Below are 72,089 nucleotides of genomic sequence, written 5' to 3' on the forward strand. Positions count from 1 at the left end.
ACTGGTTCCTCCGGTTTCCATCTGAATGAGGCTGTCATCAGAATGAGTTGTGCCAAACTGAGATTACTGTGTGCGATAGTCATAGTCTGCTCGCCTGTCTGGGGAGGGAGTGCTTCGTGGTGGTTAGGAGCATACCGGCTTTAGTCAATTAAACTAGGATTTGAATTCTGGCACTGCCATTCACTGGATGACCTTGGGCAAGAGTCTTACTCTCTCTGAACCTCAATTTCCTCATCCGTGTTTATGTGTGAGACTTAAAGCAACTGATGTAGGTAAAGTACCAACACGGGGCCTGTCACAAGGTAGGCATTTGTTCATATATCCCCAAAATATTTGAGTGCCAGTCACTATTCTAGGCTCTGGGACAAAGCAGAGAAAAGTTAGACAGTCAGGGCCTCATGGATCTCACATCTGGGCACTACCTAACCTCCCTTTCTTATCACTTTCTTTCTTTCCAGGATAGCTTTGGGCAAAATAGTAATATAGGAAAAAAAAGACATTTTGTCATATGTTTCCCTTTGCGTGTGTTGCGGCCAGAATCTGTGTGGCCTGCTTCAAGCCCCTTCAAGCACCACCAAGGCTGTCCTCCCAGGCAGAACCTCCCTCGGGCCTTCCCTGCACCGCCGCTTCCCCGTCGCCTGCTTATCGGCCACTCACCTGCTCACTCTGGGTCTTATTCCCTCCCTTGACAGTCACACAGAGCAATTTATAAAGACTATCTCATAAATGACATGGAACTAATATAATACCCTCTTGAGGGCTTTGCTGACTTCCTCAACAATGAATCTGCAGAAGTAGGTTGTAATTCGTGCAATATAAGAGACCGTAGAAAGCTTTGGAGAAGCTGCTGTGTCTGACTTCTTACAAAGCGCCATGTTTTGTCTATTGAACCTAGGCTATAAAAAGACTTTTTCCTTCTCTTCCCCCACCTTCTCTATGCTTTTCCACTTTTGTCCCTTTCTCTTATGTTCATATCACTCACTTTACACAAAATATATTCTGAAGCCAACTTGAATGCCATGTCCCCCTCTGACCTTGCCAGTTGAAGGGACTCTCCCTTCTTTGTACCTCTCTGACCAGTGTTGCTAGTACTGTGTGATTATTTCTTCTTCCTCATTTCTCTGCATCTACAGACTTCATTAGGATATGTGTGGATGTGTGGAGGATAAAGTCCAAGCTGGCAGCGGAGCGGTGGAGCCGGATCAGGGCTTTTCAGAGGTCCAGCAAGGCCCCTCCCTCCCTCCTTCCTTCCCTGCCTTCTTTCCGTCTTTTCCTTAAAATGTATTTTTAAAAAGCTAGAACAAGTTTTAAATATTATCATGTAAGAAATAATAGTTTTGATGCATGAATTATAATTAATAATTTTGTTATTTATAAAAGTTCTTTTGGGATTGTATTAAAAATAGGTATCAAAGGTATCTAGTAATGGGCTATTGAAGTTTTTTGATGAACAAGATCCTGTGTACCAGAGGATACAAGTATAAAATAATACAGAGAGATTATTAAAAGTTTATTCTGAGGCCTTCCTGAGTGAGCCCCAGGGTGAGTGACACCCACTCCAGTACATCCTACAAGTGAGCAGTGGTATCAGGTATAGATAAAATCAGTAACCAAAATACTAGTTAGATGGAAAATGAGGGAGATCACAGGAGAATGAGAAGATACAGGAGTAGAATTCTAGGGAAGGGTTCAGACAGTTTTGGGTAATGGTTCTTGTATTAGCTCAGTGCCTGGGAACAGAGATTGACTGCTTTGAGGTTTCACAGAATCAAGGAGGTAAAGAACCAAGAGACTTAAAAAGGTCTCCCTGTGGGAGATGGATTTTCATAGTGGTGGAGGAAGGGTATAAAGAAAGAGTCTTGCTAAGGAGAAAAATAATAGATTTAATAATTTAACATCTTTGGTCGACATGCTTTGGAGCCTTCCTGCCCTCTGTCCTTTTCTTTGAGACCCTGTTCCCTGCATAGTCTTGGTAATGGACAGACCCAAGGATACAGTGACCCCATACCAGAACACCTGTCTGCAAAGAGAAGAAAGAGGACAGAGAAACTACACAAAGAGAAGCAGTAACTAGTAGCCATGTGAATCTGGAGACATGAAATGAAATGCATTTTCTCAATTCCTTGATGACTCTTATTCCCATGAATCCTGTTGGACTTTGCCATGGATTAAAGTTTGTGTATCTATTGCATTTTCTGAAGCTCCCATACTTTATATCCTACAAGTTAATCAATGTTTTTTGTGATTATGAGTCCCAGTTAGAATAATGTCTGATATGTTGCTGAAAATTGATAGTCTCTTACTGTCCCAGGAACATAAATTCTTTGACCTAGACAAAGGGAGAACAATTTCTGTTTCTTTACCCCAGTTAATATAGTTGGAGCTTGTTTTCCATTTTCAGTAGGAGAGCATGTTTGGGCACTCTTGATATATTTGTGTTAGAGCTAAAGTAGGGCAGAAGAAGAAAGTTTTTAATGAGGCCTGAGTATAGATTGATGGGTGTAATGTTGAGGGCACAGGCTAAGCTTCAGAAACAAAGGGACCCTTCAAGTAAAATAGCTTAGGTAAGGTTCAAGCTTATCTCTTTGTTTTTTACAGTCTTAGTACTAAGAGAATTCTCCTATGTCAGGTTGGTTGTGTCAGTTGTCCTTATTTACATGGTGGACAGTTCCACGATCATGTTCCAACCTTGTAGAATGGAGGAAGAGCACCAAAGGTGTAAGCCCAGGAGCTGGATTTCTCACACACTGCTTAGAGCCAGATCCCACTGGCCAAAACTTGGTTATTTGGCCATATCTAGCTGCAAGGGAGGCTGGCTAATGTACTCTCTAGCTCTGTGGTCACACACCCAGCTAAATAACTTTTGGTATTCTATCATTAAAAGGAAGGAGGAGGAGCAATTACCCTGTGGTTTCTGGGGCCCATTCTGGGAATTGTAGTGAACAGGAACCAAGCTGGAGCACCACCTCCTGAAAGACTAGCATGTTTTGTGTTCTCTATTCCCTCTGGTATTGCCTGAGTTTGGGGTTTTATTCATGTAGTTTGTTTACAGTTTTAATTCACTCACTAATTTTGTTATGTGGGTCATTTGTTGTTGTTGAACATTTTGTACTTCTAATTCACTAAAAGGCAATCAAAAATTCAAATTAAATGCCATGTTAGTTTTATATGACCATTAATAGTTTTATTGGGTATTAGAAGGATTCAAAAACTTGTTAAAAGAAAAAGGTCCAGGTATTGCTGGTTTAGCCCTCTGGATACACTCCCAAGAAAAGTGTGTTTCACTCTGATAAGCCTCTGCAGATCAGAAATTGCTATTTCAAAGCAGAAAGAAATGCCTGCTAGTAGCAGCAGATGGGGGATAAGGGTAGAATATGTGAAACATACTTTTATAATTTATTTAATTCTTCAAAAATGGTTGTGTCATAACTTTGCAGGGGATCATAGTAGGGCAGGCATCTTACATACAATAAAGGCAATCATACACAGCAAAGTACAGGAAGGACACAAGAACCCAGAGTTAAAAAAAATAAACTAGAGATAGTCATTCTTTTATAAACTGTGTGTCAAATAACACCTTAATGGTACATTAAAAGTAACCTGACTTTAAATATGTACAAAAATCCACACTTTTTTTCCACATTTATTTTTTCTAGATTGGGTGTGGGAATAAGGTAGAAAAACCAGAGTACCCGGCTATGATCTGCTCCCACTTTGAGGAGATTCCTGCCTCATCATGGGTATGTCAAGATCATAGGATCTTGGATGTCCTCAAATCAGATATGGCTTGCTTTAAGTTGGATTCCGATAAGAGATTCCACATGAGGTTATATGGCCAAAATTCTTGGGAGATATTGGTAAGAGTGGGGCTGCTGGGGGAAAAGAATAGGGAACTACTTTAGATACACAGTATCATTTGTCCTTCACACTACCCTGAAAACTGGCTTCTTGGAATCTCTCTGAAAGATCTGTTATTTACTCAAATATTCAGTACCTTGTTGCCCTTCTGGCCTTGTCTACTATGTAGCTCTAAACCACCACTTTGATTGCCTTGATCTTAGCTCTTGGTGCAGGTATTTAGAAAATGTTTCCTCTGTGGAATCTTCATTAGTTCCAGACTCCACCTTGTGATTACCTGTATCTGAATCTCCACCAGGGCTGCCCCACTCACGTGCCTAACCTTCAGTGTCTGCCCCAGCCTTGCCTCATCTTTCCTGAGCCTGATTTTCTTCCTCTTTTTATAAACTGTTGTGCTTCAAATTTATCTAACAGAACAAGTGGTCAGACACTCATTTCAATAGTGCAGAATAGACCTGAAAATGGTATAGAAAACTGGAATAGGAAAATCATTAGGAATTCAATAAGAATCAGGGTGGAAATGAGCACTGAGCAAAGCCTTAAAGGAGGAGGTGTGTCCACAGCAGAATGACACCTTTGTGATGCTATAGAGTGAAAGCAGCTGAACGCTCTGCTGACCTGCAGAGAACAGTGCTGGGTGAAGTGGAAGTGTTTGGCAGAACGTGTTGAGCTGCCCCAGGTCTGAACCCTCATGCTTGTTTCCAGATACCTGTGTGTATTTCCTGCTTCCAATTGTGGACACCTCCCACGATGACAGCTTTTGAACTTCCTTGTTGACGGGCTTTCAAGGTATTGAGAATGATTAACAGCTTTTAATATAAACGTCTATTCTTCAGATCATAGCCTGCATCCATCTTATGTTCATAAAATATTTGGCACTGACCCTGTGCTCTTTGGGGCTTCATTTTTGTTCTGTCTTACATAGGAGTTAGATGGGTAAAAGGGGTAGGGAAGACCACCTTTTCAGTAGAGAATTGTTGGAATAAATAACACTTGTTGGATAAAGTAAAACACTGAGAAAATGAAACCTAAAATATGTAAGACAAAAAAATGCAAGGTGTGAAACAAGAATTGCAGCAGAGCATTCAGTTTTGTCATGTCCTACCTCTCCCTTTTTAATACTGTGATTTATTACCCAAACTCTGTCCTTTAGTAATGTACCACATTAAACATTTTAGAGTGCAATATCTATCCATGGTTAGCCACAGAAGAGCATTAATATGGCATTTTTTAGAAGATAAAATTTTCCAAATGCTCAACACATGGATCCTGAGAGCCAGTTGCATATTTATTTTTCATGCTACACTTTGCTGATAGAAGTTATATCTGGAGTTAAAAAATATTTGGCAGATTCAGAGGGATCCTTTTTAGACTAAAATTTGACAATGTCCTTTTAGCATATCATGTCATGCTTACTATGTGTGGAGATGTGGGAATGGAAAATGTCTTTCCAGGGAAAACACTGACACCTGAAAGGCTTCTGTCAACTTCCAGGAAAAGCACTGGGGCAAAACTGTAGATCAGATGCTATGCAAATGTATTTCTATTAGCATTTTCTATCAAGTACAGTGTATTCTGTTTTTTTGATACACATTGGAGAATTTTAATATTCATTTTAGGATATTTTCTATGTGAACCCTTCTTATTAATGAAATTTCTCTGATAACCTTTTATAGTTACAGTTTATTAAAATGGCAGAGGCTCAGCTCTGAGCACACCTGATCATACTGCTCTCCTCCTTTCAATCCTTGGTACAGTTTATCTATGCCTCACTGATGCTGCTTGTCATTTTCAGCTCTTTGCTTTTTTGCTTCCTCTGTCCTATTTGACTGTGAGCTCCTAGAAGTCAGGTTCCATGTTAATTTCACTCATTTCCTGTATAATGTCTTGCTTAAAATTGGTGCTCAAGGAAACAAAATGTGTTGTGACACTATAGTTTTTCACTTTGTACTGTAAGCTCCTTGACGTCTGAAGAGAGTATTTCATTCATAACCCCCAGCACCTATTACATTTCTTAGCTGCAGAAGAGCTCAATAAATAATTGTCCCATCACTCATTAGGAATTGTAGGCAAATGCTACACTTTATCTTATATACCTAGGTGTCTTCATGCTCTCAAGAGAGGAGCTGTGTTCAGACGAACCACAGAATCACATGGAATGGTCCCACTGGTTCTTTTAATTCCAACTAAAGTAGCTGTGTAATGTTGGTAATAGATCATAAACCTCCAAAGAAAGCTGAGACAGGTGTAAAACTTACATGGAGACACAGGGGTAGATTCTGAAGAATAATTATCCTCTTTATTGTTTTCACATTCATGTTTGGGAGACAAAAACATGTTATAAACAAGTTCATTAACACTCTTAACTACAATTATCAAAATTAATTTGAAGCCTCTTCACCACTGGTATCCAAGGCAGATGGAAGAGAGTTATTTAAAGGCAATCTTTTTGAGATATTAGGGAACTATTATCATGTGGGTTGACATTGCCAACTGCCACAGAGTTGAATCTACAGATGAATGTCAAAATTATGCCAATGTGTTATTACTAATGGCCTTCTATAAATTACAGTTCAAATAGGCATATATGGTGGGAAATAGCAGAAAAAGTTGCAAAAAGAAGTACAAAAGTAAAAACTAACAACAAATTTTGGTAACATAGAAGAGGCTGTTTGAAATAAATAAGGCAATGCAATATTTTGTTTGTGATTTAATCAAAACCCCTGTAAGGATTTTGTCAACTTACTACATACTTTGCATAAAGCTGTCTTGATTTGTAGGTGATTGACTTTTTTGGGTGCATGTTAGAAATAAAACTGGTAGCCATGTAACAGACTTTCTAGTCACCTATGTTGATGTTAGAAAGATAAAACACATGGTCCTATTTTGCATACATCCAGAGTCTAAAGTTTCAAAAACAAGGAGGCAGCTTCTAGAAAATAAATAACAGAAGCAAGACCTTAAAATAAAAGTAAACTAAGTTGGGTATAAAAAGAAAGAGAGTTTTTAGAAACACAGATGCATGACAAGAAGACAGCATAATCTGTCATCCCAAAGAGAGCACAATAAATTTAAAGCAAAAATTTCAAAAGGAAATTATTCTACTTCATGGTTTTGAAATTGGTCAAATTTATTTCAGACTTTTTTAGGGTGGGTGGGTGAAAGTTCAACTTCAGTTGTAGAATAGTTTTTATAACTAGCCTAGGTGATTGTGTAGATCATTACCCTATGAAGAAATTTTTTTTTAAGTTTCATCTGAATTTTGTGACATCTATATTCTTGAGCAGTTTTAACATTAAATGGCAAAGGGGGGTAAGTAATGTTTTAAAAATGGGTGTGGCACCATGCTACCAGTGCTGATGTGCTGGTACCCAAGCACAGAATCCACAAGTTTCATACCTGTGTGTGGTGAACGGATCAAGGTGCCAGGTGGCTTTGTGTAGGAGCCACAGTAAAGTAAGGGAAAAGAGAGTGGGGGAAAGAAATTTCAATTCCATTTCGCATATCTGAATTATCATTTCATAATATTGAAATTCAAATTTGGAGTTATTTTGTGATGAGTTTCTCTCCCTTTATTTTGTTATTTTCTTTTTCCAATTCTTATAAAGTATATGTCAAAAAGTGTGAGTAGTATTTTTGTCTATGTTTCTTAATAATGATGAATTGGCAATTCAGTTAATTCTGTGTGTTATTCCAACTTCCCAGTTTCCCAGAAAACCAGGCAACATTGAGGCTTGGGCCCTATTTTTGGAGTGTCTCATTGGGTCAGAAATGGGTAGGTCTATGAAATCTATTTTTTTTTACAATCTTCTCAGGTGGTCCTGACAGCCAACCAGGGTTTTAAATCCTACAGTTTGTCCTCTTTTACCCCTTCCTGACTCATTCTGGAAGTGCAGTAATCTTTCCTTTGAGATTAATCTCAATAATGACATAATTAACATATCACTTCTTCTACTTTTTATCTGCAGTTAAGGTAGCCCTCAACTTGTTAAAATAGAGTGTCAGTTCTCTTTTGAGATCCCACCCCTTCTGGGATTATCTAAGAATCCAAGTAGGGTGGTTTACTCACAGTTGGGTTACTCCCAGAGGCCAACTGGAGGGCATGCCAAGAGGCTCATCGGTGCCCTACAGCTGTGCTTCCAGCATGCACAGCCCTGGACCGGTCTTGCAGTCAAGCCCGTGTGACCAGGTCCTGGCCCGGGGCCTGAGCTCCACAGCCAGGCTCTCTGGGTAGCACCCCCTTTATTTCACATTGTGTGTTTGCCAAAACAGCAGCGGTCCTGAAGCCTTCTAGATTTATCTCTTTCTAGGTGTGTGTGCACCAGAATCAGCCTTCTTAAAAATCTTTAGATCCCCTTGATAAGATTGTCCCTTCAGCCCAGATTATCCTTCCTTATGGTGAGGTGGTGACCTCTGGCTAGCACAGTAGCTCTCAACACTTAACTTGCATTAAAATCACCTGGAAGATATATTAAAACACAGATGGCTGGGCCCTAACCTCTAGGTTTCTGACTTGAATCTCTCCAAAATTCATGTGTTGTAGCCCTAACTCTGTACCTTACTTAGATTGCGACTGCACTGGGAAATAGGGCCTTTCAAAGAGGTAATTAAGGTTAAACAAGGTCATAAGGGTAAGGCCCTAATCCAACATGACTGATTTTCCTTATAGAAGAGGAAGAGACTCCGGCACGCACAGAGGGAAGGCCCTAGGAGGGACCCACAGGAAGGTGGCCATCTGTAAGACAGAGAGCCCTCAGGAGAAACCAAATGTGGGAACACCTCTATCTCAGACTGCCAGCCTCCAGAGCTGTGACACAATACATTTCTGTTGTCCAAGCTCCATGGTCTGGGGCATTTTGCTATGGCAGTAGTGGCAGACTGTTACAGTGGGTTTGGGGGGGCTCAAGAATTTGCCTTTCTAACAAGTTCCCAGATAACGTTGGTCTGGCGACCACACTTTGTGAACCACTGGGCTGGCACATCTTTGGCTTATCTTTAAAAACTATGAACTAATATGAATATGGTACTTTCTGTCCTGAGTCAAATTAACTCTCTGTGCTCCCCTCATTTCTGAGCTGCTCAGTTTCTCCCCAAAACCCCAACTCTGAATTGAGAATAAAAGAGAAACTTAACAGTTTAAATAGAGTGCAGAAGAAAAACAGGATGAGTTGTTGATTTAGGGCAATGCAAGGGTACAGTAGGGGGTGTAAGAAGACTGTTAGATTGGGGGCTGGGAGAATTATGAGTCTGAAATTTTGAGTTGTGTCTTGATTCTGCCCCTGGCTATTTTAGGACTGAGATTAATTTAAGAACTAAGGTTCCTATTTATATAAAGGTGGTGTTAGACTAGATGGTCTTTAAGGTTCCGTGCAGTTCCAGTGTTTTTTAATTCATCTAACAGATGTTAAACTCCTGAGGCATGGTGATGGAGAGTATTTAATATTTGTGCCCTTTCTCCTTTCCCAAGTCAGTAAATGAGCAATGATAGCAGTAATAAAGATACTAAATATTGGGGCCTCCAAAGGAGCACATAGTAAATAGCCCTCACCTTCCCCATCAGGCTTCTAAACTTGTTGGGAAATAAGATAAATGAGAGAGACAGAAGGGTAAGCATCACCTTGACTATCAATGAGACCACGTTGGAAGATGCAGCTCTAAGCCTTACCCACCAAGCATGACAGTACCAAACAGGGCAGGCCTTCCAAGGGAAAGATTGAAGGCATGGAAAAGCAGAACAAACCTTTGTTCTCTATGATTATTGTGGCCATGCTTGCTACTTGGAGCTGAGTGTAAACAATTATTCTTTCCAAATTTACTAATCAGAGAAATTTTTCCCTAGAGGCAAAGCAGAGTAAGTAGAACACAGACACCAATGCTGGTCTCTGGACCTGGAAAATTCCCCTAGTAGTAGGGAGACAAGCTTTAACAATGGTCACCAGTTGATGAAGCTAATGGAGTTTGCAAAAGTGAATCGCTTACCAGAGCCACACAGCTGGGAAGGGGTAGGGCTGGGCCTGTAGACCATTCTGATCTCCTCTGGAATCAGCATTCCTAATTACTCTGTCAAAAGCTTAAGCTGTAGAGATGGAATGGATGGTGTGTGTGCAGTTACACAGGGAAGCTAAGCCCAGGTTAAAAGCCTGGACTTCAGTGGTCATCAACCATCATAGTGGCCATTTTCTTTGGATATATGTTCACTTAATTTTAAGGGAAGAGATATATCCTCTGTTTTTTTGCACATTCCAGTCTGCTAGGCCTGCAGGTGCTTCAGATTTACTTAGTATATTCCAGCTACCAAAGAGCTTGTAGTCTTTGGCTTTTCACAAATATAAGGCCATTATGTTACTTAATTAAAATCCAGAGTTACTGGGCTAAACAAGCACAGAGCACATTGTTTCTCATCATTCAGTTATTTTCCTTTCTAAGTAAAATACATCCCATATTCTGTAGAGTTTGGGGAGGTCTACTTCCCTTTAAATCTCTCCAGAACTTTTGAAGTTGGAAATTAGATGGAAAAAGAAGCTTATAAAAGTAGAATTCATATTTAATTCATATTCACACACACACAAAGATGCTAGTAACAACAGATGCCTCTGCTTGCAGGAACAGATTTATCCTAAATCTGGATACAATGAACTCCTTTAATTTCCTTAGAAAAGCAGATCTTGGGCCAGATTTGGCAGAATATTTCTCTTTTGTGAGTTAAAATTATTCCAGCCTATATTTCAAATATGAAGTGATAGAAGTTGATAGAAATGAATTCTGAAATGATAGAAATTGGATTCTTCATCATTTTTTTCTTTAGGTATTATTTCTATGCAATATTCTCTAGTATCTAGCGCAAGGCTGACATAATTCTATCCATTTGGCTATTCATTCATTGATCCTGGCTTGGTTATTTAAAAAATTCATAATGTTTAATGTTTACATCACCAAACATTTAGAGAATTTCAGGCTTCAAGACATTCAGAGATTATTATGGCAAGCATTACTGTGAAGGTTAATTAGCTTACTGATAATAGTAGAAAATTATAGGAGACTTTACCTTTGACCACATACCTGTCAATATATGATGCTAGACAATTTTACAGATATGAAAGAACATAAGAATGGGGCAAATGAGGAAAAATTGTATTATTATATATCAAACACTTGATCTTTGACATATTTACATGTCTATGTGTTCCTATTAAGTGAACTTGGGTATAATGTTTCAAAGAAATGTTGGGAATAATTACATTATCCTTTCTGTTCTATATGCTATGGTAATTTGCTTCTGCATTAAATCACACAACTTAAAAGGGCAATATTTTATATGAGCATTTTAGCAAGTACTAGATTAATGGATCTTACTATTTTCCTCCGGTCATTGCTAATCCTTCCTTCTTAGAAAAGTCACGTTTGGCTTTTATTCTTTTCTTTTCAAAAAATTTACTCAAAGGCTCAACTTTAAATGTTTCCATATCCTTTTCTCAGTAATACACCCTTTTTCACATATCATTTTGATTCTTAACTTTAACAATTATACTTTAAGTGACTGAAGTCAGTTTTCTGTTTAAACCTGCTCAGTTGGAATTCTAACATGTACTTTTCTGTCTACTGGAAGTTAACTGTTAAAGAAATTAGTTCATTTTGATAAAATTAATGCATGAAATGCAATCATTTGTCCATTTGTTTGACATTTAGTTATATAGCACCTACTATGTAGAAAGACATTGTTGTATATGCACAGGAAATACTATGAGTATTTCTAAATACTAATCATAAATCTCTAGGAGGTCAAGGACCACATCTACATCCATATCCCATTTGTATCCTCAGTTTCCACACTGCCTATTTCCAAATGGAAAAATTAATAGGTGTTTTAATTTGTTTTAGAGGAGGGTGAGAAACAGTATCTAAAAAATTTGGCTCTGTGAGATTCAGAGTTTTAAGCTGGATCAAGAGTTTTTAAAATCCAAATGGATTATTCCCACAATAATAATGTGGTGTCCCCATTCTTAACAAAATGGTCTTTTTTTAGGGTTTTGTATGTACTTTTGAATCATAATCCTAATAAGGGCCAGCTGTTGGACTGATTTAACAATGTGGTGACTCCTTATAGTTTGCCTGGCATCAAGAAAACACAGGGAATGTTTTACTCTACAGACAAAATGACATATAACTTTTTGTCCTACACAATGTCCTAATGAATAGCAGATAAATTTTATTCTCTGCTGCTTTGGGACACTTGCATAAGCTTTTGTGGAATATTCAGGACCTAAATATATTAAAACTAAAATTTACTGTTTGGTTGACAGCCATAGAAAAATAAGCCCTAACATGCCATGTTTATTTATTTGTTTATTTATGAATCTATCTACTCACTTATCTGTTCATTCATTAGTATACATCATTAGTAAACATTCTGCCCTGTTCTCCAATTCAAAAAACAGTTTTAAGGTTACTTACAGCAGCACATACCATATATAGGATAAAGAGAACGAATGAATATTTGTGACGATTAGAAGTAAATAATGAATAGTAAGGGAAATTGGATATAAATTTAGTATACAAAAGCATACCATAAGATTCTTAATAGTTCCTAGAAGTAGGCCAATAGTTGGTTCTGAGGTTTTTAGCAACCAAAACAAAGAATCTGATGATTTATAGGTTCATAGTGCCTAGGGCTAACGTGAAAAATTACTCAGGAGAAGCTAAGCCTTTTCAGGTACTGAAATCTGAAAGGGTTTTTCAGTGGATTCCCATAAAGGGGACACCATATGTCCTTATAGAGGAGATAGACAAACATTACCTGGCCAAGAAAGCACAGGGAAATGTGAGGTATGATTCCAAATATGGTGGGATGTCAGAGTGGATAGATGGAGCCTGTCATTGTGCCAGCACAGGTGGGCTTGAGGGCGTGCCCCAGACAGAAAGCCTGAAAGTTTTGTTATACACCACCTAGTGAAGTCCTCTGATTTACTAGTCAAGGCATCTGGATTCAGAATGGATACTTAGCTTTCCAAAAGGCTTGCAGTTCATATGAAATGCAAGAGTTTGGATTCTAATCAGTGTCACTGAGTCTATAGTCAGTGTTTTTCCAACAAACCAGGCAAAAAAATGTAACTTGATTTTATTTCCCTAGTTCCATAAATCAGTGATAGTTGGAGGAAGGCAGAATATAGGTATTGCCCAGGCTGTAAGACAGAAAATTGATAGGAAATAAAGAGCTTAGATGTGCAGGAATTAAAAAGCAGGAGTTTGAGTGTTAGTCTGGAACTGCAGGGAAGAAAATAGATATTGAATGAGGCAGACCTGTATAAATTCTATCTCTGTGATCTATCAGTAGTATGACCTAGACAAGTTATTTATCATTTTAGAGATTCCATTTCCTTATCTATAAAACAGGAATAATAAAGAAAATCCTTTAAAGGATTATTTCAAAAATGCAATAATGGGTGTACAGCAATTGGCAGATAGCAAGTACACTGTAATGTTAGCCTTTACTGTAATTATGATTATTATCAGGTCAAAGAAGTAATTAGGAAAGCAAACAGTTCAATGCATATATAGAATTTGAAGGTCAGGACACACAAGAAGTAAAATATCAAATTGGAAACAAAAAGTCACAAATTATGAAGGACAAATCCAAACTAAAGATTGAGAAGCTATGGGTATAGAAGGCAGCAGAGCCAGGCAGACAGGGTTAACACATTCTAATTACCCAGAATGGGAAAGGCTTCATTTCATGCAGTTATGTTTGATTTGGAAGTTGTTCATATGCTTCTTCCTGGCACAGGATCCTGTCCCAGCACTTGACCCACTGAGGGGAGTGGTCTGATTAAGTGAAAATGGGAGCAGATCCTGACCCACTGGGACAAAGAATGCTACTACAGATCTCATCAAAGGAAACATGAATTTCCCAAATGCTAATCTGAGTACACATACGCATGAAAGCTGGTGGCAAAATACTCAACCTTTGGTGTACAAAATGCTACACTGAAGTACAACTGTACATAAACTATCAGGTGAAGAAAGTAATGACCAGAAAAAAAAAAAAGCACAAATTGAGTGGTGTGTTCCATCACTCATCATTTTAAATTTAAATATGAGATTGATTTTGGAGTCAACATGAATGATATCAATAATTTTGATTGCATTTTAAATAGAAAAAATATTCGTATATATTGTTCCACAAATCAATTTGTTAAGATGGGTTTACTGAGCATTGCAATTTCTGTTTTTGAGATGAGGAAACAGAGCTACATATAGGATCAAAAACTTTATGATTAAGTATTATAAAATTAAGTGACAAAATTCTTAATATGTCAACCAGAACCTCTGCAAGTAGTCCGTCACCTCCTTCAGATTAATTTTTACTTCCTTCCTCATAAACGATGTATTCTAATCTAACCAACTACTCCAGAAATAAGTGTTGCACTTTCCTCCTTTCTGTGTTTTCTCATATTTTCCCCTCAGCCAGTGGAGATGCATCCTTTCTCTCTCCCTTTTGAATATTTGAAATCCTAGTTATCAAAATATTCCTTTCTCTATGGATTCTTCCCCAGTCTCCCCAGATCAATTAATTGCACTTTATTTGTATTTCACTTTTGGTTGTTGAACCCAGTGTTTGTGTGCATGCATCCCTGCCCTTCCTTCCCAGTGCTAAGCATTTGTGTTAACTTCTGAATAACGATGAGAAAAAGGAAGAAAACAAACAGAAAAAGCCATTCCTGCCTTCTTCTAACTTAAAATTACGTGGAAAAAACAAATAAGAAGCAAGTTAATGTGAAGTAAGTATATAATTGCATATTATGGCCAGTGTACCATGTACCACGAGAAAGGCTAACAGGGGGACCTATTTAGATTTAGGGGGAGAGGAGAGGGAGAGCCTTTTTGCAGTGACAGTTAATGCCAAGAGCTGACGGTAGAGTATCTGTTTCTTGCAGTTATTGCATACTTGGGTATTTCCCTGCTAGACCAAAGTTCCTATGTGCATATTCATTTTTATCTCCCCTATAGGATCTGACAAAGGACCTTGCCTGTTGGCTGGTTTGTTGCATGCATTGAAATGTTGCATGCATTGAAAGGGAGCTGCCCACTGAGCAACAACCTAATGTGGTAAATTCATCCTGGTTCTGAATAAATATTTTAAGTCCTTTTGTCATGATCTGGACATTTTGGACTGAGTCCTTGATGGGTCAGGAGGCACTAGAATGGGGGTAGGAGGAGAAGGAATGTGTGCAGCTGGCAGCTCTTCACCTCAAGATGAAGCTCATGAGATATGAATTCCAATTCTACTTGTATTAGTTTTCAATCCCTTAAAAGCACTGGGAGGGCATCCATGGGTGATCTTTGTCATTACAAAAGGACTAGGGAATTCTAGCATCAAGTTAGGGAAGATCATTTTCAAATGTCAAAACATGGAGACTAACAATCAGAACACATTTCATACCTGTATTTTTTATCTTTTAGTGGGAATGTCTTTATTTCATTTTATCTATGTGAACTTCACTAGTATTGTCACTGTGTTATTTAAACTATGTACTATGTAGCTATTTTTCACCAACATTGGTTTTCCATTTAGATACCTCTCCATGTCCAGCTTTCTTTGGCAAGGGATTAAGGTAGATTTCAAGGTAGACTTGGTAAATCCTAATTCACTGCATCTGGAGATGACTGTGCAGGAAGATGTGAAGTGGTTTGAGCGTAACACTAATTTTTCACTGATTTCCAGGGTGGATTCAACTAGTCTGGATGGGGAGGTAAGGGTCCCTATCCTCCTCATTTGTCTTTGCTTCAACTTAAATTTGACTTTCAGGATAAAACATCCAGTGCTCCTCTTCTGGGACTGACGGAAAACCTGAACAGGTAATCTGGGGCAAGAGTCTGAATCAAGATCTTCACAGAAGGAGGCTGTTTGTCATGTAAGACATGCGGGTTGGTGAGTTTAATGAAGAGAAGCCTGGCCCTTTCTTGCCCAGAGGAAATCAAACCCTCCTTCTCCTTCCAAGCAGTGCAGGCCTCAAGGCATTTTGGAAGAGTGGTAACTAGTATCTTTAAGTAATTCAATATAAGAATATGATAGAGTTAGAACTGAAGGAAGAGGACTCTGTAAAAGAATAATCTTACTAAAATGAAGAAAAGTTTCAGAGTAGCAGCATTTCTGCTACAGCTAGACCAGAAGAAAAAAAAAATTCCCTACATTAAAAATGTAGTTAATAGATTACATGGACTAAACAGAAGACTAGTATTTAAAAAAATTTTTTTGTCCATAAACCACAACTGGATACTCTATTGTTGCAACACATTGTGATCTTTCTGAAGACATTTTCCAATTAATGGTATTGCTTCCTTAAGTGTGAGCTCCACAAGTTAAATAGCAGCCTATGTTCAAAGATGCATTTCATGCAGTGTCACTTTATCAGAAGAGCAATCTGCCATTTTTTGACAGCCAGTGACTTGTGGCTGAATCGGTGATACCTTTAAAAAGAACTCATTATCAGTGTAGTGAACAAAGTATGCATTTTAAAATAGTGCAGGATTTTAATTTTCAATGTCGGTGATTTTTGACTGTAGGGTATGATGGACTGGGAATCAGCTGAAATAGCTTCAGATATTTGATGTTCCAGGAGATTAGCACATTTAGACAGTCAAGGATTCCCTCCATTCTTCTTGGCATAAACCAGCTACTTTTTTTTCTTGTGAGTAGTGCTACTCTGAGGGAAGATTAAGAAAAAACTTAAGAGAAGTTTCTATGACTGAGAAGTCATCTTTTGAGGAGCAAGAAATCATTAGTAGCCATGGGGGTATCTTTTGTAAATATCAACAGATTTCATTTGAGATTTAAGGATGAATGAAATGTGGACTCTGCAGTATGTATGGTCTTGATTAATTCTAAAAAGTTCTTCATGGTTCTATGACTTTGCAGTCAAATTCACATCCTGTGAGAAGTCAGCAAATGGAAACAAAACAAAACAAAACAAAACAAAACAAAACCAGAATGGGAAGAGGCTAGAAGAATAGCATCCTGCTAGCTTACCTAAGGACATTTTTAGACAAACATGCTAATCACTAACGGCCTGTGACAGATTATTTACACATCTGGAGGGTTGGTTATCACATGGATGCCTCAAATTACTTCAGCTATGGAAAGGTGAAATTATGACTGTGTCAGGTTGAAACCTCATTTGAGAGAATCCCACATTCTGCTGTGACTGATGTCTGTAAATTCAGACTTGATGGGGGAAGGGAGAGAAGTGGGCTGACAGTGAAATAGCACTGGCACCAGAATACTTGTTATTTTCAGAAGAGCCTTTTGAAACTGATCACTTACATTTAATTCCATACAAGCATATCTATTCCCCTGTTAAGGGATTTCATGCCTGGATGGCCACATACTATTGATACACCTCTGGTAGTACCTCCATCTGAAAGTGTTCTCACTCAGAGTGAGCTTAAAAGATTTTGGGAATACCATGAGAAATTTTGAGTTAAGACTGTCTTCTTATAGTATATACAAAATTGAAAAACGAATTGAGGTGAATCTGTTGAATCTATTCTGCCATTCCCTTACCAAAAAATGCTGTTTTCTAATATTGGTATATGGCCATGTTGGCTGCTTGGTGGTGGGAGACTGTGCTGGTTCATCCATCAGTCCTAGGAGCCATAGTGGCTTATGATTAAAACTCAACTTTTCCACCTATTTGGAATCTATTAAAGGTTTAGGAAGGATAGTTACTAGTATTATTATTATTATTACTCCTCAAATGAGGAAAGTAGGCAACATTCTCAACCTCTCTGCTTCTCTACTTCTCAGATCCACTTGGTTACCAAATCCTATCCATCTGATTTCAGAATTACATCTTAATAATCAGCTTCTTAATTAACATGCTGTCACTGCCTCAGCTACTGCCATAGGCCTTTATCACTGTTTACCTGGAGTTCTAAGATAACTTCTTTAAATTCCTTTTCTCCTGTCTTTTTCTTCCCCTGTAATTTTTTCTGTGTAGTACTGAAAAACATCATCTTTCTGAAGTGCTAATCTAATCATGCCATACCACATACTAGAACAATTCAGTGGCTTTCTTTAACTTCAGCATAAACTCATAAAGCTGTGCACAAGACTCCTCCTTTCCTCTCCTACAACACCCTTTTGAGTATCCTATGGGTCAGTCAGGCTGAAATATTCATTATTTTCCATACTTGGAGGCCTAGAATTTCCCCCCGCAGACCTCTTCCCCACATCCTGCACCCACTCACCTCTGCAGCACTCACACTCCTGCTGGTCCTGACCATGCAGCTGGACCTCTGGGAAGTCTTCCCTTTCTCACCAAAATGAATCAGTGTACCTTCCTCATGTCTCAGTAACACAAGCCCACCCCTCTTTCTGAGCACCTAGACTCTATTTTTAATGTTAGTTTTCAGAAATGACTTTATCATTGGAGTGTAGCTTCTTTGAGGAAGTGACTGTGTCTTACTTTTGGATCCCTAGCAAAGTGTCAGGAAACATAATAAACAAGCCATAAAAGTTTGTTGAAATGATGAATGTCTAAAGTCTAGGTGTTACTAATTCTAGGGGCATTCGTATTTTGAAAGAGATCAAAGACTTACATTAAGGAAATGAGTCTCCAATTGTGGAATTTCAGGCTTTGGCCAACTGATGAATGAGGTGAGGGTGTGTGTGTGTCTGTGTGCTCTGTCAGTGTGTGTTAGGGAAGCAGTAGGAATGTGGGGAGGCAGGTAGTAGGCAGTTAGGATGTCTCAAAATGCTTTGAATAATATCGGGTAGTTGGCTATTCTATCAGCTAGGAATATGACTAATACAGCTAATATGACTTATAGTCATAGTGACTTAAACACATTAGGACTTATTTTTCTCTTACAATGAGTAATCCGGAGGCAGGCAGTTGCTGGTTCAGAGGCTCACAAATGTCATCATAGAGGTCTCTGATTCTCTTGGTCTTTTCCTTAAGGCCCCCAAATGGCTGCCAGAGTTCTCCTCATTAGGATCACATTCCAGGTAGGAATCATGAGAAAATGTGGAAAGGCAGAAGGAGAGTATCAAGGGAAAATAAAAATGAAGACTTATCATGTTACTTCAGGGAACTGTGTGGAACCATTGCCACTCTGAGGCGATTATGGCACTTGATTAAATAACTGTGCTTCATTATACTTGTCCTTATTAAGTTTAAGGATGATGAACTTACTGACCCTCTGGGAGGATCAGTAAATATAAGCATATTAATTGTGTTCCAGATGCACGCTTATGGTTAACCTATTGATCTATTTAATCGTGCATTCCTTTATTCTTTCCTCTCAGTCCCATCAACAAAGCACTCCACTTGTCAGTATTATTTACCCAAACTTATTAAGTGCTTATTCTGTGCCAGGCACTGTGTTCATTTCTGGGGATATAGAATATAAAAGAATATATGAAAATAGGACAACCTTTTTTGCCTTTTAGAAGCTCCTTACTTGGTGGAGGAAACAGTTCTTAATAGTAGGCGATGCGTTCTATGAGGAAGGAAACCTGAGGAGTCTGGGACAGGTAGCATCTGGGCCACTGCAGGCCAGGCAGGGGAGGGCAAAAACCAAGACGGCCTCCACGAAGAACTGACAGCTCAGCCACTTTTTTAGAAGAAGAGAAGGAGTTGAGGGAGCACGACAGTAGTTCCAAGCAGATTAAAAAGCAGATATTGAAATAGAAGATGGTTCAGCAAGCCCTGGACATGTTTTCAAGGGTTGCATTTGTTCACTTTTGTGAATCACTAAATTCAGAAATATTATTCTTGCAATTAATTTCCTTTCAAAACTGTTAACCCCTAGAGCAGAAAACCACAAAGCTATACCAAGACACAGAGGCTGGTGATCACTCTGACCCCCTCGCCAGCCGAGTGGCTGCTATCAGAACACCATAAGGAGCATGTGGAAGCGTGATGAGGTTAGGGTGGAATATGTGCCTGAGACATCTGGGGAACATCTTAATGGAAAGGAAGAGTAAGCAGTCTGATAAACAATCTTGGGGCTTATAAGTAAGGTCTGGGATAAACATACAGATATGAATTCCTTCATTCATTCTGTAAATAGTTATGGTCATGTCATGCTAGATGTTGGAAATACAGTGATGAACAAGAAGAATTTCCCCACCCTCACATGTTTGCATTATAATCATGGAGACAGAAGAAAAGGTTTTTAAATGCCTCTAGGTGGCATTAAAACTAGGAAGTTAGATTACTTCCAAACTGAGAGAAAGTATGTCAAGTGAGAAGAGATGGCTCATCATGCAATCTGAAGATACTAACTTTTTAGGGAGAATGACAGTAGGATAAAAGGGACTCAAAACAGAAACTGAAATGGAGCATCTGGAGAGATAAAAGGGTGATCAGAAAAGAGTGGTAACACAGAAATCAAGAGAGGAAGAATATGATAAAGGGTCTCACAGGCTAAAGTAAGGGCCAGGAAGCTCAGGACTGAGGACATCCAGTAGACCGAGGAATCCGGGGGTTATTAGTGGCATAATGGTGAACTGATCGGAGGCAGAAGCATTTCCGTTTGAGTAGTGAATGGGAAGTAAAGAAGAGATAAATGTCACCTGCTCCTTTCATGAAGCTTGGCTATGGTAGGAAGAAGAGAAATAGGGGAATGTAGAATTAAGAAAGTCTTTAATAAACACTGGTTAAGAAAGAGAAGTAAATATAAACATCAGTAAAGATGTGTTTAAATCTAGAAAAGGATATAAATAATTTGTGGAACAACATCCTGAAGATATTCAGAGAATGTGGATCAAGAGAGAGGGTGGGAAGAATTAGCCTGCAGTTGGGTATTTCTCCCACTGAAACCTGAGAAAACATGGAGTTGCAGGATTTGGGTACAAGTTTGTCCAGAGGAGGTTGAGAGTACCTACATGATGGCCTATATTTCTCTGTGAAAGGAACCTAAGAGTCTTTGAGGACTTAGGATCAAGATCTTCCAGAGAGTAGTGCAGGTTTAAAATTCTGTCCTGGGGAGCTGGAGAGAGATTTGCTTAGAAGCCCGTCACAGGATGGCCAGGTTGGTAAGCACAGATGGCTGGTAAGTTTAGGTGGTTGATGAGACCATTGAAACAAGGGTAAAGGGCATAACAGAGCTGCCAGGCAAGGTTCAGAGAGGTGAAGAGAAATAAAGATTTGGAAGACTTGGGTGTGGCTGTCCACGTGGGATTAACTGGAGTGGAGTGGACGAAGGGAGAAGGACTGGGGATTGGGTTAGATTTTACCCAGAAACATGTAAGGTCAACTGGAGAATGACTGGACTGCTAGCACCTTGCTTTCTTTTTTCCCTTGTCCTTTTCTTTTCTCCCTCTGTTCTGGTGAGACTTCAATTAGGGATTTTATTTTAAGGATGCATGTGGATTGAAACTGGGATTATCAATATGAGGGCAGCTCTAGGGATCAGAGCTAATCTTTCTCTTTTTTCATTTAAATAAGTGGTTTCATGGTTAAACACAAGTTTGAAGGCCAGGTATCAAAATCAATGATTCAACCAAATATCCTTTTGGAAACTTTACATTAAATTCAGTTCTTTCAGTTGAGATTCAAGCTGATGTAAATTTTTGTTATAAAATTTTAGAAATAATTTAAATCTCTTTTTCCCCAACTCCTAAACTGCAAGGGCATAAATCTTATTTTAAGCTCTGACTTTTTAGAGCATCTTTGTTGGGGTGATACGGTTGACTTTTAATATCTACAGTTTTTCTGTATGATTTTCCTGTGCCAAATAACATCAGCTAACCAGAATGTGTTCATCATAAGCCATCTTGAAACAGTACTCCCTTTCATAGGTAGCTCTTAAGACAATTCCAAGTCTATAGAGTGCTCGTATATTTTGTCCTTTTATTCAGTGTTATACTCTAGGGAGGCCTCAGTTAGAAATTCCTTACTGTTCTTCCACCATTAAGCCAGGAGAGAATTCTTTACTTTTCTCTTTTACAGTTCTGGTTTTTTAATTTTTTTTTTATCTCTTTCCTTACTTTCTTCTCCATTTTTTCCTTCCTTTTCTCTCTTTTGCTGCAACTTTTGCTCATTTCCTTAAAGACTCTTCAGGAGGAGTTGTGGTCTTCACTTAGATAGCAAAGGGCTAGGTGGCAGACTATGGCCAGTGTTACTCAAAATTAAAAAACCTTATTTCGGAAAAACTCAGAATTTTATAAAAGGCTACATTTTGTAGTTTCAGAAGGAGCAATGTGGTATAATGTGGAACTAAACTGCTAGTAAAATAGGCTTTCAGACTGTGTAATTTTTCAGCATACATGCAGTACCTGTAGCCTTTCTGCTTGCTGTTCCAACAAATTGCAGTCATTCAAAATGAAAGGTAGTAACGCTTCTTTAAAGGATTTGTGGGAATAATTTTCAAATCTGTATTTGGAAAGGATAAACTGCTCAGATCTACATAGGGGAGAGATAACTTGGAAATCTGTTTTTAGTCCTTTGGACTGCATTTCCACAATAAGAGGGAGATAAAATTAATTTATTCAGATTGTGCTCATGTTTAAGATAAGGGGGATAAAAGTGGTTTCTGCTATTAGACCTACTGTTAAAAGTGCAACCACAAGAGGAGAAATGGTTTCAGAATGCTCTGTGAAAGTAGCAAAAATGAAATGAAAATCTGAATATGTGATGAAAAGTGAACACTCTCTCAAGGGCAAAATTTTCAGAGGGGACTTATCCTAAAATCTCTTTAGCTGTTCAGTCTGTAGTATGAACATTTTATCTTTTGTGCTCAGGTTTAAAATTGTTCCCCTTTAAATTTGCCTTGTGCCATTTTAGAAAGGTCTATATATTTGAGAAAATGTCTGAATCATTTCTCATATTAATGCCAAAGGCAAGAGACAAGGTCTTAGAATTTTTCTTACTGGGACAAAATCAGAAGATTGAGAGGTTGTAATTTTTAGAGAGACAGGGAAATGCATAAGCACCAGTCAACTCCTATATCATGCTTATGGATTGTTGGAAAGAGATAAGCTAGCTTGTGCTATTCTAGAAAATGTCTAATGACTACTATGTGTGTATTTTTAAATGACTTAATTCAGGTTCTTATATATCGAGACTATGAAAGTCTCTCCCCATCTCACATAAAGCTGCAAATGTTCAGAACTCTTCCTAATAATGTTGTGATATTCTTGGATTTTTCCCAAAGCATAAAGAAGGATGGAGCAAGAATGTCCATGGAGGAGGAAAGGTAAGAATTAACATATCACATTTTCTATCAAATAAATGAAATTGACACATATGTGGAAACTATTCTTATTATGTTTTTAGAATAATTTAGAATACCTGTTTTACACCTTAGTGACTCCTGGTTCTACTTTGTTTTAGAAATATTATATTTAGTGTACCAAATTAAATATATGTGAATGCCTTAAATGAACTTAGAGAGATATTTAAAAATTATTGTTTTTAAAGGCAGAAATTATTTTTCCTTAATAAAGTGAATAAAATTCATAAGCCTATAAGCAGTTAAGCTTAGATGTCTGTGAGATACTTTTCTGAACTAATGGAGCCTGACTAAGGGTACTGCATGAGATCTGTTTTAACAAGCCACCAATTACCTAATTTTTTCTAGATTTTACTCACTACACTCAAGATCCCTCAATAGCCCTTTTCACTTGAAGTAAAATTATTCTTTTCATTAATTTAATTCATTCTTGTGTACATATTCACTTATCAATTCATTAAAATAAATCAAAAGAATATTGAACCACTACTCAAAATAATGTGGAGTTCTGGCTGCTTGGGGTATTTGTTAATGACTAGCACATTACTTTTTTTTTTTAATAGCTTGCCATGCACCAGAAGGTGTTATAAGTGTTCACAAATAATACAAAAAAGAAAATAGCGCTTCGGGAGAGGAGAGGACCATTACTTAAGGTAGTTCAAAAGAAGATGAGATTAGCTACATACAGGTTTAGTATTTCATTTCCATTAACCTCTCTGTCTTACAACCAGCAATCATTTCAAATTGATTATTTCAGGAGAAAAAGATGTACAATTGGAATCTGCTTAAAGAGGTTTTGTTTATCTAGCATTTTCTGAATAATTGGACCTCAGGCATCTTTATCTGTTTCTAGGTATTGAAACCCAGCTATCTTCCTGCGCCTTCTGTCGGAAGGCAGCTTCCTCTGATGTGCGGGGGAGGGGCGGAGAAGAGCTCCGGTAGCCGCCTCTCTTCTGGCCTCTTTAAGGTCACACACTTTTCGCCCCAGCTGTACCTAGTAGTGTTCTCAAGGTTACCATGCAGGCTGGGAAAAGCTCTAAATTTTTTTTAATTGTACATATGGAACTACTCCAAGAGGCAATTACAAGGTAGGAGAGGAAATATTTAAAACTTGATAAATAGGTTTTCCTCGAGTGCCAGAGAGAAAGTACCTAAGTAATGTAGGGCTTTTCCAAGATGGCCTCAAAAGAATTTCCTAAGTCTTCATTGATTCAGCTTCCCTGAGATTCTCACCTTTTCTCTAGCATCTTCTTCAGTTCTCTGAATCATCTGATAATCCCCAACCTCCTCTCTCATTACTGCCGTCCCATTTTTTCAGGAATGCTCCTACTCTCTGTGTCCAACTCCTTCTCCCTACATCTGTCCAGTCTGAGGGTTTCATCTGGAGAACAGCTTCTAGGGGCCTGAGGATGGTCAGAGGCACAGTTGAAACCTAAGCCCTCCCTGTTGTCTCTGGTGTCCTTACTCTTTGGACAACTGATCCAATGTGAACTATAGACACATTTATTATACTGTAACATGCTAAGGGCAAACATATGCACCTCTCCCAAAGACAAATGTTAATTTTCAGGAACAGCAAAGTTCAAGCCCAAACTGAGAAATGAAATGTTTCCTCAATAAACAAGTCCCATTTCCCTTCCCTTGGAGTCAGTGTGGCAGTGAGCATTTACTGAGTTAGAAGCAGCACCAAAACTAGTCTTCAAACAGCAGCTGTTTATTTAGCTTATGATTCTCTGCTTTGGCAGTTTGGACAAGGTTAGATGGTCATTTTGTTCCTCATGGTAGCTGACTTTGTCTTGCTCTTACGTCTGCTGTCAGCTGGCAGTTCAGCTGGGGCACAGTTCATGATGGCCTCCTTCACATCCTCATGTGGTTGGCTCGTTTGCTGCAGTCACAGGACTGCCAGCCTATGTGTCTCTCATCACCCACACAGCTGCTCACCTCACCCACACACCTGCTCACATCACCCACACCTCACATCACCCACACACCTGCTCACATCACCCACACCTGCTCACATCACCCACACAGGTGTTCACATCACCCACACCTGCTCACATCACCCACACACCTGTTCACATCACACACACCTGCTCACATCACCTACATACCTGCTCACATCACACACACACCTGCTCACATCATCCACATCTGCTCGCATCACACACACACCTGCTCATGTCACCTATACCTGTCACATCACCCACACACCTGTTCATGTTACCCACACACCTGCTCACATCACACACACACCTGCTCACATCACCCACACACCTGTTCACATCACCCACACCTCACATCACACACACACCTGCTCACATCACCCACACTTCACATCACACACACCTGCTCACATCACACACACACCTGCTCACATCACACACACACCTGCTCACATCACCCACACCTGCTCACATCACACACACACCTGCTCACGTCACCCACATACCTGCTCACATCATCCACATTTGCTCACATCACACACACACACCTGCTTACATCACCTGCACACCTGCTCACATCACCCACACAACTGCTCACATTACCCACACAGCTGCTCATATCATCCACACACCTGCTCACATCACACACACCTGCTCACATCACCCAACAGATTTATTTCAGGGGGTTTATTCCCATGGCAGCTAAAGGGTATCCAGAGCAATATAAGAAGGCAAGTCCCAAAGTGCAAAGTACTTTCAATCCTCTGCTTCTGGCATACGTGCTAAAGTACCATCGAGCAGCACAAGTCACACTACCAATCTAGCTCTAAGGGTAGAACAATACATTCCATATTATTGATGAGAAGATCTACAAAGTTATGTGGCAAAGCTGTGGATGTGGGAAGGGAAAGAATTTGTGGTCATTTAAAAAATCCATTAGGCCTATTTTAGTGCAGGGTCGAAATTGGGTTTTCCCACCTAGAGCCTACCAGAATAAGAAAGGAAGTGCATTATGCTACAATGCTGGCCCCTTCTCTAGCCTGAGCAGAAGTGGAGGCTGACAGTTCTTCACCTCTCCACAAGCCTCTCTCTCACCATGAGGAAGAGGTGATGTTGGGGAAAAGAGAAGCGCTACGTACTTTTCCCCATCACCACGGTATTGATAGAGCCAGTTCTAGAGGCAGTGGAAAGGCAGGAGCACATAAAATAGTCTGACTTAGTCGTACTTTAAATGTGGGGATAGTGCACAGGGAGCCGAAGTCACCCTCCAGCTGCGCTAAACCCCTTGATTGCTGTTGCTGTTTATCCAATTTTTAACTTGTTTAAAACTATCTAGACAAGCCACAGCTCTTTAGCAAATTGATACAACAGTAATGCAGAAAATTGACATAATTTGAAAGATTTCAAATCCTGTTAGGTTAAGACGTTATCTCCTAAGGCACCCATTAAAAGGCAAATGTATTTTGAGAGAGTAAGGACTGAGGAAATGAAATATAGAGATAGAAAATCAACTTTTGATACAATGGAATCCAGTACAGAAAACGAATTTTATGAAGGACATAGAAGGAAAATTTAACTTCTATTATGCTGGGGTGGCCTAAGAAGTCAGGAAGTAGCATGGGGCTGGATACATAAGGAGTTTTAAGGAAGGGGAAGATGCTGAAAATGTACATTATTTATTTCATACTCTGCCAAGCACCTGTGTGATCATGTGATCAAATCCTGCTTGCCCATTTTCTCTGAATTTGGAATTCAAGTTTCACCTTTCAAAAGTAATTTGTGACAATACAGAGTAAAAAATGCTGCCAAATGGCATCCAGATATGTATGTTTCACTAATGCAGTGACATATTTTTAATGCTTTTTCATTTATCTGAAGAATAGGATTACTGTACTTGTTTTTCTTACATATTTATTTTTTAAAGAAAAAGTCATAGAAAAATTGATGTGACATACTCTTATTGACAAATAGTCCAATAAAATTTCTCAGTAAGAGCCATGGAAGGATGGACAGAGTCTGTACTTTATGTATTTATATTTCCCTCCACTCTTTACCATTCTATTAAAAACTGCAAAGACATTTATTACACAAGGACACTATTAGAAAACTTGTCTGTTGAGCTAATGAAGTTTGTGGCCAATTTCTTGCAGTTTAAAATCTACCAGAATCCACATATTATATCCCACAGATAAATAATCAGATAACCAGAAAACTGAACAACTAAACTTGGAAAGTTATAAAAATGAGTAATGAATTAAGTGCATTTTATGGAGATTTTGGTGAGAAAGTCAAATCCTATGTGGATGTTTATACCACCTAGGATAGGATCAAATTACCATTTTTCTGAAGGAGGGAACGGTCTGTAGGAGTTAGTATTTCCTAAGTTCTTTAATAAAGGGGAACGTTTGGTCATCTGACAGAACACTGAAGACTCTTTACTCTTCTGATGTTTTTAGTAGTTTGAAAGCGGCCTTTCATCTTATATTTTAGCATAAATATTTTTCCCAGTTTTACTGAGATGTAATAGCTGAGAAGATAAAAGCAAGAGCTGCCTACAGATGTACAAGGAAACTAGATCCTAGAACATAAATATATATATATATATATGTATTTATGCATATATACTTATATATTTAAGTTTAAGGTGTGCAACATAATGATTTGATATATGTATATATTATGAAATGATTTACCATGATAAGTTTAGGCCTTTCATCTTACTTTTGAATTCTTAGTATCTTTATATTGGCATTAAATTAAAAATGGGTGTACACTTAATTGGAAAATACGTAACTGAAACTAATTTGGTGTGCTTTTTCTTGCTGCTTCTGTTTCATTACAAATATATGCAGATCTCAAACTCCTTGTTTTCCATTTGTGATGTTCTAAGTCAGAAAAGGCTCTTTTTAAAGAAAATGTCCAGACCTCCCTGCCATTGAGGCGTTTTATATTCTAGGATCTAGTTTCTTTGGACATCTGTAGGCAGCTCTTGCTTTTATCTTCTCAGCTAAATTAGTTCCTGCATGTTAGAAAAGGGGAAGTGGTGAACCGCCTCCACGGAAGACTTTATTTGGTTTTTAAAAGTGGGTTTGTTACAATCCTGCTGTGGTTATTATAGGAGTCAATTTTAGCCCTTTGAGCTGTATGTTTTCTAGAAGTGCTTAAAGAAGAATTTTGCAAAATGTTGAAGGTTAACATTTCAGCTCTGCTAGTTACTAAAGGTCAGGATATGTTTTGTGATTAAGTTTGAGAGAATTCTTGGGTAATGTGAGTGACAGGAATTAATAAGGAAATATAACATAGTGCATGCATTTCTGTATTTTCTTATTTGTATAATTTACTATTCAATATACACTAAAAATTCCTTGTATTTCCTCTCTTCTTCAACTGAATACTTTGTTGCAAACAACTCAAAGGGCTTTCCCAAGTGTTACTGGGTGGTAATTTTATATACCAACAGCAGCACAGGGTTAGGATAGTGAAAGAAGGCACTGGTAAACAATGGAATTATGTGGCTTGTATTTCCATATATGCAAAAATTCCTTGATACAATACAATATTAGTGTTTCTTTAGGACATATGATTGGAAGAATCTATTTGTTGGTATGATGATATAATAACTTGAAATTCCATACATGCTATAAAAAAATCTTGGCTGGTCAATTGGTGGTTTGACAATGAAAGAGATACTAGTTAATCCAATACAAAGTTAGTTTTATAGTTTTTAAGTGTGCCCTTAAAACCATTACTTTGAATTGTGAATTGACTTTCTGTTTCTTACCAAGGGTTTTGATACTATGTAGATGAATCATACGGGCAAACTCTATCACTGTTTCACCATAAACTGCAGGTGCTTAGTTAATGTTGTGGAATATATTCTATTTAAACAACTCATAGTGTGAAGGAAATATAAATTATCTATAAGGAAATATTAAATACCTATTAAGCCTAAAAATGTCTTTCCAAGAAAATAAAAGAGGAAATTAGAAAGAACCTAAAAATGTCAGAGACTGACAATCCTTTTTCAAAGGTCATCCAAAGAGAACCAAAGGGCTCATGACCACATATATCATCTCTATTTCAGAGACATTATGAATTGGGAAAAAAGGTACTTGCCAATAGTCCTTTTTAAGGCATATTTTTCTTACTATTAGGAAGAAATTATCCTCATAGTCATTATGCTATACTTAATAGGCCCTTGCCATGAGCCAGTCAGTATGCTAAATGACTCAGAGACAGTATCTTAATCTTAACAACTAGATGAGGTAGATAATATTATTCCATTTTGCAGATAAGGCAATTAGACCATAGGGCAAATAAATAACTTTCTCGTCTTTGAAGCACTTCAGTGGAGAAAGCAGGATTTGAATCCAGGCACTTTCTAACCTAAGCATTATGATACACTCTACAATACTTAAAAAGTTAGTTTGTATGTTCTGGTAGAGATAACGTGGTTAGTAGCTGTGTCAACTTTGAGATGCAAGTACTGAAGTTCCATTCTGAGACCCGCAGAGCTCCTTGACATCACAGATTAAGCGTGTGCTCATCCCCTTTACTTTTTTAACAGAATCCCATTTCTGTGCTGATTTGTACAGTAGCTTGATTTTTGTTTTTATTACTTTGTTCTCTGCTGCCTTCCTCCCTCCCTCCTCTCCCACTCCTCTCAAGAGGACTGTATAGATTAAAAGCAGAATCTTACCTGCTTATAGTTCATATAAAAGATTTTCCCAAGTGTTAAACTTGGGAATGTAGAATATAGCAACTCAGTAGGATTTTTCAAGGAGAGGTGCTTATTAAAATTATTAGGTCTCTTTAAATAGAATAGAGAGTGCTAACAGGGTCTCCATCCCTACAGAAAATAGGACTAGAGTAAATGCTTATGAGCACATGATACTGCTTACCTTAGAAAGCAGGAGAAATAGTCCTGCCAGGTTGCCTCAGTGTTACTCACTTGTTAGTACTTGTAGGCTTGCGTGTTGCAAACCTCAGTGTAAAGCAGGTTTTTTCCAACTGCTTGTTCTTGTCAGTATCATTTTTACTTCTGGGGCTCCCCCAGCCACAGGGCGGCATTCCCACAGCTCAGCAGATTCCTGCTCTGCCTGGCTCTGGCTCAGTTCCTCCTGCTCTGTCTCTAATCTCTCAACTCATAACTCAGGATTCAGCATCCTGCTTTCCGTTTGTGACATTTTAATCCACTGCCCCCACTTCCTGTGTTATTCTTTTATTTTCATTTTTATCAGTGATAAAAATATCACTTATTCATTGTCACAATTTTTACACTTAGTTTTGTGTTTGTTTCATACAATAGTCTGCATTGCATTTTTGCCCAACTACATTAAAAGTTCCTCAGAACTGGGGTGTTCCTTTAATACCAACTAAGGGCAGTATTAAGTGCCAGGAGTTATTACTTTGAATTATAGTAAATATGAATATGAAAAATAAATCAGAGTGCACTGCCCCCACTGCCCCTACCCTAGGCCCCATTTCCCCACCTCTCCATTTCTCTCACTAGTTTTTTACAAATACCCTATAGGCCTCTCTGTTTATGAAAGATTGCTGGACTTATATTTGAGATGTTTGTCTTATTCTCCTATATGTGTCTGTCTGGGACTCAGGTCTCCTTTTTCCATATTTCTCAAACTCACCCTTTCTTTTCCTTTTCAATCACCCTACTGTTGGTCAGGTCCTTATGACAACATGCCTGAATTACAGAGTTAGCCTTATGTTTGATATGCATATACTAACTCATTTTTTCCCAAATTCAACCTGCACAGCTTCCTAAAACATCCCTTGCATTGTGTTACCCCCAGTGATAGAAACTGTAATGTCCTCCTGACCTGTCAATTTCAAGCTCTTCATCCACATATATGAGCCTGGGACTACCTGACTTACATAGATTCACTTTTCATTGCTCCCTAATATATGCAGCCTACTTCACTCAGACTGATTTCATTCATTATTTTTCCACATATACTATATTCATTCCTGTCTCTCTGGATTGTTTCTGAGGATTGAGGGTGTTCTGGCTACTATCCTTTGCTTACACTCCAATTAGATCTTCCTGTGTCCTTCATGAAACATTCCCTAGACATTCAATCCTGTTTTAAAAGAAAAATACAGTTCTTTTTCCCAAATGCCCCTGGCAAAAATATTTATTCTGTAATTTAACTTTTTTTTGTACATTATTCCATTTCTTTGGTTTTCTCAGCACTTAGATTATAATGTCCTTAATGTTAAGATCAGATGTAATTTCTTTATTGTTTAGATATTATTAAGTGTTCAAGAAGAATTCTGGTTCAAAATTCCATTATGGTCTTCATTGCCAATGAGGTCCTTCTGCATTTTAAGAATAGGAAAAAATGGTCAAATTCCAAAGGCTTGGGTTTATCCTTGGTAAGTAACAAACAAATTCTGGGCAGAATGTTAGATCTTTAAGTTGTCTTCCATTTTTTCTGCCTCTAAAATAAATAGTATGGTTGGCAGAAACTTACAGATTTCTCTGTACATATCAGAAGATACTTGGTAAGATCAGATTTATGTTATTTAAAAAAGAGCATCAGCAAGCCATAGGCTATGTTCACTGTAAGTTCAAAAGTAGGAAGGCCCTCCCTTATTTTCTTAGAACATAGCTCTAGGCTATTAGAATACATCAAAGCTAAAAGGACAAGACCTAACCACTCCCTCCTGATCACCTGTGCACTGGTTCTCACCACTGGGGGCTGCTGGTCTCACGGCTTTGTTTCCTGCACACTAGACTGCCTGGTTGATGGGCTCAGGGTGTGACTTTGCTCATTTCCTTTTTGTCACCTCACAAAGCCCTGGTTTGTTTGCTTTATCTAAGACCTCTGTGCTACCTAGCTAAGCCTGGCTTCCTGTCCAGTGCTGTTCACTGCGTCTCCATGGTCCCAGCTTAGCTGGAAGAAAATCAGCTGAGGGTCTGAAAGCCTACTGAATTTTTAATGACTTCCTCAAACTTCATCTCACTTACCCTTCAGTACCGGCAACAGGTCAGAGGAGAAGGTAGTAGGAGTGACTCAAACATTCAGATTTTAGCACAATAAATATGCCCAGTTTTCTGCAGGCTGAAACTGTATGGGGTCGGGAAGGGAGTGGAAATTCTAGGGCAGAGCATGATTTTCTGTTGTGTGTATGTGTTTGGGTTAGTAATTCTCCCCAGTACCCTATGTTACATGGTGAGGAATGTTAAGAGTTTGACATCCCTTCATGGTGGCAGTTTAGGGAATCACTCTTATTCTAAGGAGAAGTAGGAAGACTTTGAATCTGGTGTGAGCCAAAAGTCTGGGTGTGGAAAGGATAGCAGTGAGCCCATAGGCAATGTTAGGAAGAGATGAAATTTTCATAGTGAAAAAGGAATAGCCTTCCTGAAGGTCTGGAGGTCCTACTCCCCGTGTACACTGAATATACACATACAACCAAGGATGCATTTTGCAAGAGAGGTTTCTTTTGAAGGAGATGGACCTTGTGGAGTATCATTCACCCAGGAAGGGCATTTTGGGTGCCTTCCTTACAATTACATGCCAGAAAGGTATGGGGAAAAATTCGAAAAACATGGATGAGGCTGGTAGATATGATAGGACATGCTTATCCTATTGGAGGATAAATAGCCCTCTGGAACAGCCCACCCAAAGCAAGAAAAACCACTGCAAGGAATCCTGTCTGTGAATACTCTGATGTTACCTTAGATCTTGGAACGAGAGCTCAAGAGTCTATATCAATTTACAGGTAAATTGATACAGTCGCTATGGAAAACAGTATAGAGATTCCTCAAAAAAATAAAGATAAAAATAAAAAATAATATCTAAACACTAAATAAATTACATCTAATCTAAACATTAAGGACATTATAATCTAAATGTTGAGAAAAGCAAAGAAATGGAATAATATACAAACAAAAGTTAATTACAGAATAAATATTTTTGCCAGGGGCGTTTGGAAAAATAGCTGTATTTTTTTTTTTAAATAGGATTGAATGTCTAGGGAATGTTTCATAAAGGACATAGGAAGATCTAATTGGAGTGTAAGAAAAGGATAGTAGCCAAAGCACTCTCAATCCTTAAAAACAATCTAATCCAGCAATCTCACTTCTGGGTTTATATGTCAAGAATATGAAATTGCTACCTTAAAGAGATATTTGTACTTCTACGTTAATTGTAGCATTGTTCAGAATAGCCAAGTGAATAATGGAAACAACTCAAGTGTCCATTGACAAGTGAAATGAGAAAATATGGTGTGTGTGTATACACACACACACACACACACAATGGTAAATTATTCAGCTACAAAAAAGAAGGAAATCCTGCCATTTGTAGCAACATGGATGGCCATTGAGCGCATTATGCTAATTGAAATAAGTCAGACAGAAAAACTGAAATCATAAAACAGATAAAATGATGATTCCTATGGGCTGAGAGGTAGGGAAAACAGAGATGTTGATGAAAGGAGACAAACTTTCAGTTTAAAGAGGAGTAAGTTCCAGGAATCTAATGTACAGCACGTAACTATGTTAACGATACTGTATTGTAGGATTGAAAGTTGCTATGAGAGCAGAAATTCAGTGTTCTCACTACCACCACCACAATAAAATGGGAATCATGTGAGATGAAGGATGTGTTAATTAACTTTATGGTGGTAAACACTTCACAAAACATGTGCACAAAATCATCACATGGTACACTGACTGACACACTATAATAAGTCAGTTACATCTCAATAAAGCTGGAGAAAAAAACTGAAGCGAGTCTGGGTGCCTTGACTGAGGTCACTGTCACATCATGCTACTTGCTTATTTTTGCTTTGTCACCACAAACACTTACACATACACACACACCACTATTACATATATATATAAAATCATGTATAAATATATATAAACATACATATACATAACATTATTAGATAGTATTTTACTACCTTATCAAAAACCCATAGCAAACACCTCTGAGAGGATACTCAATATTTTAACAAGTTGGGAATGAGAGCAAAATGTCCAGGAGTGGTGATATTGATATATATTCTTATAATTTTTGAGACTGACTTGGTGGTTTGGTTGCTAACTGAATGTAGATTTGAAAACCACTTGACATTAAACCCGACCCTGAAATGATCTGAGAATTCCATTTCTCAAACTAGTGGGTGAAACTGAAATAAGCTGAAAGCTCTTTCATACATTTTGAGGTATACATATGGTGCCAAAATGCCAAAAATATCTGCATTTTCTACAGAAGGAATAAGCATCCTCTAACCCCTTTGCTTTTTCATATTTTAATTAACATGTTGTAATCCTGATATGAATACAGGAGAAGATACTAAAGTATAGAATTAAAAAGAGTTTAAACTAACATAAGCTACTAATTTTTGAAAAAGGTGTTTTTTAAAGAGTATGAATTTTAATCTAATAAAACTTAGAAAACATTATTTAGGTTGGCTTCTAGTTTCAGTTCAGAATTTCACAGTGAAAAAGTTAATAAAAAGCAAAATGGGAAGCGGTAGCTGAAACATTAAAAAGTGTATCTTTTTTCCCAAATAATGTTTACCCTTATTAAATAACCAGTAAGTAAAAATTCTGTTTTCTAAAATATCCCCCTTTTCAAATTTATCCTCTTTTTAAATTTTTTTTACTTTTTTTGTTGTTGTTATCATTAATCTACAATTATATGAAGAACATTATGTTTACTAGGCTCTCCCCTACCAAATTTATCCCTTTAAGCATAGAGGTGGCTCATGAATTTCTCCAAATTTTAAAAGATGACTTTAGAAGAATGATTACATGGAAATTTGTCAGTATAGTGCCGGGAATAGTTAATTCAATTTTATAGTTAATAAAATATTTATGACAAGATCTATGAAAGGGAAATTTTCTTATAGGAGCACTTCAGTGTGTGAGGGTGTGAACTCTGAAACAAAATTCCCAGGTTCATGTTCTGTCTCTACCATTTACCAGCTGTATGACCTTTGGCAAGTTACAGACATGTCTCAGTTTGCTCATCTAAAATGTGAGGATGATAAAATAGGGCTTAGCTCAAGTGGTTGTTAGGAGGATGAAAGAGGCTATGTAAAATACTTAGACATATCCCTGGCACATAGGGAGTTTGTGTAAGGACTAGACTAGCTGTCATAATGATAAAGACACACAGGTTACAAACTAGTTTCCTGCAACACTTTTCAACATTTAAATATCAGAAGAATGATACAGATTTTTAGCTTCTTTTGATCAATTAAAAAAACCTGGCTCTCTGTTAGCAGGATTAGTGGCCACAACCCTTCCTACTGCTGGGCCTGCTTTTCTCATTCAGTTTGAATTGACCTCCCTCCTTGCAGCCCTGGGAGAGGCACAGTGCCTTCAAGTCCAAGAATCATTAAGGAGCTGGACACCACGGCTGGGCATATTCTGCTCTCCCCTCACCTCTTGAAATTCAGCACTTTTTAGAATATGTAAAAGTGACAAAGTTTAAAGAAAACCTAGTGAAGACTAACTCGAATTATTTTCCATAAGATCTGTAATGAAGTGCTTTGAAAATATTCTTTTTTCCCCCTTTATTTTACGTTCTTACAGTTCATTGAGTTTCAGCTGTCCTCGCTTTTGGCCCCATCCTGTGGTCATTCATTCATGTGCACTAGGCTCTTTGGTGAGAACAATTAAGATTTAGCCCTTAAAATCACAGGTAACTAACACAAGATAGTTCCCAAGTAACACATACCCTCACCCATCTATTTTTAATACTTTTTTTTAAACTTTGCTGTGCTTAAAGCGACACTTGTTTAAATAGATTCCTTTTCTGTAGATAAGACCCATACCAGCTAGCAGAAAAAGAGTAACCATGAAAATAAATTCTTTAATGGAAAATATTAGTGTTGAAATATTTCATTTTCACACCATTACAAATGTTGTTTCAGTCCATGATACTCTGAACATCTAGATCCTATAATAATAAGTACATCACTCATAGATTTGACATTATTTAATTTACCTGAACAAATAAGACCATTTTCAGTTACCTTTCTTGTCATCTGAGATGATGAAAGGAATAGTTCAAATATTTGTGGTTACATATGCATTAACACTCTGATGTTAAGGTGATAAAAATCTCAAATTTGTCTAAACTTATATTGTGCTTTTCTTTATTATATGTATTATAAGATCTTAAGAGAGAGCATTTTCCTTTAATTCAGTGACAAAATGTCACTCAGACTCATAAGGCTGACTCATTTTAGAATTTACTTTAGAAATGTGTTATAGTGTGATGCATCAAATTACAGATTTAGATGATATTCTTTATGGGTTTTCTGAATTGCAAGAAATGGATGTGATAATAAAATGTTATACATTTCAGTATATTCTGCTTCAAGTGTCAGTTGATCATTTAATTGTTATAACTATTTTTTTTCTTTATATGTGATAGTTTAGATTAATTTTGAAGTTGACACTTTTGCACTGCTTGGAATATTTTCACTGCTTCAGTTTACCATAAATTGTTTCATCCCTTCATAGTCTCCTTTAGTAAAAACACTTTTAATTATAATTCCTGCCCTGAAATACCTCAGGAAATTTCACTAATTTTGACACACAGCAATAGTGGCATACTGGAACTTTACTCAAGGGCATCACTTTTCCACCACAGCTCTAGAAGTTTGACTTTTCAAACTTTGAGACAAGTAGAAAGATTGCCAAAGGTATCATCTTTATTGTTTGGCTTCTAACTTTACTAATTTAAAATTATTATCTAATATATTTTAGTTATTTTAAAGTAAATTTATTTTAAAAATGTAACCCACTCAATAGGTAGTAACATCATCTTTCAAATATTAAAAATAACAAACACCTAAGTATGTGTATGTGTAGTCTGCAATGCCTGCCCTCCATGTCTCTTTTTCCTATTTTGCTTCTGTCCTCATGTATACATCAGTAACCACTGTGATTTTGTATTTTCCAGAGATCTTTAAGGAAATATAAGCCAATAAAAATTTATATTCTTATCTTCCACAACTTTACACAAAGTTGACCTCCTACCCAATTTTTTCACAACTTGCTTTGTTAAATTATCAACACATCTCAGGATCTTTTTGCCTCAGTATTTTCTTCATTCTTTTTTTAGCTGCACAGAATGTTGTTGGATAAATATGCTATAATTTTTCAAATCAGACCCCTGTTGATGTTTGTTTAGATCTTTTCTCTTGCAAACAAAGCTGAAATGAATTATATTGTTTATTTTTGTGTGCAAATACAAGATATTTTCCTAGAAGTGGAACTGCTTAGCAAAAGGTTTTATGTACTTGCAATTAAATATTTTTTTCCCACACTGCCTTACATAGGCATTGTTGGCACAATGTTCCCACCACAATGAGTGAAAGTATCTGTTTTTCCAATGTCTTGTCTATATAGACTTTGTTGCTAAATATTTAGGGTGTTTGTTAATCTGCTAGGTGAAAATTGGGCTCGTAACTTATTTTAAATTAGTATTTGTCTTATTGTGCAATTAAAGATCTTTGTGTTTCATTTTTTATCAACTGTCTAATCAATGTATCTTGACAATTTTCTATGATTTCACTGTATTTTATTTGTTTGCTAGGAAATCTCTTTATATTATGGAGCTTGGTCTGTGATACAAGTTACAAATATTATTCTCAGATTGTTGTTTGTTTTGCATATGGTATGTTTTGCTGAAGAAGTTTTAAAACATTATATGTAATCAACATTTATCATTTTAAATTTTATGACTTAGAGTTTTTTAGTCACTTTTAAAAGGTCTTCTCCACTCCTAAGTTATACAGGAATTTGCCCATATTTTCTTCTAGCACTTTCATGTTTTTGTTATTTTTTTAAAATCAAATATTTTCTTTTCTGTTCTTTTCCTTCCTTTCCTCCTCTTACTTCCCCTCTCTTTTTCCTTCTCCTTCTACATAAGAAAATATAGAAGAATATTCTTATGACTTTGAGATTAGGGAGTCCTCTTCAATGAAACACAGAAGGCAAAAATCATAGTGGAAAAGAATGACAATGTGACTTCCATCAAAATAAAAAATAGGTACACTTCAGAAGAAACCACATATAAAATTAAAAGATAAACCATGATGTAGAAGAAAACAGTTCCCTCCATAAAGCAAAGTATAGGTTATTTTCTAGGAAGTAAAAAAAAAACCCTAAAATAATCAGAATGAAAAAGACAAACAACCAAACAGAAACAAGTAGGTAAAAGATTTGAGCAGGCAATTTCACAAAGAAGGAAATCCAGATGATCAATGCACATACAAAATGTTTAAACTGTAGTGGTCAGGGAAGTGCAAACTTTTAACAAGATAGCTTATGTCTATGCGCTAGATTTGCAAAGATCCTAACATTTGAAAATGTCAGGTGCTGGGGAATCAAGTATCATAGACGGCTAATAATAGGAGTGTGAATTATTAGTTTCTTCAGCAGTATTTGGTAACATTTAAACCTTTGCTCTATTTCAAAGTTATCTTGGTATATGATGTGAAGCATGGATCTGACTTAAAATTGTTCAGTTTACCCCGTTTCTCTCACACCATTTATTTAAATAGTCCCTCTTTATCATCCTGACTTGAGATGCCACCTTTGTCATATGCAGGCATACCTTGTTTTATTGCACTTCACTTTTTTTCACAGATAAACACTAACAAATTGAAGGTTTGTGGCAACCCTGACTCAAGTAAGTCTTCCCGGTCCATCTTCCAATAGCACTGGCTCACTTTGTGTGTTTTTCTCACATTTTGGTAATTCTTACAGTATTTCAAACTTTGTCATTATTATTATATTTATTATGGTGATCTGTGATTAGTGATCTTTGATGTTACTATTGTAATTGTTTTGGGGTGCCATGAACCATGCTTATATAAGAGAGTGAACTTCATTGATAAATGTTGTGTGTGTTCTGACTGCCCCACCAAACGGCCATTCCCCCATTTCTCTCCTTCTCTCTTCAGGCCTCCCTATTTCCTGAGTCAGAACAATATTGAAATTAGGCCAATTAATAACCCTACAAGGGCATCTAAATGTTCAAGTAAAGGAAGAGTCACATGTTCTTTCACTTTAAAACAAAAGCTAGAAGTGATTCAGCTTGGTGAGGAGGGCATGCTGAAAGCTGAGATAGAAGAAGATACGCCGCTTGTGCCAATCGGCCAAGTTGTGAATGAAAGGGAAAGTTCTGGAAGGAAATTAAAAATACTCCTCCAGTGAACACACAAATGATAAGAAAGCAAAACAGCCTTATTGCTGATGTGGAGAAAATTTCAGTGGTCTGGATAGAAGAGCAAACCAGCCACAACATTCCCTTAAGCCAAAGCCTCATTCAGAGCAAAAGGCAGGTAAGAGGCTAGCATAGAAATCAGGCCAGGTTTTGAAGCTGTCCAAAAAAATGTTGGATCACTGTGGTCCTGGTAATCTCAAGACTTTAGTGAAAGAAGTCACTACAGATGTGGAAATAGCAAGAGGACTAGAATTAGAAGTGGAGCCAGAAGATATGACTGAATTGCTGCAATCTCATGACAAAAAATTAAGGATGAACAATTGCTTTTTATGGGTGAGCAAATAAAATGGTTTCTTGAGATGGAAACCACTCCTGATGAAGATGCTGTGAAAATTTGTTGAAACAACAACAAATGATTTAGAATATTCCATAAACTTAGTTGATAAAGTCGTGGCAGGGTTTGAGAGGACTGACTCCAATTTTGAAAGAAGTTCCACTGTGGGTAAAAGGCTAACAGCATTGCATACTACAAAGAAATCGTTCATAAAAATAAGAGTCAATCAATGCAGCAAACATCATTGTTAGCATATTTTAAGAAACTGGCACAGCCATCCCAACCTTCAGCAACCTTCACCCTGATTGGTCAGCAGCTGTCAACCTTGAGACAAGACCTTCCAAGAGCAAAAAAGATTAGGACTTGCTGAGGCTCAGATGATGGTTAGCATTTTTTAGCAAGGAATTGTTTTTAAATTAAGGTAAAAAGTACGTTATATTTTTAGGTATAGGCTGACAAAAGTTTTATATGGACTAGGAGACCAAAACATTCATTAACTCATTTTATTGCAATTTCCACTTTATTGTGGTGGTCTGGAACTGAACCCACAATATCAACAAGGTTTGCCTATACTAAATTCATGTGTGCATTTGGGTCAGTTTCTGAATTTACCAATCTGTTCATGGACCTATCTACTCATGTGTCACTACCATATTGTTTTAATTGTTAGAGCTTTATGATGATTTAACATATTGAAAGGATTATTTTTTGTATGTGTCTGATTTTTATTCTTGTTAATTTTCTGGTGAGGTTTTTTTTTTTATATACATTTTTTTCCTTATACTGCCTTTGTATTGATTTTGTATTTGTTTCTTTTCTATTAATTTAGCTGTTATTAGATGGGTTGGATTTTCCTAGACCAGATATTATCTGTAGGTTGCATTCCAGGTAAATAGAGGGTGGTCACCACTTAGGATATTTCTCCTTGTTTGCTGCCATAGATGCTGAATGCTTCCCACAACATGGCTTATCAGCACAATACTCCTTCAGAGTCCTACATTATCTGCTACTCTAAGTCAAACTGCTATCTACGTAGCTCAACACAGTCCTGCACTCTTGTTGCAAACAAAGATTACAACTTTTGGATTTCATAATGGTCCATTTTTAAAGGATGTATTTCACTGGTCCTTTTTGTGACCTATTGCAACACTGGGCACACTCCACTTGCTGTGACTCATCATTAACTCTCTTTTTGCTTCTGCCCAATCATAATTGTTTTTTTTTCAATTAATAGTTCTATTCAGGGATCTGTGATTATATGTTTGTTAGCTTCTTTGAAACTATTTAATTTTTTTATTCTTGCTGGTTTTGTGTACTTCTTGGAAGAGCAGGGTGAGGGAGGATTCCTGACTTTTGCAGCCATGTTCTCACTAACTAGTGGTGTTTTTTTTCAGACATCCATTCCAACTAACACAGATGTGTTTGCAGTTCTGACCATGGAATGCCACTGTGTGCAGTAAACCACTTTGGGCTTTGCCCATATCTGAAAAGTCTGAAAACCCCACCACTGACTTCCTCCTTTTCATTAATCAGACTTGTCCTTGAAGATCCATTTGAAGTGTTACTTCTTTCTGGAAGCTTTCTCTCACACCCTCAGTCCATGAAACTTTTCTTTGTACTTGTATCTTATTCTGTGATGTTACTAAAACCTCTTATCTCCTTAAACCACAATTATCTGTTAACTTGTCTGTAAACTCTATAGGGTTTTTCACCAAATATTTTCATGCGATGCTTCTTTAAGGTGCATTATGAAAACAGTATGGTGTGATCAGGTAAGTTTTAGAAATAATGCATATTATATTCTGAGTCTTGGAGATTCACAATTTGCATTTGAATATTACAAATTGCAAAAAGTCCTAAGGAAAAGAAGCCTGTTATGTTGCTATAACCCCAAGTGGCCCTAAAGTATTTGTTTATGAAACCCTATTTATGTGTGACACGTTACTACATTCTGAAAAGCTACACAAGAGCCTATAGTGAGGGTACTTAGGAGGACCTCCCATTCTTAGCGCAGTGCCTGGAAATAGGAGCTACTTAATATTGAAAGAATGTTGAATGACTCAATCTATCTTACATACTACCTGAAATGCATGACTGTTTAGAAAAATATTTCACAAGATAGTTTTTCAGCCAAGGGATCATAAATACACAAACTCTGAAGAGTTCTCTAGGCCAGCCTCGAATAATAGATTTGACTTCGCTGTTTGATGTTATCTTTGAGGCATGGGGGCATTTACCAAGCAAAGAGCCTTCAGAGGAGGGTGAACAGGTTGTTTAAGGGACTTGGAAAACTTTTATATGGAGAATGGTGAGACATATATGTTTAGTTTGGAGAAGAAAATGCTAGAAAGAAAACTCTACAAATATTTGAACAATGGCTAAGATATCCATTTCCAGCCAAAACTTCCACAGTAGAATGGAGGAAACACATACTTGTTACAACGTAATGAAATAAGCCCTGGTGGAGTCCTCTGGGGTTTGAGACAAGGGGCTGACTACTCTGCTTGGGGGGTGGTTGAGGGGAAGTCAGATTTCCCAAGGAGGCAACATTTGATCATACTTTCAAGGGTGAGCATGTTCAGAGTTCTTCATATCATGACACAGCCGCCTTTAAAGAAAGGCCTGGTGAAAATCGAGAGTATTTCTCTGTATTGACAAACCATCATGTTTGAGAGTTGTTTCTGTCACCTGATCTACACTGACCACTTCTGAGTCATAATGTAGCAAGCAATGGCTGAAATGTATGAATTTTTCATACATTATCATATGTTTTTCAAATTGCTAACTTAAAAATTAGTCACTGGGCAATATTTTTCTTTTCAGGTTTAGCAACAATTCAGCTGATTCTATTTATGTTTATCATTTCTTGGTGATACATTTTTTTAAAAGAAGGTGACAAATTCTATGGGATTCAATAAAATGTTGATATTAGGTGGCTCAGTATATGACTAAAACACTTTATGACTAAAATAGTTTTCCCTGCAACATCTTGACTTTACTAACAGGTCACAGGTCATTCTGTGAGAGAAGAGAATTCAAAATTTCCCTTTGACTCATTGTAGATTACCAGAGTCATCAGAAAGGCTGAACATATTCAGAAAATAGTTTATTTCACAATATTAGGGTACTGATAATTATATTTAATCAAATGAAAATGAAAATAAAAATGATTTTAATTAAATTTATATCAGAAAATAATTAAATGTTAAATTACATATTTCTAAGAAATATCCTCATCTATGCAACCTTTTTTGTTTTATTTTTAAGGTTCCAAATAAATGGTTTTGTTTTGTTCCATACTGAACAGACAGGCTTCACTTGTTGTTTTGGAATTTTACTGTGCAAGGTACTATTCATTTTTTTTAAGATCCTGGAGATAATTGTTGTTAAAAATTAGCATAAACTGGTTACCAGGGGAGACTGTGGTATATGCTTTTCTTAGGACATTAAAAACTACATTATCTATCTGGGCAAGTTGAGAGATGGTCTGCCTGATCTGGAGAAGAGTTAACTGACCATTCATTCATTCATTCATTCATCCAGAAAATATTTTGTTTGAGTGACTATTACTTATAAAACATTGGAGGTTCTCATTATTTATAAGATGTTGTAAACATGTATGCAAAAAAGGAGCTAATTTGTTCAGCATTTGTTAAACAAGTCACCTCAGAAGGCAGTGCAATTTAGGAGAAAGAGTATGGGCTTTAGAGTCAGATTGATGTGGGTTTGAATCTGGGCTCTGCTACACACTAGCTCATAATATTTGACAAGTTATCCAGTGTCCTGGTTTTGAATATCAAAAAAAAATAAAACTTATAAATACCTGTAACGTATCTCATGCAGGTAGGCATTCAACAGTCACTATTACAACCCTGCAAATACACACAATTAATATAAATGTTAGCTTATTTTCTCCTGTTCTAGTAAAGACTAGTCTCAGTCTAAGACTATTTTGAAAGCATTATGGAATGTTGACTGATAAACAATACCATGGAATAATGACTGTTCATAAGTATTCATATGTAAACAGTTTGAGTAGATGTTCATAATTGTTTCACATTTTAAATGGCAGTTCTGGGTGTGAGCAGCAAGCCTGCTTTTGACATTGAGAAAAGAAGTCGTTAATAGTGTTAAACCCCATTTTAACTTGTATGTTTTAACATTTTTATGTAAATAAAACAGTTCTAATAATTATTTTCCACTTCTTTGAGAAAAAAAGAAACACAGATAAGTTTAATCAATTCTTTTTACTCATCAGTGTTTTCCATAACTTATAAAACCTCATCATTAAACTTTATAACAACTCTTTTTCATGTGTATTAGGAGTTCATGTTTCCATACCTCTCAGATACTTAGTTTCTGATATTTTGGACATTATTTTCAGCTGTTCACCCTTCGCATTTGGAAACAACTTGTATGGAAATAACATCTAAAAAGTGTTCTATAGTCACATATGTCCTTTTCCATCTATGTTGATAATTGAGCAATTGCAAGGAAATAACTGCCAATATTCTTTTGTCTGACAAGAGACAAGTACAGAATCAGACTAGAGTTTGAAGTGGTCTAAAAAAAATGCTGGATCACTTGAGTCCTGGTCATTTGAAGACTACAGAATCTAATTTAAATCAGAGGGATTTCAATTATTGAAAATAAATCTGGGTTTACTCTAATACTGACTTGGGTTTATTCCAGGGTCCTAGTATCATCCTCAGCTTCTCTTTCAGAGAGACCAATTCCTTAAATGTTTATTCCTAGACTTAATATCATAAGCTTCATACTGAGGGATTATCTACATTTATTTGGATTTCCAGAGACCTCTCCTGACAGAATATCTGGTCCTAGGAACTATTCTTTACGGGTTTGGTGGTAATTGTGGGGTGTTTCAGCTTTGCACTTTCCATTGGCAACATCTGCTTTTCTCATATGCTTTATATAGAAAAGCTATATAGAAAAGATCTCTAGAGGAAGTAAAATGCCCTTATTCCTTTCCTGGATATTTTTTAAAGTATATTTTCAAACTTCCCCACTAATTAAATTCTTCCTTTTCCTTTTCCTGTTTAAAATTGTCATTGTGTTATGCAAAATGTAGGCCTTGATATCAGGGAAATGGGCTACATTATCATTTACTCCTTGAATTGTCAAAATAGGAAGTGATTACCATATAAGAAAAAAAATGCATAAAATCTGTGCTCTTTTTCAAAAATATAGTCAGCAAAGTTCAGTATGAAGTAGAAGTTGGAGGCTGTGGAGAGGCAGGAAAGAGGTCAGGACATACTGTTATTCATATGCTGATACTTAATCTTTGCCTAGCGATTTTAAAAATTACGATTGTTACCTAAGCTGAAAATGACACTCTAGATGTTTTGTTATCAGCTTTGTGGTCCATTCAATCCATTTTTGGGCCTGATCATATTTGTTTCCCATGTTTGCTCTCCAGGTTACTAAGTACCTTACCAAATAGGTTTCCATACTCATCCAGCTCCAGGTTGTTCATCTATAATATTTCTCCACATAGTCTGAGGGTTCACTACTGCTGGTAATAATGGTGTTTCCTTATTATCTGTTTCAGTCATTTTAAAGGAAGATTCATCATTAAAAATGCCATTCTAAATTTTTTAAGTTTCAGGATCTGAGTAATTTTTCTTAGATTTGAGTAAAAATTCTGTAGAAAGAAATCAACTACACATCAATTAGAATATCCCTAAAAGGCAACACGCTTAAATTTACTTTTAAGGAGCATGATGTCAATTTTAAACTGCCATGATATCAATTTAAGAAGAGATTGTGTTTTAATGATCACATAAGCAATTAGTAGAAGCCAAGTCAAGTTCATTGTGATATATGATACATTGACCATATCTTAATTAAAATACAATTTCTGGTTAGAAAACTAGCTGAGTCTCCCAACTTGCCTTCACTCAAAATTATTCATAAAAATGGCTTTTCTAGATTTTCTTGCCCTATGATTTGCCTCTAAATTATTTTGCTTTTTTATTATATGTAACCTCCAAATTTTTAATGAAGTGTTAAATGATCTTCAGCATTTCTAGCAATAACAGCCAGTGTCTTTGAGAGCTCACTTTTGCCAAACTGCTAATTTAGAACTTTATATACATCAACTCATTTAAACAACACTAAACTACCATAAAACAATATCATTATCCTCATTTTAAATTGTGAAAAATTGAAACACAGGGAAATTAAGTAATTTACCTGAAGTTGTATGGACAGTGGTAAGTCTAGGATTCAAACCCCTATCAGCCTGACTCTGTCAGCATTCTTATCATACTAGATGCCAAATAAGTAGTAAGTTTCAATTTTTTTAAACAAACAATTTAAAAGTTGAATGCATTATTTTCATGTTTTAATGCAGAAAATAAGTCTGTGGAAAATCATCATTTGGGATTGAGAATAAAATTTTAGGAGGTTTGCAGACATTAACAGTTGCTTCTTATTTGTTAAATATAGAATTTGTCAACAAATTTTATTCGATAGACAAGTAGTCAAGTGACCATTCTTCTTAGAAGTCTGTTTAAAATAGTTATATATATATATATATATATATATATACACATACATGTGTGGGGAAAGGGGTATATGGGAGCTCTCTGTACTTTCCACTTAATCTAAAATCACTCTAAAAAAATCAAGTGCATTAAAAAAATACATGCATATTTGAATGGTGACTAAAAGTGTTTGAGAGGAAACTCTTCTTCAAGCATTCTTAGTCCTTTCCCTTGAAGTGCCTCTAAGGACAGAGGAAAGTGAATTTTTATCTTGGGGGTTTAGTGTTTTATCATTCTGGGTCCAATCAGGAAAGAGAAACTACATAATTTAAATAGGAAAAGTTCAATATGAAGAGTGATTATAATAGTGGATTGAAGTAATGAGAGATCGGTTAAGAAGTAATGATACTTCTGAGAATGGCAGGTATAAGAACCAATCACCACCCACAGGATAAGATAGGGCCTACAGAGTGTGCAAAGAAGACACCCAATATCTGGCTGAGATCCAGATATTATTGGCCCTCTGGATGGCAGAGAAGTCACTATGGTGCCACAGCAATGGGACGTACTGGAAATTAGTCCTTGAGAATTTATGAAATCTTCCCTTTACAGTACTGGGAACTATTCATGGGGCGGTGTCTCACCAGAAGTATGCTGCTGCAAAATCACCCCTGGAGGGTGCTAAGGAAAGCTGCCGGCTGCTGTGCACCCCAGGAGCCAAATTCTGGAGGGGAGGGTTGGATGTGCTTTAGAAGTCCAGCCCTGGGTGAGCCACCAGCCCTATGTGAGCTGGGCCCTGAGGAGGCTGCATGCATTGCAGGAACTTGGAAAGTAATCAGCCAGAACCAGGAAGAAACACCCTTTCATGGTTCAAAGTCTTGCTAACTTCCTCTACTAGAAAAGGTCATCATCGTGTTGGCTGACATAGGAAAAGTGTTTAAAAGGCCCAGTTTTGTTTTCAAAGAGCAGGCAGTGAAGGAGGACTTTGGAGCACAGAAGCAATAAACTGATAACTGGCACAGGTGCCACAGTAAAAAATGGTTGCCTTATGAGTGTAATTTTTTTGGAAGTCTGGTCAGAAGAGAATTTGTGAGAAGAAACATTTTGGACAGGCTTGCCCTTCTCTGTGAATTCCAGAGTGATAGCTGGCTATGCTTCCTTGATATGCCACTTAACTAGCTTTCTACCCTGTTGTTCCATCTGTCATGCATCTAGTTCTCTGAATTTTCACCTCTTCCTTGATTTAATTCCCACCTTGCTCCCTTTCCAGTCATCCCTGTCATGTTCCAACCCCTGCTCTGGCGGCCTTGGAGGAGATGAAATGCCTCCCTCAATCACCCACAGGTACTGTCCCCAACCCCAGCAAAGTGACTGAATACTAGCTTTCGGATACAATTGCTTATATACTACTTCTTTAGCACATCCTGTAAAAAAAAAAAAAAAAAAGGAAAAGTATAAACAGAACATATGACATGGCATAATGCCCATTCATGAGCTGGTCTGACTGATACACAGGTTTGGAGAGATGGTGGTGATGTTGCAGAAGTAGGTATGACCTATAGATTATGATTCTGCACTGCTGGGAAGAATTAGAATTGCTCAGTTTAGTCCTCAGGCTCGGTGCTTTAAAAAAATTTTTTTTTAATTTTGGTATCATTAATGTACAATTACATGAGCAACATTATGGTTACTAGACTCCCTACCACATACCCCATTACAGTCACTGTCCATCAGCGTAGTAAAATGCTATAGAATCACTACTTGTCTTCTCTGTTGTACTGCCTTCCCCGTGCTCCCCACCGTCTACATTATGTGTGCTACTCATAATCAGTGCATTTTTAATTTCATCTCAGACACCCCTGTAGTTACTTGCAGGGCCCCCTCTCCCAATATGGTTTGATTTATAAGTTAGAAGTATAATGTGTGGTTCTTAGTACAGGCCAAAAAAATTATTTTTAAACCAAATAGATGAATAAAGGCAAAAGAGGTAATTTTCTACCCTTCCTAAGAGAGCCAAACCATATCAGTTTGATATGTATCATGCCAAACATTTTTCTGTGGTCTTAAAAACAAGTACTTATTATTTTAAATAATCAATTATGTATGTGTGTATTTATATGTAAAAAATATATTCCCTTTTATGGCTTTTTATAAAAATGTTCATCCTAGATATTCCACCTGGACTGTGCAACCAGATACAATTTTTTAAACAGCTGCATGATACTCCACATTGTGGATATACCAACATGCCTCTGATGATAATCAGACTGTTTCTAATTTATTGTCACTTAAAGTAACACACAGTAGAGATTCTGTAGCAAATATTTTTAATTTTTAAGATATATTTGTAGTACTAAAAATGACTAAGGAAGAATTTATGACAAAGGGCTTTAGAAAGATGATTTTTCTTGCAACACTGTTCTTCAAACACTTATTCCTACTTTCACTTTTTTGATGAGCATGTTTGGACTTTTTTAAAAAAGTCCTTCTAAAATCATAAACTCAAGATGCTTATAATTTGTCAAACATTATTTATCAAAGAATAATGTTAGGAAACATTTCTAGGACTTGGTTCCTAAAAAGTCACATTGAGAATGACTTAATATTTTGTGAATGAATCTATTTGAAATTCACTTTGTAGATTTTTTAATGATTTATTCCACTATCTTTCCAGAGATGGAAGCTGTATTAATGCTACCAGTAGAGAAGAAAGGAAAACCTGAAGAGAAATTGGATTTTCAGGAATGAAAATATAAAATGCTAAATAATTTAATTTCAAGTAACTTCATATTTTATTTCACCATGACATGTATTCAAGCTGGATGAATGTGACAGATGCTGCACTGATACTTACTACAAAATTACCCAATAGCAATTTATAATGCAGCAGACTTTCTTATATTAGTAACATTGCACTATTTGTATGAATCAGTGTGTATTCCTTTTCCTAAGTGTCAAGGCTTTTCCATGAGTGAGGCTTAGCCTGTAGCCACCCTTTGTTTTTAATTAATCACTTAATGAAAATTTAAACTGTTGGTCCTGATCTTCCATGGGTTGTTTCAGTGCTTATAAATAATACTGTTTTATCTTTTTCCCTTTCTAATTATATGAATTCAAGAAAATTTGGCTTAAAGTAAATTAGGGGAGACATATTTGGACTGATACAAATAGACTAGACATTTATATGTACAAATTGGTTAACTATATTTCTAAGATCCATTTATTTCTGTATTTGGCCTAGGATTTGAAGACAGATGTAGCAGTAATGATCCCAAATGTTCTTAAAAAGTTGGATTATATTGGAACATTTTCTGGCTAACCTCAATGAAAAAATGCAGTTGACACTGATGGACACAATCACCACTTTGCAAATAATGAACCAATCTATTTAACACAAATCAAAAAGGAAATACTATTTAAATCCCATATTTTTGTCAAGAACTTTCCATTTTATTATTGTAAACATCCTTTAAAAATATATTTTCTCTTGAAAATGAAGAAGCAAACATTATAAAACATGGCAATTTAAGCAATGGTTAAATAGGAAGCAAAATTTGGATATTGACCAAAGTTTTACTCAGAAATTTCTTTTGAACAAAATGATCTCTCTTGACAAAACAACTAGAAAACAAGAAAGACATATGGAAAAGCTGTTTTTGGATATTGATAAACAGGCAGCACACGATCATGATTGCTGATAGAAGGTAAGCAAAGGGGGTAAACGCTGTGGTTGCCCTCAGCTTTCTGCACAGGATCAATTTCCAGATTGCAGTAAGGGAGGGTTCTAATGGGTTCTTACTGTGTTGAAGGAAACTAGACCAGAGACAAGGAAGCCACAGTGGCTAGAATTTGCTGGGCAGATTTTCAGAGAAGTTGCTATGCATAGAAAGTGCTATAGAAATCTGTACGTGGGTCCCCTTGAGTCTTTGGCTGAACACAAATCTGTGCATTGTAAACTTGGACTTTATCAGGATAGGTAAATTAGATAAGTAACTGTCAAGGAGAGAAAAATCAATGGAGAACTGTAAGATAATTCTTAGAACTTACACAGGGCAAGAAATTATCTAAGTTCCTCCCAGCCAGGTAGAGAGATCTCATGGAATACAAGATGCATTCAGTAGAAGTCCTAGAAAGGTTATGTATTAGTAGTGGAGGCTAAGCTAACCCCAGAAAAAAGGTGAGTCTAGACCTACTCTTAAGTTTAAAAAAGGCCTGAAGAATACCATGCTGATCCGTGCATCTTAAATGCCCACCAGAACAAAGTACAACATTCTGTAAATGCATACAATGAAATTCAGAATTCAGCAAAATAAAATTCGTAATGTCTGGCATCCAAAAAATATATTATTAGACATTCAAAGAAAGCAGGAAAATGTGATCCTTAACCAGGACAAACTTCTGTCAATAAAAGCAGACACAGGAATGACAATGATTATGGTATTAGCATACTTCTAGAAATAAAAGTTTATAGGGTGGAATCTCCTACAAATTAGACACTGCAGAAGAAAAGCTTAATTATTTTGAAGTTATAGCAATATTCATATTCTAAATGAAACAGAAGAAAAGACTAAAAACAAAAATGAACAGAGCCTCAGTGGCCCAAAGCAGCCTAATACACACACACACACACACACACACACACACACACACACACACACACACACACACACAAATGGAGTCCTAGTAAGGAAGGAGATATTCTTTTCAATATGTAAATAAACAAATAAACAAATAGTGGCTGGTGAAAACTAGACATCCAAAGATCTAAGAAAAACAAACCCAAGCAGAATAAACACAAAGAAAACCACACCAAGGAACATTATAAACTGTGTAAACTAGTGATAAAGAGAAAATATTAAAGACAAACATAAGAAAAATGACTCATTGTGCAAAGAGGAATTAAGGAAAGAATGACTATGATTTTTATCAGGAACTAATTAAGCCAAGATATACTGGAATAACACATAAGCACTAAAAGGGAATGTAGAGAATATCCATTCTATATCCAGTGCTATAGATGAAATGTTTGTTCCCCCAAAATTCATATGAATAGCCTAATGCTCAAGGTATCCTCCAATAAACTAAGACATTCAGTGAAAATGTTTTTTTAAATGGAGATGAAATAAAGTCTTTTTAGACAAAAGGTTTAGGAAGTTCATTGCCAGCAGAACTTCATTATAAGAAATATCCTGTTAAGTTCTTCAGGCAGAAAGAATTATAAGAAATGGAATCTTGTATCTAAACAAAGAATATAGCACTGGAAATGGAGAACAGATAGGTAAATATAAAATACATAGTTTTCTTATATTTAAATGCTTTAAGAGATATTAGTGACAGTGTGGTGTGGGTTTGAAACACTGGTAGGAATATAATGCATGTAGAAATAAATAGTAAAATAACAACAACAAATAATATAAATAATTGGGAAATGGAAGTATATTACTCTAAGTTTCTTACATATGAAGTGGTAAAATATTGTCTGAAGATACACTAGAGAAAACACTAAAATAATTACAGAGGGAAATGCAAGTATATTACTCTAAGTTTCTTATATATGAAGTGGTAAAATATTATCTGAAGATACACTAGAGAAAACACTAAAATAATTATAGAAGTAGACCTAATAAGAAGCTAATTTTGAAAATAAAATAGAATACTAAAAACTACTCCAAAAGAAAAATATGAAAGAAACAGTCACAGCACAAATGGAAAATAGAGAGAAAGATGGTAGATTTAAACCATATTGATAATTACATTAAACATAAGGGACATAAATGGTCCATGAGACAACACAACAAAGGGATATTAGAAAAAGTTTTGAATTGAATTAAAATGAAATCACATCATATAAAAATTAATGAGACATAGCTGAAAAAGTGATTTGAGGGAAATGTATAGTTTAAAATCATTGCATTAAAAATAATGCCTAAAAATTGTTGATTTAAATTTGCATTTAGAAACAACAAAAAGAAGAGTGAATTAAACCCAAGATAAAAGAAAGGAAATAATAAAAATAATCAATGTAATTAACAGCAGAAAAACACAGAAAAAATCAATAAAACTAAAATCTGGTTCTTTCAAAAATAATGAAATTGATAAATCTGTCTATATTGATCAAGAAAAAAACTGAAAGGAACTAAATCATCAATATCAAAAATAAGAGTAGGAAGATCACTATAGATTCTAAAGACTTTAAAAGGATAGAAAGGTAATATGAGCAACTATGTGCCAATAAATTTGGCAGTGTAGATAAAATGGATAATTTCCTTAAAGGAACAAAATGATCAAAGGTGATTCAAGAAGAAATAGACACCTAAATAGATTTATTCAATTAAAGAAATTTAATTTTTAGTTAAAATATTTTTCAGGAAGAAAACTCTAGACCAAGATAGTATCACAGTGAATTCTATCAAACATTTAAGGAAGAAAAAAGTACAAATTCTATACAAATTCTTTTTGAAAATGGAGGAGGAAATACTACAAAATTCACTTCACAACATTAATATTACTTTGAAAACAAAACCAGACAAAGACATCACAGGAAAAGAAAATACATCCCTCATGTATGTATATCCAAAATCTATAACAGATATTATCACATTGAATCTGGCAATATATAAAATGGAAGATATGTGATGGTAAAGTGAAATTTATCCTGGGAATGCCAAATTAGTTTAATATTTAAGATCCAATGTAAGAACAAAGGAGAAAAATCAAGCAAATATTTTATGTGTAACTTGCTCTGATCACTAGTATGAATTCTAAAAAAAAATGATATGGCCTTTGTTCTCAGTCTTCAAGCTTAGTTAAAACTACCAGACTATAAACGAATAATACCAAAGATAAATTTTGCCTGGAATACATAGGATGTACATGTGATAACAAAGTTGTACAAGTTCAGAAAAAAGGAGATCACATTGTCCAGTGTGTGGGACATGTTTCCTGGTTGTTCATGGGATGAGTGTTGTTATTATTCATATGAGCATCAAACCAAGGAAGGCATTCCTTTATGCAATTCTCTTCTAATCCTCTGACAATTGTCACAGAGAAAATCTAAATTTGGTGCTATCACATTTTAATGTGTCTCTCCTATTTACAAACTTTTCTCTCTACAACGAGAAATCAGAATCAGGATCAGCACCTTTGGCAGTAAATAGCATCTAGCAAAAAATTTAAAAAGTTACTGCATTGTATTCTCTTCATGGTTACCTTTTATTTGTGATCAGTAATTGTCTTCCATTTACTAAATTTGTGTCTCATATGTAAAACATCTAATATTTTCTACTTCTCTTTCCTTTATATTATTCTGAAAATCTCTGAGGACACAAACCCAAACAGAATTGTGTAAGAACAACAAAACCAAAACCAAATCACCTGCTTCAGCAACTTTTTTTGAAAAGATAGACATTATTTGCAAGACTTAAAATCTAAAACTTTAGCATTCTCTAAGTTTTTTGATACTTTTTTTAAGTGAAGCAAATGGAATGTATTCACTTACACATAACAATCTTTCAACAAAACAAAACATTTTCCAACTTCTGCTTTAAAAATACTGACTATACTGATTTGTGTCTGACTCATTGCTGATACTTTGAATTTAGGAAGTTGCACTCCTTTTGAAATAGTAAGAAAGGGTCAGTTTTTATTCTTGGGGGATTCTAATGCCAGTAGGGCTTAAATGTCCTAAAATTTAATTTTTCAAATTAAAGTTAGTGAAAGTATAAGAAAAAGAACTAAATAGAACAAATAGAGTTAATAAGTAATATTAAAAAACCATAGGTTACTAAAACTTTTGCTATTATTAGGAATTGGTTACTTTTTAAAATGACTAATTTTTTAAGGCAACAGAAGCTCATTATAATTATGATGTTTATTTCACTTTTTCTTTTCTAGGAAACTAGATTTTAAAACTAATGGCACTTTATCATGCCCAATAAGTATTTATGGTAAAGAAGAGAATTTTTTTCAAAAATTGATGCGAAGTTTTAGGAAACTCAGCTTTAGTCAAAAGATAGCTTTACTCTTGTTCCCAGATTTATCTTTTATGTCTTAAACTAATCAACCATATCATATGGACTAATATTGTGTTCTATGACCATAAATTGAGAAATTTCCTCTATTACTTTCAGTGGCTACATAAACTTGAGAAAACAACTTCTGGTTTAGTAACTTATTACAAATCTATTTTAATTCTCTGAGATAATCTTCCTCTTTTTGCTCTATTCTTATGATGAAGAGTTGGGGGGAGGGAATGATTTTTTCCTGTGCTCCACTCAGCACAGTCTCAGTAATTTTTTTAATTGTTTCTGATGTTTTATTTAATCACAGTCCAGAGGAGATGCTCCCCTTTATTCTACCTATACCTCATAGCCACATTTTCCTGTAGAACTTTGTTCATGGATTTATATGCATCCACTGAAATAGAGATTTTGATGTCATAAGTCTTAAGAAGAGAATATAAAGCTTTTTCCACTTCTCTAGAGACATTTTAAATGACTGAACTAAAAGCATTTTAGTACACATACAAAAGTATTTTAGCTCATTTTAGCAGTCATTGATATGTTGCCATGTGCAATATTGTGCTTAAAATTAGTCAATAGATAAGATTGGATATTAAAGATTATTGAATAGGCAGGGAAAAATAATGCCACAGTGCCATTTCTAGAGCTTGAGACTTACAGCAGTCATTAGGATAGCTTTCCCTCTCCACATAGGATTTTGGTAACAATTGAATTATCACATAAGAGCTAAACTGTTTGAAACAGAAGAACTGGCTAATACTACATGAGATGTCTGAAGGCAAGGTCAGTAACAGCAATAACAAAGAGAAAATAGTACACAAAGAGAAAAGAATTCAGTATGTTTATTCACTTTCTTTGGATAACTTTCTTACAGGAAAAATTCTCCTTATACTACGTTAAAAAAACTATTTAGAATCAGTTTTGGTTTCTTTTTGAACAGATTGATTTTTCCGTTTTTTAAAAAAGTCTTCTTTCATTAGTTTAAGCTTTATCTTTTTCTTCTACATTCCCGTTGGGTCTCAGCTAAAAGACTACGTATTTAATTAAGTATGCTACGTCCAAGAAACCTTTCATTGAAGAGTTAAGGGGTTTGATCACCACATTTCAGCAAGATAAAATTGCTATTTTAAGTTGAAATAAAATGAATTATTTTATGTTTTTATATAATATGTAAGCTAAAACGTTAGTTTTGCTAAACTTCTTACCACATATTTTTCATATTCTTTATAAGGTTTTATCATGCATATGAACAGTTATTGTTTGTTAGTGTATATTAATGTAATTATAGTTAAAATCCTTAGTGAATTTGGAAATACAAAGGAAAAAATAGATCTAATGAACATTAAATATATTTTTCTGAAGTACAATAGCTGAGCAAAAATGGAGCTATATTTTAAAGCACATGTAAAAGCATTTTCATAGTCTTTACATATGAAATTGAAACCAATACTTTAAAAAACGAACACATTTTTTACTATTATGTTTCCAATTTTTCTAGAATTGCTTTTCAGTGATATATGTTTAGGTTTAAAGTGGGATTCTTTTATATGAAAGTAAGTAAAACTATTATAAAATATTTATATACATAAAATATTTAGTGAACAAAAATGTTAATATAAAACCCATTTAGTGAATATTTATTCATTCTAGTAAATATTTCCCATAAGTTTTTTGTAATGTTTTATTGTAAGAAAAATATTTCTGTTATGTATATTATTAAATGAACAATGTTCAACTGTGAAAAGAATTCTGAAACTCATTTTAGAATGAAACACCACGTGGTGGCACTGTTTACTAAGAAACTATCAAAGTATGGCATCCTCACCGGGATTAGTCCTTTATAAATTGTATTCTTTTGTGTCGGTCAAATTGGTTATCTCTTTCAACTGTTAAAAATGTATACTGGGTTCTTAAAAGTGGAAATGGTGAATGCTTTTTGTTCTATAAATTATGTTTTATGTATACAGAGCCTATGAGAGTGCCTTTCATAAATACTGAAAAAATCTTGAAAATATTGTTGGATTTGGTTTGTTGTTTTATGCTTTGTACAGATGAAAAGCAATAGAAGAAAGTGAATAGTAAATATTACCAAGAGGTTAGAATCTTCCATCAGTGTGCATTATCAATATACTAGCCATGGCTGTTTGAAAGAAAATGGTTGAAATGTCTTAAAATGGGAACCCGAAGGACTGAAGCATGAATGTAGGGGATCTACAGCCTCAGGTCACTGAAAGCTGAAAGACAAGATGGAGGAAATGCTAGCACAGAACCTTCCTGCTCTTTTCCTACTATGCCAAAACCCACCACTGAATATTTCTATGCTGTTAAAGAATGAGATGAATTATTGAGACCTTAAAATGTATGTATATTTGGAGACATTTTCATTTTCCATTTTGCTTTGTGTAGGACAGCCTAAACACCTATCCTACACAAAGCTATGTCTAAGTTGCTACTGGATTTTATGATCTTGAGACACATAAGATAATGATGTAAATAATGTTTTCCTGCATATATGCCAATAATTTAATTAATCCATAAAACAAGTTATCATGAGTTAGGTACATATTAACTACATAGAAAGGATATTTCGGCAAGTGATATGAAATGATTCCATGATAAAGGAATTAAAACCCAGTTCCCTGGTGGCCAGTACATAAACTCCAACAGCTTAAACTAATCAACCATATCATATGGACATATGAGTTTCCTAAAACTTCGCATCTTCATCTGCTGGATTTACTGATATATTTAAGACCTACTGGTTTCTAATGTGAAGCAAGTATTCAATAAATATTTTGAGTGAAAATCTTTGAACTTCTAGCAAAATAAATCAAAAAGCTTTTGTGTTAAGGAATATAGTGAAAGTTGACATGACACTGAAATAGGATATGGAAGAATGAATAAATAATTCACTTCAAGTTTTAATTCCAATTTCTGGGTCAAAATTTAATTCCAATTTCAGAAAATGAAAGTTTGTTATAAAATTTTTAAGTCATGTAGAGTAGAAGTTAGCTGTAATTATAGTTCAATGATCATTGCATATAGAGACATATTAACCATATCTTTTATATAGAAACTTTACAAAGAGTATACTATTATTTGGAAGATATCTTTCTTCCTGCAAAGAAATAAAGAAAAATATTAGGTCAAGAGTAGGGATCAAAAGCCAGTGACTTTCGAACATAAATCTTAATATGACCTGAATTGTGCACTCTGGCTAGAGCTTGAAGACTTTGATGTGCTGAACTGGGTATCATTAATGATACCAATGATAAATGCTAGCGTGATACTCTGGGGTTACTAATGGAAATGTATTGACTATCATTTGCCTTCAATCATTTATGCTATTTTGGTTGCTAGTTGTTTAGGCAGCTACCTTTTTGCTGTTTGCTTTCACTATTTTTTTTTCTTTGACTGATAATAAAAATCTTCTCAATAAAGAACCTCATCTTAGTGGGTTGGAAGCTCTTTGTAAGCAAGTGGAGACAATGCATTCTGCTGTCCAGTCTCCGGCCTGGTAGTGGGAGGCGGAAGAAGGCGCACACCGGCCCTGCTTCCCTTCCCAGCCTCGTCTCCGGCCTCTTCCCTTTGCTCTCTGCCAGCCTCCAGCTCTCTTCCACCACGGCAAAGTTGGCTCTCACCTTCTTCCTTCTTGTTATAAATCACTGAACCACAGCAGCTTCACTCAAAAGTAGTTACATCTTAAAGGGTAGGAGTTCCCAAAAGAAAAGGATACAATTCTCATGTGAGGCCTTGACAGCTGAAGAGCATAAACTCTGGGGCCAACTTTTTGGGCGGAAACTCCAACTCTGCCCCTGCTTGCTGTGTGATTTTAGACAAATCACTTAACCTGTTTGTGCCTCAGGTTCCTCATGTGTAAAAGAGTATTTACCTGATGAGAAGCTAGAATGAACTGCACAAGGAAGTAAAGCTTTAGCAGAGTGTCTGGCACACAGCAAGTGCTATTTCACTACTGACTTTGTTAGGGCCTGGATTGTTGGAGCAGTGTGTCAGGGAGGAAGGTGTTGTGAGGACCCTAGGGAACTCTGAGCATCCGTGATGCCCTATCACTCATAAGTAATCAGCTTTATCTGAGAATAAGGCCCCCTGCACCTGTGACCAGGGGTGGATTAAATATCATCTGCTTTTTCTGGATCTGAGTTTAAGAGGCAACAAACTTTGACCAGAAAACTTCCCTCAAAACACAAACTGACGCTATAAAAGTGTCTGAAGCTTTATTATACTGAATCACATCTAATATGAAGAAATGAATCATATGTTACTCTTCAAAATACATTTTTTTAAGTAAGTAGTCAGAAAGTTTGCTACAGATAAGTGTATATTCATTTGTGTTTTGGATTCTTTAGCATAATGCTACACTTCCTCTAGTGCAAATACTAGTGATAAAAGGTTAATTTTCCCTTTATGGGAAAAATTGTTTCTTTACCTTATTATTCTTATTTGCAACTCTTCTGGGTTTTAAAAAATGTAACTATTCTCTGTTGACATTAACTTGGTCTTCCTACAAATGTATTAGTAAGAACAAGGGCTTATGTTCATTTATATCCTGGTGACAAACTGAAGCACAGAGTCTGCACCCTAATCAAGAGCTAATCTGTTTGTAAAGATCAGTTACAAAATGTGTAAATTATTAAGAATTTTGAGATGGCAACATGAGAGCATTGAGCCAAGCTCAGGTCAAACATCCGTAAGCTGGCCCTTGTCCTAGTGTTGTGCCCAGGGAATGCGGTAGTCTTTGAACTGCTCTTCCTTTCCAAGGAGAAAAAATGATCTTCAAAAGTAAATGAGAATCTTTGTGAAATGCATATTATATGATGTCCAATTGCCAAATTCTTGTTAGATATATTAAAAGCTTATTCTGTCATTACTTCCTTTGTTGTTTTAAACAATATTCTTAATACAATATTCTTAAAAAAATGAATGGTATTAATTTATATTTTGACAAAGTATGACAACACCCCCAAATATTAAATGTCTACCATTTAAAAGAACTTTGGAAAACCAAGAGTTTATTATTTCTGTAACTAAATCGCTGATCTCTTTGAATTGGTGAGCTCTTATAGACTACTGACTCTTTCATGCAAACCATAAACACTCTAGCTAATACCCTAGATCACCAAGGTGGCCCTTTCTGATTGATAACACTCTGACAGTTATCAGTTTGATCTGTGTTCTCCTTACTCTATACCAGGCTGTTAGTCACACAAAGAGAAGCATATCTAAATAGCAGACTAGTTTGGAATTCTTTCAGTACCATGTTCCCCACCACCCCACTTCATGGGAAACACTTTCTCCCTTCTCTGCCAAGTAGAAAGTATGCCATATCCAGCTTTTCTGACCAGACAGTCTCCTCTTTATGTAGTAACACACTGAGCTCATGGACTTTGGAATTGTTTCATTAATGCTGGCTGAATGTTGTTGGAACTAAAACATGTTAAAGACAGCAATGTAGTGTTGTATTTTCACAATTATTGGCATAAATGAAAGTCTTGGTTCTATAGTTTCTCAATTCTATTTTTTTCTCATCTTTCTTAGGTAATTTCATAGGCAAAGTGAGAAGATACAATCTTTTTCAGATTGTACAGAGGATATACTTGTTTCTTCATAGTAAGCTCTTCATGAGTTGGAGGCTGTGAATTTAAACCCACACATCACTATTCTGGTTTTATAACTAATGATCTCAGAAGAGGTTAGATACCCACTTAGGTAGCATGTATTCTGGATACACTGCATGGGTCGGTTCCATGCCAACACCTGAGTCATGTCCAGGTGGCTTCCTATGCACGTGCATTAAGGCATCCAGATAGGTAGCACAGTACTTAGCCCATGGTTTGTGTGAGTCACTAAATCATGTAAGAATGGGATATAAGTTGGAAATATTAGAGTTCAGTAAATACAAATCACTAGGAAGCTGAATATAACTTTGTCTTTTCAGTTAGTTTAGATAATGATCAGGAAACAAGTAGTATGTGTATACAAGACTAGCCGTATCTACTCTTTCCTTCTGAAGGGGTTAGAATACTTCAGCCTTATGATCTAATACAGAACCAACAGAAACTTATAATTAGTAACCTACACAACAGATTCTATTAAATTATCCATTAACATCTGTGTCATCATTAGAAATTGGAAAATTAAATTAAAATCAGCAACTTTTAATTGGGACTACACATAATCAAGTGTATTTGGATTTGTCTTCAGCAGAGAGGAGCAGCGAGAGGTGTATATAACACAAACTAAACTGGATAGTACAGTTATTAGATTAATATGTAGCAAAGCAGTTTATAATAAATACTAGTTTGAGAAACTGGTGTATGTTCACTTTAAAGGCAGGCAAGAAAAACAGAATCAAAATCTGAAAGTAATACCACATTGTGTCTGGTCCAGAGAGACCACAGTAAACATTTGCTGACTCTGATAGGAGACACGGGGAATTGTGATGTTTTGGTTCACATTTAAGAGTTAATTAGCAAATCATTCCTCTTGCCTGCTTTATATTTCCATACCTACACTAATGTCCCCTTTTCTCTTTAAATCCATCAAATTCTAAATTCAGCAATTCTGCATGTGTATTTTGACTATACCCATTACAGGGGTTGAAATAAATTGAGTTGCTTTTATTATCATTAGATGACAAAGTGATCTGAGAAATTAGCGCTTTAGGAGCTTAGGTGACTAGAAAGAAGGTTTTTGTGACCCTAATCAAAACAGGTCTCTCACTTTTCACATCATTTCTTAAATGATCATAACTTAGTGAACTTCTAAATGTGTAAAAATGTAAGCATGAAACATAGAAGTAAGCATTTGAATGTTAATAAAATCTTTGAATTTAACATTCATTCCTAAATATTTACCAATTTTCACTTGGAGTAAATATCTCAGCTGATTTATTTCACCATCTTTAATCTTTCTTCTAGAAGCTAACAATTTAAATCTTTGGGTATTTAGCACTTTCCAAAGAGTAACTGACATTTATTTAAAGGGGAGAAAGAAAGGGTTAATATCCAAAATATATAAGGAACTCTTACAACTCAGCAGCAACAACAAAAAAGCCAATTTAAAAAATGAATTTAAGACCTGAATAGACATTTTGCTATGAAGACATACAGATGGCTAACAGGTACATGAAAAGGTGCCCAACATCACTGATCAGCAGCAGAATGCAAATCAACCCACAAGGAGATATCACCTCACACCTATTAAGATGGATATTATCAAAAAATTAAAGGTATCTGCATGAATGTGGAAAAAAGGGAACCCTTCCACTGTTGCTGGGAATGTAAGTTAGTATAGCCACCACAGAAAACATAGAGGCTCCTCAGAAAATTTAAAATAAGATCCAGCAATCCTACCTCTGGGTATATACCCGAAAAAATTGAAATCAAGATCTTGAAAGAGTTATCTGTGCTTGCATGTTCATTGCAGCATGATTTAGAATAATAAAGACATGGAAACAACCTAAATGTCCATCAACAGATGAACAGAAAAAGAAAATGTGATATATATACAATGGAATACTATTCAGCCTTTAGAAAGAAGGAGATCCTGTCATTTGGGACAACATGGATGAACCTAAAGGACATTAAGTTAAGTGAAATAGGCCAGACACAGAAAAATAAACTACATGATACCATTTGTATCAGGAATTTAAAATAGTCAAACTTATATAAATAGAGAGTAAATGGTGGTTACCAAGGGCTGAGAGGGAAGGAGGAATTAGGGACGTGCTGGTCAAAGGGTACAAAGTTTCATCTTTCCAAGTCCCAGAGATCTACTGGAGAATCAGTCCTAGAGATCTATTGTACAGTATTGTGTGTATAGTTAATACTACATTGCATTCTTAAAAATTTAAGAGGGTAGATCTTAGATTAAAATGCTCTAATTACAAAAGAAAATGGGGAGGAAGTAAACTTTTAGAAGTGATAGTGAAGTTCACAGCATTGTTTATGGTTACAGTTTCACAGATGTGTACTTACATTCACACTCATCAAGATGTACACATTTAGATAAGTAGTTTTTTGGATGTCAATCATATCTCAATTAAAAACAAGGCAAAAAAACCTTACAAAGACTTAAAAACTAGTACAGAAGTAAATAATGAAGCTACATAAAAGTCCTCCTCTCCAACTGCCAATTAACAGACTCTGGATTAACTAACACTTTCTATTTCCTCTATAAACATCTTAATACTTAGGGCAAACAAAATGAGAGTAGTTAGTAGGTTACTCCTTTGTTTGTCCTTATTCTCTGCTAGCTCCAGTTGAGCTGTGTACCAAATCATATGTTAGTTGCATTTGCTATGGTAATTTTGTAATTTAGTTAAATAATTTATGAATCAAGAAATATGCACACACAAAGTTATTGTTCCTACAAAAATAATCTGAACACTTTGGAAAACAAGCAATAAAAACTGACTGAAAAAGTGTCATTGATTTATGGATGGGAAAAATAACTGTAAAAGATGGAAAAAGTATAGTAATTTAGAGTTTAGAATTCTGATTATAACATTTTCTTTTTTTTTAAGAATGGGAAGGAAAACACATGTTGTGTTATGGGTATGAAAAACACAAGAAAGATGTTGCAGAATCATAGTCAGTGGGCACATACTTTAAGCAAATGTGTGCCCCTGGACCGAAAGAGTGGCAAAAGAACATAAATTTACATGTCTTACAGTTACATTTTCAGCAGTTACTGAATAAAGGTAAAGGAAAATCTAAACATTTTGTTTACTTTATTTCCAATCACTGCTTGGTTCTCTGCTCTTTGAGTTCTATCCCACTGAACTCACTTACAGTAGAGACTGCTGGTTGCACATCTAATAGACATTATTGCTGTTCCTCCTAGAATAACCCTAATTCTATCCAGGGTCGCAAGGTACCCTACTACAATTCCCAGTGTCCCTAGAAATTGGGAGTGGTCATATGATGAGCTTTCACCAATAAGACGTAGGAGGAAACCGCTGAGCTCATCAGAAGAGCTTGACTTCCCTGATGTACGGGTTAAGTCGCCCTCTGTTCTTCCCTTCACCCTGCCTTAAATGGCAGCCTGATGTTTGGAACTGCGGCACCCCTCTTGAGAGCGTGAGGACGAGGGTCATTCCTTAGGAATGCCAAAGCAGAAAGTGGAAAAGAACTCTCTATGACAGCAAGTGAAGTCGCTCTGGTTTACAAATCCCTACCTGCCTCAGATTCCATTTGACAAACACCTCAAACTCCGAGTTTGTGTGTCTCTGCTTCTTGTTTCATTTCTAGCATCATAAAGTGATTCCTACCTGCTGGTGACTCTGGCAGTTGATGTGCTGGGGACATCTGTGGGTTCTTGGTTCGGTCTCTGTGTGACCCAGACATCTTCCTTAATTTTCTGTACCTGTTTCCTCAGCTGCAAAATGGAGTTAATAATAACCATTCTTATTTTGGCATCAAGCAAATGAGATAATCCAGTAAATGCAATTTTTAACTAGGTCACAAGTGATTTCCTAATTTTTAAACCTAGTAGATTCTCAGTACTTACTTGAATTTCAAAATTTTTCTTACTAAGGTATATAATATGTAACTTTTAATTTTTTTTCTATTTTTATTTTTGGTTCTGAGATCCCATTCTGACTGATGTGGAAAAATTAATATAAAGACACATTTCTAAATTCAGTGAAATTCAGTTGATTTCTCCATTACATCATGCTGAAAAAACCAAACTTAGAACTGTTTCTCCTTTATCCATCCGCTCTCCCCAGGGTTGGTATTAACTCTGCGGGCAGTGTTTCTGCTGGTAAGCACTCTCAACAAAAATTTGTAAGGACATCCATTTATCAGCTATGATCTGTATTAGCTCTGTGATGGCCCCTTTTTAGAAGTAACTTATTTCTCTGTTCCTCAATCATCTTCTCCCTTGTCTCATGAAATCAAGTAATTCCTGTCTAGGTGGTCCACTCATTCTTTGCTTCAGAGGGATGTAAATCTTCTTGCATCAGAGAGATCCCTGCAGACAGGTCTGATGTGTTCTGTTTCTCAGCTAATTTTCAAACTCTTTCCCATAGTTATGAGACAGGGACCATGGGCTTAGACAGAATAGGGCAAGGGCCTCTGGAAAAAGAAAGGTAGGATATTTACAGTCAGAGCAATGTATCTACATGCAAGGAAACCCCCTACCAAAACTCTTGTGTTAAGCATTAAGCTCTCAAGTCATTCTTCAGTGAGATCAGTTAATATTCCCCAAATAAAGAAGAGTAGCACATGTTTTTATAATGCTAATCATTTGTAATGCTGTGTAAGATTCACTTTAGCATGCTGAAAGGCCCAGGCCTATGTGCTGTCTTTCCTCCTTCAGATCTGATGAGGTGATTTGCAAACTGGGCAGCTAATTTAGCATGCAGACCCAGCTGTAAACAACATAGTAAAAGGCAGGAAGGATTCCACCTTAAAGATAAGATTGCATTTTAACACCCAGGGAGTTTAACAAGTAAGATTCTTAACTTACTCTTTAGCAAACAGACAATACCTCAGCCCACCTTGGGAGCTGGGCGGGCAGCCTTTTGATATGCTCGCAGACCAAGACTCTGCTGGTATCCCAGAGAGAAATCAAGGCAGGAAATTCCTTATGTTAATTTTTAATATTCAAGGAACACTTAACAAGTCCACACCCCTAAGCTTTTTTTCATGTTCCCAAATATCCTTAACTGCCTATAAAACCCCTAGGCAATGCACCACTATGGGCTCTCTTGTCCCCTCCTGGCATGAGCCAGGAGCTCTGTCTGTCCTCTCACTATATCTCTCAGTAAAAGTCTCCCTGGCTCGCCTACCTTGATTGTTTGCTAAGTTCATTCTTGGACTCCGCAAACAAGAACCACGGCATCAGTTACAGGGCCCTTTCTTGCAAATCTCTGGAGTTCCAGGGGGCCCCAAGGCGCTCAGGGGATATTCGTTCTGTTACTGACACTTCTTGCACCTGTTTTAGTTCTCTTACTTTCATGCTGTGTGAAACTAATGACACTGGTGAAGCTGTCAACTCTGACTTTCCAGATGAACTGGTGAGGCACATGTCAGTGACTCTGGGATATGCCACAGCCATTACTGATTAGCACCCCTGCCTGGTCATCACCTCTGGTGTAGCTGATGTAGCAGTTTGCAGAGTATAGAAACAAATAAAATACTCAAGACTCTTTCTTCTCTAAGGTTCTCTCTAGCTCCTGGAATCTTAATCTGTTAGAGTGGGAATTGCAGTGGAAGCCAGATGAAACATTTCTGTGTGATGAATATCCTTTTCAATCTTTTTATATTTACTTCGATTAAAATCTTTCATCTTTATGGATGTACACGATTTTTTAATAAATATTCTGCATATATGAGAAGTGCATATTCTTTGTTCAAAGGATGACATTCTCCATATTAAATTAAAATTATTGATTGAATTATTATATTCTTCATGACATTACATATTTTATTGTCTACTTGATCTGTTCAATTCTGAAAAAGGTGTATTGAAGTCAATCACTCTACATTTATTTTCATATTTAAAACAATAAATTAAGATTGTTTTATGGTTCATACAAACTGAAGACAAATTATGCTTATTATTACCTCACATGTTTCTCTTTTTCGTGATTACTGCTCTAATGTTTGTAAAAGGGAAATTGTACTAAATGTGGTCCATGTAAAATAATTCAAAATATCTTTGTGTGAAGATATTTGCATTCTGACAAAATGCTTATGTAATTTCCTGACATATTTTAATGAGATTAAGAGCCCTTCTTGAAAACGAATTATTCATTGACATAGTTGACCATCTATGAGGCTGTCTAATGATCCTTAACCAGACATTCTTTTCTTTTCACTCTTGTTTTCCTTTTTTATTTTATCTCACCATGTAAGAAGTATCTTTACCATGTAAGAAATAGTTTAAATGGCATGTTTTCAGTCTCTTTCCTTGCAGCAAGCTTGAAATAAAACTTTGACGTGCTTCTATCTAAAGTTTATGAAGGTTTTTTAACACTTTAAATGATACCATATCTCCTGTTCATATAATCATGCCTCCTTTCTTTTTTTTTTTTTCATTTGCCTGGTAATTATTTGCCCAATTTTTGTTTTCAAGTATTTTTAAAAGAACTTCCTATTAAGTACCTCTCTTGGGTATATCATTTATAGCTGGCACTAGTTTTTTGATATTCTGATCATCTGACTTTAATAACCTATTTAATTTCTTAATATTTAGTGTAATGACTGATATACCTTATGTTATGCTTCCCATTCTAATTATCCAAGACTGGGAAATGTGACAAAGGTATTATTGAGCATCTAGCACTTTCAGTGAAGTCCTAAGCCATGTTCTAGCAGGCCCGACTTGTGACTGATGGCTTATCTAGGGATTTTGTACTTGAACTTAAGTGCAAGACAGGAAGGTACTACCACTGGACTACAGCCCCTTGGGGGATCCTGAGGAACAGTGGGGTGGGGGAAGAGAAATCCTATCAACAGACAAAGCTGTAGGCCTGAGATAAAAATATATATGGATTCATGGGTAATGGAAATGGCTTGGCTACCTGGTCAAGGGCAAGGAAGAAGAACATTTGATGAGATTTGAGCTGGAGGCAAGTGGATGGACCTAAGGACTTGTGAGAACTATGAGCATAAATTGTGAAGCTCTTTGTATCAAATACAACCCATTGTCCACCATGGAAGAAGCACTAAACAATCAAGAAAGTGAATCAGTCAGCTTCTGTCACTGACTGACCAAATGCCAGCACAATGAAACACAGTAATAGCATGACCATGGCAGCAGAGATGGAGGTTATGCATCGGGCTTAACAGCATGGCCTCCCACTTACCAAGACTGATCTAGCTCCTGCTATTTTTGAATGTTCAACCCACTAGCAACAGAGACCAATGGTGAGTCCCTGATATGGCATCGTATCATTTCTAGGTGACTTTTTAGCCACTTGGTGGCAACTTCATATATTGAACTCCATCTATCCTGGAAAGGGAATGAATCATCTTGACAGAAGTCAACACATATTCTGGTTTGTCTTTCCCATGTGCAGGACTTTAGCACAGCATCACTGCCTGAGAGTGGACAGAGGGCTTGATCCACCACACAGGATCTAGCATAATATCCAAGGGATGCACTTCACAGCCAGGGAAGTATGGGCCGTAGAGAAGTTGATGGCCTGATAAAGTGAGAGAACTACCTTTAAGAAAGTTGGATTGAGATATAATTTACAAAACCATTAAATTCACTCATGTTAAGTGTACAATTCAATTAATTTTAGCATATTTACAGATTGTACAATTATGAGCACAATTTAGTTTAGAACACTTATCACCAAAAAGAAACTTCATGCCCACTTATAGCCATTGTCCATTCCCACCCCTAGAAATGCCTTTGGAAGGCACAGCTGATGTATCAGCTTGGAGATGATACCTTGCAGAGATAAGGTGTTAACCTCTTAGATGAAGGATACACCCTGATGAATAACCACCCTATGAATGACCAATGGGTTGAATACACGAATCTGGTAACCAATTGGTGGTACTAGGAGAGGACCCTTTTACCATTATCTCAGTGACCCACTTGGGAAATCTGTGCTTTCTGTCATGGCAACTCAAGACTCTGTGGTTCTAGAGATTTTGATTCCCAGAGGGGGATTGTTTTCACTAGGGAACAAAACGAGGGTTTCGTTAAATTTTTAACAATGGCTGTTACCCAGTGATTTTAGGTGTCTTTTTTCACTGATTGTTAGGAGAAATTGCTGGATAATCAGGAAGATTATGGCTATTGTTACACAACTGATTCAGGGAAGAATATGATTTGGATCCAGGTGATCTACTAGGGTGCCTATTGTTAGTCCCCTATCAAAATTTTACAATAAGTGGACATTTCCAGCAGCCATGACATGAGAAGAGCATGATTTTTAGGAATTCAGACCCCTCAAGCCTGAAAGTTTCAATTATCCCACCAGGTAAGCCCCATAAGTCAGCAGAGGTACTTGCTGAAGGTGTGACTGACCTGGCATTGATAGTACGGGAGAGAAATGATGATTATGAGTCAGCCCTGTAACTAGCTGCAGCCATGGGGATTGTACTTTGTCCCACTATCCTTTCTCTTGTAAGTTTTCCCAGGAAATGCAACCAATTAGAATCTTCAAGGATCTGTATCTAGAGTAAACTTATTATATAAAGCAAGTGAATCCAATAGTGGGTACTGTAGTTCACCACCCAGAGTCTATCTGGGATGAGGCATTCATCTCCCTACCTGCTGTAAGTGCTACCTGCTGATGAATGAGTTGAATCCCTCCCCTGAAGCTGCCCTCAACCAGAGGAACTGCCTTGGCCATGGTTATGCCCCCTCTCGAGGGGCATTCCACATGCAATCAGTGGTCTACGCAGAGGCACAAAGGCCCAGGCCTTTCTATACAGGCACTTACCTCTGAAGTGCCATTTCGCTGCAGAGCTCCCTGTGGGAGAGACCGGGACCTTGAATTATAGGGTAACTGCCCCTTTTGTCTAAACTTCCTTCCTTCATTGCCTGTGAGGTGTTGCTCCCAAGAAAGCACTTGCACTTAGTTCTCTGATTCAGAATATGTTTTCTACAGAACCTGACCCATGTCAAACACTATATCTGTCTTTTTAAATGCCTGTGTATAACTGGGTCTACCCCAAAATCTAAAGTGAGCAATTAATAATTTATTTACTAAATGTAATTATGGTAAGCAGTCAAAAGAGTTAATTCAGCCTCTCTACTCTCCTACTTCTTTGTTTCCCCTAAGATTTCTTTCTTGATTTAGTAAAAAAATTGATTCAATTTTCTGAATTCTAACTTACAAGAGTGCTCTTTCAGACTGGATGTCTTTTTACCTAATAATCTCATGAATTCTATCTTTTTTTATTAGGAGAATTGACAGGCCACTTGGAAGAACATGGAATCATTAATGGATTACAATATTTTATACAATGTTGCAAGTTAAAATCTTTTCCATCAAGGTTAGCTACATAATCAATTATGTGACCATTTGTTTTTATTTGAGAGAGTTATAGCTGGATTTGTTATAAGGGAACAAATCAATTAACTGGATAAGAAGATGTCTGCCTTGCAAGGAATATTAGCATTGTTTTGTAAAAAACTTTCCATTGTTAGCCTTACTATTATTAATCCATTATATCATATGTTTGCAGGTGAAGTCCAGGACTCAAAAGTTACTTTCTCCTTAAATACACTTAAAATTAAAAAATATATATGTATGATCTGGAAGTCTATAAATTAGCAGACCATAACTTTAAAAAAAAAAGCCCATGTACCTCTGTGAAACAAACACATACAGGTGTATGTGCAGACACACAAACATACTCCACATGCTCACATCTACCATAGAATTTCTTATTTAAACATATTAACATCATAACCATGAAAAAATGCTTATTATTATACTTACACAGAACTGTGATTTTGGCACAAGAATAAACTATAAATATAACAGAATAAATGTTACAGATAAGTATTTCTGGGATTTCATAACCAGTATTTCAGGATATAATAACATCAACATTTTTGTTACTCTTCTCAATCCTCACCAGACTATTCTAAACCAGGGATACACAGACCTGTGTGCATCAGATTCATCTCTGGATAGTCTGACTCAGTTGGTCTGGGTTGTGGCCCCCAGATGTTGCTGGTACATCTCTTAGGGTACCAGGGTCATGGAACCACTGGACCAGACTGCTAAAGATAGTGTTAGCATATTTCTGTAGCTGTCTTGACAGCAGAAAGCTTAGGGATTATTAGATCTTTAAAAGTTATATTGGGCCACCTGCACCAGAATTACTTCCTGACTCCCAAGATGCATGTACATGTATGTGGGTAGGTCAGGAATCTAAGTTTTTTTTAAAAACAAGCATCCCAGATGATTCTTATATTCATTAAAGTTTGAGAAACATTATTCTATATCTATACAGTTCTTACTTTCTAAAGAGGGAAAATAAATTACTATAGCACACAGTAGTGCCTGCTACTGTTCCAAAATACTTTCTAGCATTTCATCTTTTAAGCTATATGTCAGTTGCTAAAATTTAGCAAATGTAAAACTGAGACTATTGTAGATTTAAATAAAATAGTTACCTAGTAGACCCCTAGTAGCTAATAATTCACACAGCTTTTTTCAGGAGAAAGAAAAAAAATGTATTTGTATCTCTTACCAGGATACATAACAGGTTTTAAAAAAGAGAAAATGGCTATAGCACATACCTACTGCTTTTCCATAGACAGAGAAAATTACTCTCTATTGATGTCTGAATAGCAATTCACTTCCATAAATTTTTTTTGTGAACCTATAATCCGTTATAGATAACTAGAGCAAAAAATAATGCTTTTTCTCTGCTTTCTTACCAATGATATTTTCATTAAAAATACTTGCTAGTTATTCATAGTCAAAGTAAAATAAAACAATTTAACTTTTATGTAGATAAAGAACGCTTATTTACTGAAGGACTCCTCATAGTATTTATTAAATGTTTCCAAAACGGCCCATATATAGCATTTATTAACAAAATATCCAGTAATCACTTCTAAAGGAATCAGAATTGAATTTCAATTTCATTCTGTTGACCCCACACTTTACAGTTAATAAGGTGCTATCCTATTTCAACGGGGCTTGCAATATAGATTACAAAGCTTTCCTCTGTTTCCTGATTTCTAGGGTGTATAGCAAGCCATTATCTTTACTACTGAAGTTTTCCTTTTTCCTGTATGCTTATACAGTAAAAAAAAAAAAAAGACTGGTGGAGGCTTAGAAAGAAACCTTTTGCAACCACCTCCACTAATGAGAGGTTGATTGAAAATGAACACTATTAGCTAAGTGGACAAATAACTTTTTTCATATGAAACTATTTAGTTTCCTGGATAAAATGTATTTATGCTGAAATGATTTAAATAACTTTGATTTAACAAATCCGTAAAACAAAGCAATTTAAGTTTCAAGCTTATAAAGTTTTTTTTGTAAGATGTACAAAATATGCTGCCCAAAGATAAAATGAGTATTTTATTTTTATCATAATAATTGTCACTTAGGTAAGTAATAACAAACAAGTGTTGCATAAGGGGTGTTTGGATCACAAGTATATATATGTCTGAAAATATCTAAGAATCATATTAACTTGGAACAGGACTTCCTATCTTTAAGGGAATATTTTGCAAGCCACAAACTCATCTTTCTTTAATCTATATTAATAATTGATGACATTCCATTTTATTTAATTCCTCTAATGGAAGGGGATTCCCTTTCTTCCTGTCTTTCTCTCTATATGTGAAGTAATTGTTTACATGCATATGGCTTTTGGGGAAAAGTGGGAGAAAAATTTCATGAATGAAATATGTGGTATGAAGTCTTCAAAGAAACAGGCCATAGCTAAAAATCAGTGAGATTTTATGAGAGGGGAAACTAATTCTAAACTGTATTCAGCAGAGACCAAGAAGTAATAGCTTGAAATTATATTGTTACAAGAATCAATACTCAAGTCTTCCTGTGTGAGACTATGTTTGTCATAGCAGATTAAAGATGGGAAATTTGTGGGCAGAATACATGATGCTCTTCCCTTCTTTTATCGTGGACTCTAAATATGGAGACCAATATGTCATCTAACAGATTGTTTAAGAGATATCGTTTAGTAACGTTTGAGCTATTCTGCATGCTTGTTGGAAACAACACATTTAAACCAAGATTCTAATATACATTTTGCTGCTGTGTGGCTACTTTCTCTCCTTATATTACTTTTATCTAGGTTAATAAAGGATGGAGTAAGAGCCTCAACATCACCCTGGGATTAAGAAATACTTCTTTTCAGAAATAACTATACAAGCCATTTAGGAACAGATTAGCTTTCTACTTTTAATCAGCCAACTTGAGGAACACCTGAGATATTGGCTAGGATTGCCCAATCAGGAAGTTACAACTTTGATGTTTTTAAAGA

The sequence above is a fragment of the Manis pentadactyla genome, chromosome 2 (assembly GCF_030020395.1).
Source record: "Manis pentadactyla isolate mManPen7 chromosome 2, mManPen7.hap1, whole genome shotgun sequence".
NCBI classification, from domain to species: Eukaryota; Metazoa; Chordata; class Mammalia; order Pholidota; family Manidae; genus Manis; species Manis pentadactyla.